The sequence below is a fragment of the Chelonoidis abingdonii genome, chromosome 9, assembly GCF_003597395.2.
Source record: "Chelonoidis abingdonii isolate Lonesome George chromosome 9, CheloAbing_2.0, whole genome shotgun sequence".
NCBI classification, from domain to species: domain Eukaryota; kingdom Metazoa; phylum Chordata; order Testudines; family Testudinidae; genus Chelonoidis; species Chelonoidis abingdonii.
The window spans coordinates 47,918,672-47,975,445 of NC_133777.1; the positions used below are offsets into that span (position 1 = coordinate 47,918,672).

A 56,774-nucleotide genomic window follows, 5' to 3' on the forward strand; every position below is an offset into this window, starting at 1 on the left:
ATCTGGGTTCTAATCTAGGCTCTGCCACTGCCCTGCTGGGTGACCACAAGCAAATCACTTCCCTTCGCTGTGCTTGTTTCCCCTCCCTTGCTGTGTCTTGTCTGTTTCAATTATAAACCCCCTCCAGGCAGGAACTATGTATGTGTTCAGCACCTCGCGCAACAGGGCTCTGATCATGGGTGGGACCCTCTAGGTGCTAATATAATGGACATAAATAATGGGTGTCAGGGTGTCTCTGATTTACTGAGCAGCTCAAAACGCTGCCCGTTTGTACTGAGCCTGTTGAGTGATCTGTAATTAACTGTATAATTGAAGCTTTTGTATTAAATTGTGCAGAAAATCCACAAATGAAACTCTTAATGGGGCACACACAATTTGTCAGCCTTCTCATCCAGAGCTTGGGGAGAGGGGTGGGGTCAGTGGACTTTGCACATATACCTCTACCTCGATAGAACGCTGTCCTTGGGAGCCAAAAAAAAAATCTTACCACGTTATAAGGGAAACCGTGTTATATTGAACTTGCCTTGATCCACCAGAGTGCGCAGCCCCCGCCTCAGAGCACTGCTTTACCGCGTTATATCCAAATTTGTGTTATATCGGGCGGCGTTATATCGAGGTAGCTGTGCACCTTTCCCTTTATAGCGAAGGGGCAGAAGTGTCTGGGCCGAACCCATAGATTACAGAAAAGAGAGCTAGCTTTCTTGAAAGGAAAACCCCACGAGCCACACCCAGATGAACACCTGTGTCTGACCTCTTTCAACAAGGCTATTTAGCTCAAAGCCAAACAACGGAAAAGTAAGAGAAGACTCATTTACCTGTGATTTTTCTGGCTGGCTGTGGCCTTAAGTAATGGACATCCTGAGGGATTATCTGGGCAAGTACTGTATACACGAGAAGCACGGTAAATTAATCCATAATTAAAGCATGCATAACCACAAACAGCAGCCTGGTTCTCTCTCTGCTACCACAAACAGTTTGTGGGACGTTCTACCATTGAGTCCAAGGTCTACCTAGGAGGTCCTTCTCCCATGGAGCCACAAACTCCCACTGAGGCCAACAGGAGCGGAAGAGAGGTCTGCATTGGTTAAACCCCTGCAGGCCGGATGCTGCCCCCACTGGACTTAAGGACAGACTCCCATCGACTTCAGTGGACACTGGACCAGGCCTGGGTCCCCCTGGACAAAGCTACATTTCAGGCTGTCAGACCCACAATCCTAACCCAGTCCCTCTTTCGCTCTGTGTCCACAGACTCCCTGACTTCAACTCCCCCTTCCTACCCCTCAAGCAGCTGCATCGATGAAGCTAAGCGTACGGATCGTCTGTAGGTATGTTTATACGTAAATACAAAACCATCTCGCTATGCGACAGCGCATAGGAACATTTACTATGATTTCCAGCTCTGGGTCGATCAAGTGAACGTTAAATACAAAACCAAAAAGGTTGTAAAAATAAGAATGTACACATTCAGAGAGCTTATTACAGTATAAAGTTACTGAGGTCTGCTCAACTGCCAACTTCACTTCCCTGGGCGGGGAAGGAGGGGCATGATGGTCAGATATCCCAGCAGCACTTGGGAGGGCTGGGGTTGTGCAGTCTGTGCATTGAATGGCAGGCCGGGCACCACCTGGGTAGTAAGGAAGGGGTAAGCTGCTGCTCCAGGTTTTTGGCTTCTGTACCTTAAGGTGGTCTTGGCTTGGCACTCGGCAGCCGCAGCTCATCCTGATGATGTCTGCCTGGCAGAGAGAGGCAGGAGGGGAACTCCCTGGAAAAGCACAGCTTCTAGCGCACAAGTAAGTTACCCCTATCAATTGAGTTCAGACTTCCTTGGTAAAGCCCAGTTCCTCTGACAGCACTTCACAGCCCTCTGCCCTGCAACACTTCGTACCTACTGCCGCCCATCGCTTTACCCCTAGTGAGCTATCTCCAGCCTGGGAAGGAAGGGTCCCCCCATCACAGTGAAGATCTGCAACTCCTCACTCAAGGGAAAAGATCGGCCCTAGGACCCCTCCTCCAAATAAAAAAGAGAAGACACGAAAGCTCATGCTCCAATATGTCTGTCAGTCTATAAGGTGCCACAGGACTCTCTGTTGCTAGGTAAGAGTGTAACCCCTGCACGCCACCCCAGCATCGGGATGTAGCATGTGCTCTGATCTAGCTAGGCCTAGCGCAGCTTCTCTGTACCACTCCAATCCAACAGGAATGTATCAGCGCAACACAGGTCGTGGTCCGTACACCAGCGAGCGTGTGTCTTCTACAGCTGCAGCAGAGGAGCGAAAAGAAAACACAAAACAGAGCCAGTAACATCACAGTGCCATTCACAACGCAAGGCAGTAACTCGCCCCGGAGAGATCACATGACAACACTGAGCCCCGGGAGCAGCCAGAACCAGGTGCGTGTATATATGTATCTACATAATACTTACGTAGGCTAGACCTGAACAAATGGAGTATATATTATATACACACATACAGACAGACAGGCACACACCCCTAGTGGCAGGTAAGACTGACGAATGTGTCTTTTCTAAGCCCAAGGCTAGGGTGGTACTGGAAATGGATATTTCTTTAAGTCAAGTCCTCCAGGTGGATTTCAGGTGGTCCCACAAAAACGAAATCATACTGAGGAGCAGATCCTCTTCCCACTTCTCTCTACCCTGGCGAGTGGCAGCCACAATTTGGTTTGAATAAGGCACAGTTCAACAGCGGGTGCTAATAGTTAAGACCACGAGCCGCTAGTCAGTGGCTACTAGCTGCGATTCATCAGAACCAGCTAGCCAAGGAAAGGTTGGAGCCCTACGACAAAGGAGTTTGGTTACTGAAGGCTCTGCTAAATCCAGACTGGTCGTGAGGAAGGCGGGCTGGTCATGACTGACACGAGAGCCAGTCCCTGCCATCAGGTTGGGTCGCGTTTCCATTAGCTCTTCTCCTGGCCTGCCCGTGTGGGAGTGGAGGGCAGCAGGCCCTCTCTCTGCACATGCTCAATGATGGCCGTGTAACAGAAATAGTACTGCTCAGGGGTCTGGATGCTGAAGGCTCTCTGCGTTCTCATCCGCATCACCGTCTGGTACACGTTCACTGTGCCCGTGTCCTGCAGCTGGGAGAGGCAGATGTCCAGTGCGCAGAAGGTACCTGAGGGATGGGACAAACAGGCAGTCCATCAAAACACTGCCTCTGCAGCAGCACCACCCCACAGAAACACCTGACAATCCTGCTCCCCACTGCCACTCGTAGACTCCCAGTTACTGTCCTAAGGAGTCCTAAAATCTCAGCTACCCTTGGGGAACTTTCTGCCCTAATGCCACAGATTAATACTGAATTCTTACGACGGGGAGGAATTCCATCCCTGAAGGACATGCGGGGATTTAAGGCTCCAGATGCCTGTGTCCTTGTCAACGTGCCCTGGTGGATCCCACAGAAAGGAGTTCCCGTGTGAGTCTCCCACGAAGGACCAACCCAGTTAAGAGCAATCTGCCATGTCAAAGAGCCGTTCTCAGGATCCCAGCTCTCAGGCTGAAGGTACATAGCTCCCCCCAGGAAGGGACTAAGGACTGCCTGACCTGGGAACAAATCACAGACAGCCCTCAGTGTGCAATAAGCCCCATGGGACACGGAGCTGGAATTGGAAAGTACCAGGGGAGGGTGACAATCTCCATGGCTTCACAGTGCATCTGGAGAACATCCCATGGGGGAAAAAATACAGTAAGAAGAAAAAGGAGCTATTTCCCTTCAAACTACAGTGCCTCCTAGGGGTTCACTAGGAATGACACCAGCAGGGTTTCACTCCGTGTTCTCTGTCTCCTATTTACAGAGGCTCTCCCGGCAGCCTGCTCTGTAATTACCTGTCCTGCCGATGCCAGCGCTGCAATGGACTATCATAGGCGGCCCTCCTGCGTGACCTTTGAAGCGAGGCCCCAGGGCACTGGCCGCCAGCCTCTGCTGCAGCTTGACCGCCCCCAGGAAGTCGATCAGAGTGGCAGCTGAAGAAGGGACACCGTAATCCGGCCAACTCAAGTACTGGAAATGGGACACCAGACGCCTCTCTCTGTGCTGTGTGCGAAAGCCCCACTTTCAGTGCTTTTCATTTCCATTCCACTCCCCTGCCCCCATCCCCCTGGGAGCGCCCCTTTCCTCCCCATGTACAGTGTGGACTCCAGGCATTCCCTCTCTTCTTCCTGGAGCAGCTGCACACCAGCCACTGCAAGCCCTGCAGCATAGGCCTTCCCTCACCCATCCCATCCCCTTCTGTGTCCCCGCCCCTTCCTTCTGTCACATCACCCACATACAGCATTCCCAAGGGTCCCGTCTCTCAACCGGGGATCAGCAGGCCGCCATCAATGCCAAACAACCCAGACGCAACCTCTTTCCAAGCCAGCGGAGTTCGTCAGCACAGCGGGGTCCTGGGGCAACTTCCGAGCCCAGCTGGCCCACATCACAGTGTTGTCGAGACACCATGCTCCACCCCGCATCTCTCTTCCACAGAGATGGCCATACCCCTCTCCCCACGCAGCTGGGATTCACTGGCATAGACCATCCCGTCTCCACAGGGAGCCAAGAGGACGGTAGTTGGGTCTCATCCATGCTGCCTGCTCCTCCACAGGCACCAGTGAGGACGGCAGCCTCCTTCCCCCATAGAGCCTACTTCCCTGGCCCATTTCTGGAAAGGTTCCTTGAGGCAAGGGGCAGGGCATTACCTCAGTGTTATAGATCTCCAGAAGGGTTTTCTTGTAATGGTTCAGGTTCTCCACCCCAAGGTTGGTGACAGTGAGGGATCCGTAGCACATTTGGAAGTCTTTCTCCAACGGCCAGTATTGGCCACACTTTCTCCTGCCTCCTTCCTCAAGCCTGTAACATAGGAGAGGTGGAGAGAAGGGTGGGTTCTTCATCGCCTCCTCCCTGAAGTGGATTGGAGAGTCGTTCCATCCCAACCAGGCCACCTACCAACCTGCAGGGCAGCTGGATCACAGATGTGCTGACGGGCTTGCACCTGCCCTGACCCTGCACTCAGACCCTGCTTGGTAACGGGAGATGAGGGAAATGGGGGACAGAGTCCTTCCGTGGAGGAGGGGTGAAGAACGAGGCGAGCCAAGCACCTTAGAAACAAATTGCCCTGACAGCATTCCCCAAATACTGGGCAAACATGTCAGACTGGTAAACACTGCACTGAGACAAACGGCTCGGCCACTTAATCCATCGTTACAGGGGCCATTTTGGGGGTGTCTGTCAATCTGATAGGTCATTTCAGCATACACCAGGACTCTAAGGTTGGGGGTCACAACCATTCTTCCTTTCTTGCCTTTTCATTTAAGCAAACAACAAAAACAACAAAATTAGCTTTTTAGCCATAATGGTTGTAGAGAGAACCTTGTAAACCTGATCAAAGCATAATTGGATGCAGTAAGCCCTGCCTGACTGGGTGGCTAACAACAGTTCAGGGGCTCTCACCAGCAAGCATCAGGGGTTACAGTCATCCTGCCCTTCCAGGTGTGGAAAAAATGGAGACCCACCGATGTATGCTATTCCTCAGAATGCTAAAATCAAACTCCAACTTAAAATAATGATAATGCTTCACACATCTTCAGTGTATTTCACAAATATTAAGAGACTCAAAACTCCATGGAGGCTGATGTTAATAGACTGATTTTACATATGGGGAAACTGAGGCAGGGAGATTAAGTCACCTAACCAAGGTCACGGAAGGAACGGGCTTCAGAAATGGGAAACAGGATCCCAAAGTACTATACAAACTCTCTCTACATATACATACAATATACACACATTATGTATATACAAAGTGTCATACAAATTTTATGTATGGCACTTTATATATACATATACAGACATATGTACATCTACACTCCTACACATACACACATGAACTTTTCATATACATGTATAAATTATGTCCACCAACAACCAAAATGCAGCCACTTCTTGGGCAGAATGTGGCAGATACTTTTACAGTGCAGAACACCACTACAAATATTTAGGGCAGCAGCAAGTGAAGAAGAAAGCAAGCTGTGCCATATCCTGTGCTGTATGCTGAAGTCACAGGACGTGAGATTTAAGGTAAAAATGGACTTCAGCCTGCACCATGGCACTAACTCTCATTCTGTGAAAAGGGACATACGATCTTGAACATCCCCAAGTGGCAGGACCTCTCATCCAAGAGGCTGAGTGGGTCTCTGTTCTCCGTGCACACACACTCACCTGGTTGTCATGACAATCACCAGAACGTTTTGCTCCCACACCATGCGCCAGAAGTCGCAATACGTGTTTTCCAAAGGTCCTGACGTGACAGACCACACATGAGAAAGGTCATAGGTGCTGGACACATCAATTCTCATCCAGCATTCCAGTGAACATGAGGATACACAAATTACACCTCCCGCTGGATTGCTCCAGCCAATCTCCTCTGGCCACTCCCTCAGGAACAACCCAAGAAGAGGGTAGCACCTGGACCATGGGTGTATGGCAAATCAGCACCTAGCAATAACAACAGACCATCTAGGGCTACCTCATAAAATCATGTGGATCCCTGAGATGCTCCATGGAGCTTCTAGGAGCATTAGTAAATGCACATATGGTAGCGCCTGTTTTTCACTGCCCAGCACTGCTGTGTGATTATTAATGATTGGTATTAGATCCCTTCTCCTCCCAGCCACATTACAGTTGCTGTCACTGGTACCAGAGCCAGCACACATGGCTGGAGAACGTGGCTAGAGGAGGAAGAAATTGAGGCGAGACGACCCACTGTAAACACTACACCCATTCCTCTCGCAGACCAAACACGATACAGGCCAGGTGCTTAAAATAGCCAACAAATTTCTAGCTGGCTATGTCTGCCACAGATTTGCACCCCATTTTTCTGGCCCTGCTTAGCTGCAGGCCATATCTCAACTGCATGCCACCAGCCCTGGGGAGGTTTGTGAAGAGCAAGGTGGTGATGTGAAAAGCTTTTGGGCAGGGCTGGAGGAAAGGTTGTGAATTTGCTGTCGGCCCCGTGGTGATTTTGTGTAAAAATTGAGAAAGGTGTTAACAACAAAACAACAGCTGAGCCTTCTGTGGCAGAATGCTGGGTCAGGGATGGGCTGGCCTGTGTAAATGAGGCAGGTCCAGGGCCCCTGTGACAAAGCAGTACTCTCAGTTGGCCAATTAAGAGGGTGGGGCAGCACCTGGAGGCTAGAAAAGATCACGGAGAGACCCAGTGAGTCAGTCAGAAAAGGCCAGGAGACTGGAGGGGATCTCTAGGGACAACTGCTGAACACTCTCTGCAGGCACTCCCTGGGAAGGAGGAGGAATTGACTAGGGGCCTGTCTACACTATGCAGCTTTTAGCAACAAGGCTGTGTCACGCTAAAAGTCAGTGTGTGTGTGAACGCTCTCTGTTGGTATTTTGTCAGCATTTTTGCTGACAAAATACTTCCAGCCGCACGAGCGAGCGGCATTAGCTTTATCGGCAGGAGAGCGTGCCTGCCGATAAAGCCGCATTCACACTGCCACTTTGCATCTGCAAAACTTTTGTCTTTTGTGGGGTGGCTTTTTTAAGTACCTGTGAAAGACAAAAGTTTTGTCGACAATGTCACAGTGCAGACAAGGCCTAGGAGACTAAGTTTGGGAGAAGGCTGAAGAGCAGCAAGATGGCTAAGGGGCAGAGAAGGCTGAAGGCAGGAAGAGCAGCAGAGGACCTTACCTGCGGACATCTCCAGCACTGGAGAGCTGGACCCAGAGGAACCATGAGAGGGCCTGTGGTAGTGAGGGATGCTCCCAGGAGAGAGGCTGTGGGGAAGCTGGCAACAGAGGGGTTGCACTCCAGCTGGAAGGGCTGGGGAGGCTGGCTTGCTACAAGGACAGGAGAGGGCTGCGCTGGAGATCCAGGGCATGGGGAGAGACACCAAGGCTGCGCTGGAGAGCCAGGGTGTGGCAAGAGATGCCGGGGCTGTATATTGCATGTACTGTCTGGACCATAGTGGGAAATTCTGGAGTATGGTTGTGGGACTTGTTATGATGCATGTACTTGGGACTTCTGTAATAAATTAATCCCACCAGAGTGTTTGGATTGTTTGAAGGACTCTGAAAGGGGAAACTGAGGCAGAGTCATCTGTCAAGCCATGGCCTGCTGCAAAGTAGGGGAGTCCGGGATGGGGGGCGGGGGGCTGCTCCACAACAGACAGCATCTCTGCTGCCACATGCACACTGTGAGCTCAAAGCAATTTGACAGGGGAGCTTTATGTTGCTATGCCACTATTCAGTTGGAAATATTGACAGGGATTTTGTCTGTCTTGTAGAAGACCATGTGGTCATCTTGAAATACTTTTTGGGGAGCAACAGGGATGTAGGTACGAGAGAGAGAGAGTGCTCTGTAACTAGGCAACGGCACTGGAGTGATTTGATACATACTTTGGCAGCAAGTAATTTGGGGTTTTTTTTTGTTGTCTGAAGTTTGACCACATGGCTGGACATAGACAAATCAAATACAACCAATCAGTCTGTCCCATCCCTGCTCTGCCCTGATCAATGGCTCAACTGCTCCCTAGAGGAGTAATGGGAGGTTCCTGCGAGATGATTTGCCAGGACTGCTCCATTCCTTGAGACCCCAGGGCACATGAGAGTTATACGAGCTTTGGCAAAAGGGGCCTTGGATTATTCCTTAAATGCAGGCAGATGCTCTGCAAGCCCCAGCACAGTGAGATGGATGCTTCTATCGCATGGCAGATACATTCAAAAGGAACCAACATATGTGGTGCCAAGTGCCGTAGAGATGGAGGCTGTGATTGTTCCTGGAAGAGGGCATCTACCGTAGCCAGGACACTCATTTCCAAACAGACATGCAGTACTGGGCGAGACCGTTGGCTGCCGTATGCTTATACAGTTGAGGGGAGAAGGAAGCTATGTTTCAAGTAAGACTCCATTCCCTGCCAGCAGGGCCTACAGATACTTGGCCTGATTTTCCCATGGACTTGAATGAGTGTCAGCACCTTTGAAATATCAGCCTCAAACGGTATGTCTGCGCTGCGAGTGGGAGGCACAGCTGCAGCACACGCAGCCGTGCCCGCGCTACCTTGGATGCGGCTAGCTCGCTAACAATAGCAGTGAAGCAGCAGTGGCACAGACTAGCTGCCTGAGTACAATCCCGCCTGGGACCCTCAGTATCTGCTCAAGTGGCCAGCCAATGCAGCTGCAGCTACCCTGCTGTATTTAGTATGCTAGCTAGCTCAGGTACATCCACACATGCTGCATTTGTGCCTTTGGATCGCCTGTGGTCACATCCCCTCTCTGCCAAACTTCTTGCTCCCCCACACCCCAAAATCCCTGCTCTCCCTTCTTGATGGGCATTGGCTTAGCTTCTTCAACGGCCCTCTGGGCTTTGTGCCAGCCTGCAGGGAGCGATGTCTGGTGTCCCCGGCCAGTGCTGCTCCTCCACTCTGCAGGAAGCAGTTCTGCAGCACTTTAGCTTTACACAGAGCTCTCTGTACATTAACTAACCCTCACAGCACCCAGCTAGTAGGGAAATAAGTAGGGCCCTACCAAATTCACAGCCATGAAAAATGCATCATGGACCGTGAAATCTGGTCTTCCCCTGTGAAATCTGTATAGTGTAGGGTAAAAGCACAGAAAAGACCAGATTTCACGGGGGGAGACCAGAGTTTCTCAAACTGGGGGTCCTGGCACAAAAGGGAGTTGGGGGGGTCACAAGGTTACTTTAGGGGGTCATGGTATTACCACCCTTATTTCTGCACTGCCTTCAGAACCGGGTAGCCAGAGAGCTGCAGCTGTTGGCCAGGCACTGAGCTCTGAAGGCAGCGCCCTGCCAGCAGCAGCACAGAAGTAAGGGCAGCAATACCATACCATGTCACCCTCACTTCTGCACTGCTGCCTTCAGAGCGAGGCTCCTGGCCAGCAGCCGCCACTCTCCAGCCACTCAGCTCTGAAGGCAGCGCTGCCGCCAGCAGCAGCACAGAAGTAAGGGAAGCAGTATCGCAACCCTCCCTACAATAACCTTGCAAACCCTCCTCCGTCCCCCGTTCCTCCCCCCCGCCGAAATTCTTTTTGGGTCAGGAACCCTACAATTACAGCACCATGAAATTCCAGATTTAAATAGCTGAAATCATGAAATTTATCATTTTTTAAATCCTGTGACTGTGAAATTATGGACCGTGAATTTTATAGGACTCGAGAAATAACCATTCCACCCTCCAGAAGGGGAACAAACCAGCCCAGAGAAGCGAAGTGACTTGTCTAAACTATTGCTTCACTTCCCAGACTTGTCCTGTACACAGCTGATGAATATCCCACTGAAATCAATGAGAGTCTTTCCATGAACTCCAATGGGCTTTGGATCAAGCCCTCGCTATACATCTCCCCTCCCCACCCCTTTGAGTGAGCCCCTCCCACAAGCCGCCATGCTCTAAGGATGCTTCGGACCCCGCAGCTCCACCTGCTCCTTTCAGTCACTTTCCAGCCCCTCCAGAGGCAAGAATCACTCTTTGCAGGACCCTTACCAGCACAGACTGGATCAGTGCCAAGACTCCCCCCACCAGCCACATCAGCAGCATATGAACAGTGCCATGCCAGCTCCCTGCCCCAACACCGCCTACCAGTGGGCCCAGCATCATGACAGACTGACCCCATTCTAAGCAGAGTATGAGCTTACCTTGAGTACCAATGTAAGCATTCCTTTGCTTATAGCCATCCATGAAGCTGGCATTGATGTAGTCTGTCAGCTGGAGAAAGAAAGATACACAAACCATTACCCTGCGGAGCGTAACACCACAACATGCTGGAGGGGAAATGCCCAAGGGCAGGGGAAAGCTGTTAGTCAGCTGAGCACAGGTTGAGATAGACAGAAGAGGACTGGATCCTATGCGTTACCAGATCCCTGAACCTCACCTGGGGCATCTCCTGCAAGCCAGCTTTCGTGCTGGGACAGAGCTCAGGCTTGCATCAGTTTTAAAACACTGGCCTATTTTAAAACAAAATCTGTCCATTGCACAGCCATGATGCTGCTTCCAGCAACTATGCTAACACCCCTCAGGCCAGTTACACTTGGGGCACCGGTGCCATGGGACCTGCAACCTGCTCCCACCAGGCTGGGTGGAGCTTAGGCTATTGTTATTTCCAAATACCCCTGACAAATAACCAGGGGAAGGACGGCAGGGAAGAGGGGAGCCCAAATGCCCGCAGAGATCAAATAGCAACTAAAAGCAGAGGACGGGAGTGAAATGTGATAGAGCGAAACTCCAGCCCTTCCGATCACCTGGAGGTGTCTTAAAAGTAACGAACTCTGCAGGGAAGAGAAACTGTCAAGCTTGACCGGATTCAAATCAGAGCTCCCAAATAACCTCCCATAATGCCTTGCTGTCCATGCTGCCCAGGGGCGCAGACACTGGCTCTCTTCACTCCCTTCCTCCCACAGAAAGCAGAGACATGCAGGAAGCTTAAAGGAACAAAGATCCCTTTCCCTGCAAGGACCCAAGTTGGGGCCCTCAGGGTTCCGTGTTCCTCCCTCCTGGGGCAACTGAAAACTTGACACACACCTCAAAGCGGTGGCCAGAGCTGCATCCCTCAGGGATTTAGGGGTTAATGTCATAATTGACCATTCGAAGAGAGGTGCCCCCAGACTCCAGCCTAGGCAGATGAACAAGGCAGGGGCTCACTCCTGCTATTTTCGCCTGCATGCTCACGCAGCTGCAGTTACGCCAAAGCCTCCCCGTGTGCTACATTTGGGTTCCAAGCTCTCCGGGCTAAGCTATTTTTGTTAAATGAGTGCCACACTGCTGCCCCTTGAGCAGCCAACCCAGCGCACTGTGCTTGGCTCCATGCTCCTCACGTTCATGCTGGCAGGAGGCATTTCTTGCCAGGGAGCACGTGCGCTGAGAGCGACAACAGAGGATTGAAACTGGTATTTGGGAGCTTCCAGCTAGCAGGGACCATAGCACGAGATGCTGGCTGGCTGTCAGGGCTCGATGTCACACCCGGTGAATGAGTTCCCATCTCACTTTCAGAGGAGAAGCTAATACTTAGAGCCAGATGCTCAGCAGGTGTAAATCACTGTAAGCACGCTGAAGGCAATGGAGCTAGGCAGATTTATTCCAGCTGAAGATCCAGCCCTTAATGTTAAAAAGCTGTGTTCTTCTGAGTGTTAAAGTGGGGTGGGACATGGGGTGCCCCTTTCCGGTCACCCCAGCACAGCCAGGGCCGCACTGGGTTCCCCTTGCCCAGCACTGCTAGGCACATGGCTCTGTCCAGGAGAATGCTCCACTACTGCTGTAACTGATGCTGGTGTTTCCAACACAGGGATGAGGAGGGCCTGTGCTGTTGTTTAAGCACAGGGCAAACACAGAATCATAGAAGATTAGGGTTGGAAGGGACCTCAGAAGGTCATCTAGTCCAACCCCCTGCTCAAAGCAGGACCAATCCCCAGACAGATTTTCACCCCAGTTCCCTAAATAGCCTCCTTGAGGATTGAACTCACAACCCTGGGTTTAGTGGGGCAGTGCTCAAACCACTGAGCTCTCTCTCCCCCCCAACCCCCATTTAATAATAATTGAAGATATACCTATCTCCTAGAACAGGAAGGGACCTTGAAAGGTCATTGAGTCCAGCCCCCTGCCTTCACTAGCAGGACCAAGTACTGATTTTTGCCCCAGATCCCTAAGTGGCCCCCCTCAAGGATTGAACTTACAACCCTGGGTTTAGCAGGCCAATGCTCAAACCACTGAGCTATCCCTCCCCTGTGAAGGCCAGGTGGAAGATGTGGGTTTGAGACTCTGATTCAAGGCACCACAGACTGGCAGAGTGCGTAGAGGTGTCCCCTGACTCCAAGGGAGGTCTTTTCCTGCCAGCTACACCGGCCTGCAGGTTTGCCTATGTCCTGAATGCACAGCATAGGAGACGGAGGGATCTGGCGAGGAGTGTAAGACAGGACCCGAGGACGTTCCTCAGAGGTGGAAGGGAGCAGCAAGAGGGGAGAGACTTGCCAGCCTCTCCCGGGGACCTGGTCTCAAAGCGCCTCAGGGTCCCACCCTCCAGAGCCTCTGCTTTCTCAGAGCTGGCTGCCCCAGGAGAGACCCTGCTGTGAAGGAGCAGGCATGTGTGAAAGCCTGGAGCAGGTGGTCGGCTGGGTCTCTGGGCTGGAGACAGAATAAACCCACGCTCAGTCTTACGTGGTGCTTTCAGAACATCAGGCCAGGCACTGATTTGCCAGCTGAGGCAGTGTGAGAGCACTCACCCTAGCACACAGGCATGTCCAGCATGCAACTGCCACTCCAAGAATGAGGCGGAGGGGGAGGGGCCATCCAGATGGCAGAGAGTTAGCGCCCCAGGGAAAACAGCCTCTGCCTTCTTACCTCAGAGCGGCTGTACTGCTTGGTCAGCTTCACTCGAGTTTGGTCCAGGCACGGCACGTCCCCATATCGGTTCTTCTCCTGGTTATACGGAGCCCTGTGGGGCACAGAACAGGCAGGACAAGTGAGGAAGAGAGTGCGGATGGGAAGCAGTGACGGACTCTGTTCTAATCACACCATGTGCCTGGTGCCCAGGTTTGGACTCTGCCGTCAATCAGACCCAGGGCTTTCCTTATCTAGGAAAGGCCCGGCTAGCAGATTGTTATGGTCAAACTGACACCCAGTTCGCGTCTCTGGTAAGTTGGGCCATGATGTTAGGAAGGTTGCTTTGTTGTCCCACCTGCTCTGGGACGGCATTGGTAAGTCAGCAATCCAATAAGAAACCAGGCTGAACCTTCCTTGGCAGCTAGAACAAAGGATCACCCATCCCAATGCACCTGACCTGCAATCTTCTCAGCTGGAGGCACTGCCTCCTTCCAGCCGCTGCTTTGCCCAGGCACAAAGGAAGGGGCTGGTTCGGTGGCCCTCTGCATGCAGAGGCGCCCAGCAGAATCAGGTTTGCTCTCCCCCTGCAAGGCCAGTAAGACATGGACACGTGCACAGTAAACACGTCCTGGTCTTAGGAGTCCCTTTTTTAAGCTTATTGATGATTTCTAAACCATCCCGTTGCTCTCCATCTCCTGCTGCGGAGCCTGCCATGCAAGGAAGGAGACTCAGGTCAGACTCACTGACGCTGCATGGACTGCATGGATGAAGAGAATGGAAGCAGCAGAGATGGATTTTTTCAAGCAAGCCCAGCTGTGGTTCTGATTTTGCAGACCCATTGGTGATGTATCCCTCCGACACCAACACCTCTATCACCATGCCTAATGGCTTTCCTAGCATACTTACAGGGAGCAGATGAAGGTCCCCGCAGGACTCCTGCGCCGGATGTCCTCGTACTCCTCATAGATTCCCCTCTTCTGCTTTCGGTTCACATGGTCCTTCAGTTGATGGACAGTCATGCACTTTGGTCCTGGAACATGCACTGAGCCGTTATCTCGTGGGGAAACCAGCGGTACCAGGATCAGCTCATCCAACGGGTCTGGGTGGCCATTCTGCTGGGGGAGGAACCGGCAGTTCCAGCTGAGAGGGTCCAGCTTGAGGGATCCCCCTAGGTATTCGGGGAGACATTCCCGGGGCAGGTGTTCCTTCAGCTCCGACATCTTCACCATCTGAACCTGGGGGAACAGAGCGAGATGGAATGGGGTGAAACGCATATTGAGCATGGACTTGACCCAGCCTGTATGTGATGGGAGGAGAAAGGGGGGGACTTGCTTGAGACAGTGGACATCTAGAATGGGATGTATTCTGCTTGGCTGGGGCTAAGAAGTGAACTGATCCACTTCTCTCTTGAAGCCATTACAAGGCCTGGAAAATTCCTCACAAAAAGGTCTCTGAGTAGCTCCCTTTCCCGTCCAGTCTCTTGTGTAGAAATCTGTTCTCTTCAGTGAATGGAGCTGTTTTGACATACTCCAGTAGGGGGCACCTGCCTTTCATCTGCTGGAGCAGAACAGAGATCAGGTCTGTGAATGTCTGGATAAAAACAGCTCCTTTTCCGCGACTACAAGGCTGGATCTGCGACTACTGGGGAAAAGTCCACATTTCAGGTGGATGCTTTTCATGTAAGTCTCCGGCTCTAATCAGGCACAGTGGGGAGGGCAGGTGCAATTCAAAGCCAGGCCATTATAGGACCTCGGAGCATTAAACTCCAAGGACATGGTTCCATCTGAGGTTATTTAAGCATACCGATGAGGTTGCCAGCTATACATCCTCTTTGGTTAAGAAATATTCACACGATGGTCATTGTTTTGCTAGTTATCTGAAAGAGGACCCCTTCAAGGCATGGACTTGGTCTACAGAGCTTGGCACACTCTGGGGCCATAGAAAGACCATACACTCTGATTAAAATCCTTTACTTAGAAACCCTGCCCAGTTTCAAGGCCTGAATATGATCTTTTGGTTGATGATTAAATGGAATTAAAAAAAAAAACCAAAAAAAAAAACCTGTCCTTATTTTCCAAGAAGGAAGAAATGGTTTCAGACCCTAGATGGTTAACAGAACTCAGGGGCAGCCCTAGAAATGGAATGTGAAGAAAGGATTGTTTTAAAAACTAATCTTATTTGCCAATACCCAAGGTCAAGCTTGAAGCAAAAGCAGGAAGCTGCATTCCTTACATTTTGATGACAATATAAACACCCTAACCACTGGAAGGAATGCAAACCCCTGCTCTGCTTTAGCACCACAGAAGCTACAGGTTGTAAGTGAAAAGGGAAACCCCAAGACAGACAGCAGGTGGATGTGATACAATTCACTTTTGCAGGAAAAGCCCAGAAGCCTGATCAAAGGACTTTGTAAATTAAAGCCCTTTTCATTTAGCCTGTTAGAGTATGATCTATAATATGCTGAGTGCCCTAAACGTCGCCCAAAAAGTCAGGACTGGGCCTTAAATTAAAGGCTAAATATGAGTTCTGGTAGACCCCAGACCAGCAAAACATGTACAGTTGAGTAGTTACGCTGATTTCAATGGCACTATTCATCTATTTAAAGTTATGCACATGTTTATGTGCTTTGCTGCATTGGGACCTAAATCAGATGGTGGTTTGTTTTTTTTAAATACACCCTCCCACACGTTAAAAACAAACAAAAAAAACATTTAATTTCCCCTTTAAGCATCGATCATTTACCATCTTTCCCCATTGTTGCGGGCACTGGCAGCTGCACAATAAAGGACGAGATCAGGGGTGGGATTTTCAAAAGGGCTCAGCTTTGGCTTAAAGTTCTTCCTCTGTGCTTCTGTAGTGCCTAGCACAACAGGGCCCTGGCTGGGACCAGAGCCAACGGCCATAGTTATCATACACATTAACAGTAACAAGAGAGTCCAACTGGAGATTCTTGGCCAAGTGCAGCCTCGGAAGCTTTGGCTGCAAGAGAGCACGTAGCTGTGCCAGCAGGGTAACGGTGTGACCGTTTGCACGGATACAAAAGCACTTTGGTGTGGACACACGCAGGCACAAGCGAGCTGACATTCTTGCAAGTTCAACAGTCGGGGCCATTTTTGAGTGCTCAGGACTAAGTGAGCCCTGGGTGTGATGGACACAACCTTGCTGGCTTCAATGCAGCTGCTCTTGTTTGCACTCTTCGTGCATTTAGCCCTTAGCCTCATGCTTCTTGAGCAACACTGGGAGAAAGGTCCAGCTGCCGTCACTGGAACGCCTGGCCAGCGTGCTATGAAAAGGGCTGCACAAGAGGCTATGAGATCACTTATCTATCATGCAACATCAGGCTTTGCCTCACAGTCTCCCTGTGAGACACTCTGTTTAAGGAGAATTTCCCCACGGCAAGGACTTTGATTCGGGGCTTTCTTCCATGTGCCACCACCCATGTTTTACTCACCCTTTCTCGGAGCTTCTCTTTCAGCAGGAGGCTGATGATGGAGTAGGGGACTCGGAACCACATCGGGGCACCCACAATAAACACCTTTTTGAGACGAGCCGGGAAGGCTCCCTGTAGATGGCACACGAATGCATTTTAAAACCTCAACCTCAACCCATGCCTTCTCTTTCCTGCCTTCCCCACTCACGGCCAGCAGGGGGAAGATACAGCACATGCCTGGAGAGAAATTTGCCAAAGGGCCCAACAGCATGAGACAATTTAACTGGAGGAAAGAACAACCTGCTTTGAGTCTGCTCTTTAGGAAGTTACAGGAGTGCAGCCTAGAGGCCATGCTGATGAGCACGTTATACGTGCCTAGCTGTGTTCGCACACAATTGGAACTTTTGAGCTTTAAGGAAAAAAGATCCCAGAGTTAATTTGTTCTGGACTATTTCAGTTTTCTGTATGTGCATAAAATGCATTATGGGCACAGTTTAATCATCTATGCACTTAAAGGGAAAGTCTTGTGGTAAAATTTCCCTGTGCAATGCTTCCTTATTTCTCTTATGTTTTCTTTGGGCAATCAGTAATTGTCAGGATACTAAAAACAAACGAGTCAAAAAACCTTGGTTCTGTTTTAATTGACCAGTCTCAGGCATTGCACCATGAAGCAGATACATTCTAATAGCAAATGCTTTACATTATATAGTGCTGTCCAGGCCTTATCTAAGCCCATTCCCATCAGTGGTAAGTTTCCCACCAATTTCAGTGGGTTTTAGATCAGGCCCTATGTGTCCAAAACATTTTACGGTCATTAACAAACTGATCCTCACAATATCCCCTTTGAGGTAAATGGGGAACTACCGTTCTCCCCATTGTACAGATGGATAAACTGAGGTTGACTAGCCCAAGGCCAAACAGTATGCCGATAGCAGAGCTGGGACTAGAAAGCAAATCTTGAGTCTTGCGCTCTACCCACTAGACCGCACTGCCTCTCGGTCTAGGCAGCTTTGGATAGCAAGCTAAGTAGAGCAGAGATATTAGTGTTTGAAAGAAGTCACTGCAGAGATGGTGACTTCCCACAAGTACTCTCATCCTTTCCCTTTATAGCACTGGCAACGGCTTTGACTCCTGCTACCATGAAGAGCAGAGACAGTCATGTGTTCTGAACTCTCAGGGTCTAAGGGAAAGCGGGGTTCAGAGGGAGCTGCTTCACTCTGCAGTCTCTGTCTAGGTACATATAAGGCCCTTTTCACAGTCTTTAAAATGGATTTTATCCCCATGACACCTCGGTGAGGTAGCACAGCGCTATTGTACCCATTTCACAGAGGGAGAACTGCGGCACAGGACGGATTAAAGGATTCGTCCAAGTTCACACAGGAAGTTTGTGTCCAAGTCAGGAATCAAATCTAGGTCTCCCAAGTCCCAGTCCAGTGCCCTATACACTGCATTATCTTTCCTACCCCGTACAATAGGTTGCATAGTCTCAGAAAGATGCAGCGGGGAAAGCCTCTGTTCTCCTCATCAGTTCCCCTCCACCCCACCCCCCATTTTCCTTTACCTTCAGCAGGTTGAGGATTTTCTTGCTCAGGTCCAGCTCGAAGTTGGTATAATGGGAGCCCCCCATGTCATAGATGAACACCAGGCCGTTTCTCTGTGTTTCGAAGCTGGGTAAATGAGGGAGAGAGAAAGAATCACATGTTGCAGGTGATGTGGAATCCTGGTGCACAGAGACGCACAAAGCACTGATTCTTTTCAGTACCACAATTTTTAAATTATTATTATTTTTTTTCCAAATAAGATTTAAGCAGGATATTCATTTTGAACAACAGAGGCCAGACCCTCTACTAAGTGACACCACTGAGGTTCAGGCACAGAAAAAATCACAGAAACTCAAATGGGGTATTTACACTATCGATTCTCGGCGAGGTGGCAATTTGGCAACCTCCTTGCTGAACTCACATTGACGTCCGTAGGACTCAACCGCATGCTTACGGTGTTTTGCTGTATCAGGTCCTTACTACAGGCAAGACATAGTAATCTAGCATTCAGAGTTAAGGAGAATAAAAACAAGATGGCTGCTGGGCTAGCAAGTGGTGTAATCCTCTCCTCTGTAAGCAGTTTGGAAATGGCTCTTTCAAAGTAGCATTTCTACTACAGAAGCACCAGGTCCAAATGAATGGGGCAGCTGGCCCTGTTGCTTTAAACAGGATCTGGCCAGTAAAATAGCACAGAAACATACTATCTGCAATGCAGCAGTTCCAGATGTAAGGGGGCCAAATTGTGCCCACAAACTGCCTGTTATTTTCTGAACTGATGCCCTAAGTGCCAGGTGCACATCAAAAAAATCGTTTGTCTAAACGTTGTGCAATGAAGTGATCCATTGGGCAGATTAGAAAAGCTTGGGGCTGGCTTGTGCACTAGGAAAGCAATCAAGGTGCCCACTGCTTGTTAATTACACTTTGCTTGTAATTAACATGCACCACCCTGTACAAACAGCTTCTTGCCTCTTGGTTCAAACAATCATTAGCTTCGGAGTGTAAAAGAAAATCTGTAGGAGGTAAAACCTGTTTTCTCCATTCATGCTGAAATCAAAATTCCTGATCAACTGAAAACAGGGAGTTTGTAAACCAGGGATCAATGTGACCCCTTCTCTCTCATTTTTGCAAGGCATGAGACAGAGATGGGGAATCAGGATGCACATAGGCAAATATAGCTTCAGTTACGCATCTACTTGTGGTGCGACACAACGCCTCTATCTGGGGCTCTCCGAGATCATGCTGGATGTTTCTGAAGTAGGGTGCACTGGCCAATTGGGCATAGCTAAGTACTTGGTACATTAAGCTGAGTTTACAGTGTCCTCTTGAGGTTTTTAAAGGTTTATTTCTGATTGCTTTGTTCGCTTATTGTTGGACGTGTTTAATTAGTTCAAAACTGAAATTAAACTGAATGTGCAACATTGGCCTGCTAAGCAGGAGACAAAAGCCATCTTTTCCATAGGGTTTCTGGGGAGGGTAGAGGCCGGGGCTCCTTGATGGAATGGAAAAGGAAAGGGATTTTCTGCTGCTTTGATTTACTGGCTCACTGAGTTAATCTGTCCCTTCTCCCCCACATGGATTATTTGTGTGTTGCTGGGTGGTTATAAGAACAACAACAAAAAAATGCCAGTCTAGATCAAGCCAGCACCAGCTACTGCCATGGTATAACCTGCCTGAAGGGAAAATGTCTACCTACCTCTCTGTGATAAGAGACTAGTTTATGCCCTGAAACATGAGGGGAGGGACCAGCTCTTTGTCATGTGTTTGTACAACACCTGGTAGGGTGGGGCCCTGGGCCATGACCAGGAATCCTAGATATTCTGGCAATACACGTAACAAATAATGGCGAGTTACACTGCCTTCAAAACTCTTAAGGGCAAAGTTTCCAAAAGGTCCTCACTGATTTAGAGGGCTAAGTCCCACTGATTTTCTTATGTCAGTCAGGGGCTTTTGGAAATGTTACCATTAACTCTCCTAATATTAACTCTGGATGCTCTTGTTATCTATAGCAGTGTCCAGTCCTTTTTGGAGCTCTGCTAGCATCTTCAAACTGTGAGTTCAATGGTCTGCTTGCCTTCAGCCTGTGTAAAGGCATCTTAATTAATTTATCTTTAATTACAACAGAGAAAAAAAAAATAGTCAAAAAGAAAATCAACAGTAATTCCAGTGCTTTGCTAGCTGAGATCTATTTAAACTTTGTAATGCTTTTAGCCAAAGGAAATTTAAACCTTCACTAAGTACTTTCTCAATCCAATCTGTTCCCCCAGTACTCAGAGTCACAGCAAATGGAAATCAAAGCATTTCAAGTGGAGCTCTTTTCAGTAACTCCCGATTTATTTATTTATTTATTTTTAACTTACAAGCACTTTCACTCAGCTTAGGATCCAATTTACACTCACTGAAAATTCTGATGCTGATTTCTTCTGCAGTGCCATAGGTATGCATGGCACTTCAAATTCACTCGCACCCCAGAGCCATCGCCCCCAGGTCAGCCCACATGTTTTACAATCTCAAATGGTAGCTGACTAGATGTACTCGCAGGCAGCGGCGCAACTACCTGCCCATTTATAGACAGCAGCCCTGATCCTGCAATTGAATCCACGCTGGGAGTCCTTTGCATCTATACAGATCCATTTGCTGGACTGGGGTTCACGTTTGTAGAAGTGTCAGGTTTTGAGGCCACGTCTACACTACAGATTTCTGCTGTCAGGGGTGTGATAAGTTTTGCCAGTGTAAGTTGCAGCTGCCCTGGCTCTTTGCCAATCTAATATATTACTATAGCTATACTAGCAAAGCCTCCCAAGCACAGACCTGGCCAAAGATTATAAACTCTTTGGGGTGGGGTCTGTGTTATCCTGTGTGTTTGGACAGTGTCTACCACATCATGGGTGCTACTGGAATGCAAGTCATGAACAATGATAATCAAAGGGACGATGCATCTTTTTTTGTGACGCTTGAGGAGAATCCATGAGAAACCCCAACAAAAAGCAATATTTGCACTGCTTAGAGATCGGACTTTCCAATCCCGAGTCCTCCAGGGTACAAGTCTGAACTGCGTGTCTGCCCAGGAGAGAAGATAAGCTCTTGGGATAATGAATGCATATTCCTCTATGCACTCTACAGCAAAGCATACATTTCCTTTTCAAAATTTAGCTTTATACAGTAGAGTATTAGGGCTGAGGGTGCATCAGGCATGGTAACACTCCAAACTAGCCTTGTATTTAAATGCCAAGAAAATGCATTCATGTCGTATGGAGCCGTGTTTCTCAACAGGCCAGTCCCTGATGTCTGCCTGACACAGTTTAGGAAGGCAGCAAGCCTAGTCCCTGGTATCCAAAAGGTTGAGAAACAATGATATGGAGCACCAGACAAGCAAGAAATTCAGAGGTAAAGTAGTTTCAGTTTCAGCCTTTCCCACTATGTTCTGACACTGCAGCTTATCAGAATCAGAATTCTCCTAATGCAGAGTGATCATCCATGCCCTAGGCACTGCAGCCCCCAGGGATGAGCAAAGTGGGGAAGGGGTGAGTAGCTGAGAATTTCCTTTCACTTTTGCATCAGGAAATGAAAGCCCTGAAAGTGGGTCAGCCTGTCATGTGTCTCACAGTACGCTCCCTGTTTCATTACATTAACCTTTGTGCATACTAGCTGCTCCAAAGAATGATATTGTTACATATAAAATGAGTCTACTCCCTGCTTCCAAATGTGGGTGCCCAGATAACATCCTGCCTCATCCCCCTACCAAAAATCTTCCCCAAAAATCTTCAGGGGAGACCATGGTTCTTAGCTCTTTAAAGCATACCAGAGCCAAATGACTCAGCCAGGGATTAAGAGGCCACAGCTTCCTCGAATCAAGTCAAAAGCATCAGGGGTGCGAGATCTTTACGAGTTTTAGCAAATTTCTCAGGGAAGCCAGCTGGCCCTAGGGATTTTCCATAAGCTTACTGCAGTGCAGTGAGCCGTTCTTTCGCAGGCCTTTGGCCTTTGTGACTGAGCCCCGCACACACAGCTCTGAAGAACAGAGAGTTCATTTTGAAAGCTGGATGAAAACAAATACATAAAAAGGAGTGTTAGGGACATTCAACCAACCAAGCGCTGGGATTCAGCTGGATATCCCAAAATCTTATAATTCAACAAATTAATGCACCTCGTGTAGGAGAGTTTATATTGCCAGGGGGCAGCCGTACCACAATTACAGCTTGGAGATTTCAAATCCCTGCTTTAACAGCACTGATTCAATTAATACTGCTCAGCATTTCGGCCAAACGCCCCTTGACTTCTCTTCTTTATGGACCCTTCAAAGGCAGACTGAAGGACATAAACCGCGTATGGGACATTTTCAAAACCTAATCAAGGGCTTGTGTAGCTGTTAGTGCAATCTCCTAAATAAACGTAGTTATAACATACATGCAAACTGCATTTTGAGAACATTGCTAAGGTTGCAAAGTCAAGCACTCAAAAGATAGGAAATGCCAGACTGATGGTTGCCTGTAAGTTGAATGAGGCAGAGGCCCTGTAAAAAAAAAAAATAGTATGTGACCACAACACCAAAGCCCATTTCATAATGCAGCCAGGACCAAAGGGACCAAATTAAAGTTTCACAGGGTATCCGTATTCTGGCATTTCCTCTTTTGAGTGCTGGACTTTGCAACCTTAATAATGTTCTTTTTGTGTGTGTAAGTTCTTAGGTTTTTAAGAAAGCAAACTGAAAAAAACAAAATTCCATCATGCGGCATCGTATCACCACCACAATGAGATACAAAAGAAAAATCTGCCAAAGTAACAGCACTTACCCATCATGTAATCACCGATCATGTGGCCAATACAACCTAAGACCCCCACTGCACTTTCCCACTAGACAGAAATCCTACCCTGGAGTGCTGTGCGCCTCCACCAGTGTCTGCTCAGACAGGCAGGCTCTGTGGTAGGCCTGGAAAATCAGCTAATATGCAAGTACCCTTTATATTATAAGAGATAGGCCAAGGTCATTCAGATGAATCAGCTCGGGTTTGGGCTCTTATCTCAAATAGCATGGGAGCTGAAAGAGACAGATCTGGTGGGTTAGAAGAGTCATGAACTCAGGGAGCAGGGCTTAAAAAATAAACCTGTGCCTTGGTCCCCAGGCCTAGTCCTGCATACACTCACATCTGTCTACAACAAGAGACACAGGCTGGAAATGCTGCAGGGACTGGAGGCAGAGGGGAAGGAAGCCAAGATTTCTCCAAAAAATCCATGCTACAAATTCCTGCCGGGTAGTGCGTACAGCTGGACACCCTGGATTATGGAGTTCAGCAAGACAGGGAAAACCATCCCGCCCAGATTGCAATGGATATTACAGGTATTAAAGCCCATCTAAGAACAGCAAGCTGAGCAGTCAGGAGTTGCATGACGCACACATCTGTACTCACCTCTCCACAGCTCTGTCCAGCAGATAGAACAGCGCCTGGAGCACCACATGTTGGACGCTTTTATTGGGATGATGTAACTTGGCGGTGAATAGGGCGATAGAGGCTCCGGAGGGGTCCCGCGCACTCTAGAAGGTAATCAGGGGAAAAGCATAAAGACCAGACAGGTGGCAGAACATGGATTGTACAAAGCTCTTTGGGACAGCGCCTCTGCACTACAAATAAATAGTAATGATGGAGGTTTCATGCTGCAGCAGACTGGAGATGCAGAACTGCGAGTATGAATGTAGCAGACATGTGCAGGACACCCCATACAGAACTGACCTGCACAGACCACTTACTGGTTTATTTTAGGGAGACTATTTTCCCCTTTCCCACTTTTATTTACTGTTTATTACTTGTGAGATTTCCTGCTCTGATCCACAGAGGACAAGAAAAGCATGACTTACGTCCACGGAGGAGAAGACAATTCTATCTCCTTACTCACTCTGTTCTACGAGCCTCCCAATAGTCTACTGCACCCTTAAAGTGAACCAGAGGAGCCCCCAAAAGCTGATCACCTTTAGCTGGCATTTTCCCCAAACCAACCAGATTACCCAAGGGATGGGGATAAGCCCAAGGAGTAGCTAATGCCAAAAACTGCTGTGGAGGAGAACTGGCCCAGGAGCTCCCTTAGGACCCTCACTGCTCAAGATAGTGATGAGCTAACCACGTCTCTGAGACACTGCCATCATGCTCAGCTTGGAGGTAGGAGCAATCCACTGATGCAGCCAATGGGAGAAGGAGAAAGAAGAGACTAAGAGGGGAAAAACAGCTGTTGTGGATGAATAAGCACAGCCCCCACTTCTTCAAGGATCCCAGCTGGACCACCCCAAAATCCTGAGTCCCTGACTTGGGGTTACAATCTCATGAGACATAATGGTGAAAATACCACCTTGTATTTTGCCTTCCAAGACCCATGCACACTTAGTTTTTCCCAGTGCTGCCCAGCTGTCTCTCAAGGTTGCAGGCCCTTTGGACGTGGAGAGGGCTCTGCTTGCACAAATCGGACACACTGGCAAGAAAAGCCAGGGCATGATCTCACACTTACTAGGATGGTGAACTTCCCACTGAGCAGCTCAGAGCGCAGAGGTTCTTCGTGAGGTTTCAGCTTCACAATTCCTTCCTTCAACCGAGTTTCCTACGGGTTCAGAGGCACACAACAATCACACAGAAAGCAGCCTCCAATCAGCTGCCATTACTATTTCCTGCTCAGCTGGGAATCATTACAGATATATGGCCACCATCATCACCCACCTGCTTAGTGACCAAGCCTCATGCAAATCTAACCCAAATAAATTTCCAGATCTGGCTACAAAACTTATGCCACCTTCTCACATCCCTGAGGCGGGCCAGAACCACCAATTCCCTGGCTGGGCCACCAAATCTAGCCAGCTAGCCCAGGACTGGGGCTGGCAGAGAGGATGGGAGGCAAGCCAGCTTGTCATGTGTGTCCAGATGCTGCACATAGCTCAAGGTAGTTTTCTATTTGAGGTTCCACTTTAAGAAGGGTCTGTATAAAATGTCACTTTCTTACTCAATAGTCCCTGCTCCGGGTGCTTGATCAGAGCTAGATCTGGGCACATTTGGTGCTTTTTTCTCGTTAGTCCTGCAAAGCTAATCCATCATTGGGAGAGCAAGCTGCAGTCTGTTCTTCCCTGTGCATGGACAGTCCCAGTTACTAAGTTCTAACCCCAAAGCCATTCCATCAGGCAGACCAACTGCAGGGAATGGAGCTGACAGGCGTAACTCAAGGGAGAATTTGCCCTGCAGAGCTTTTTTCTACTGGCGGTGATGCACAAGATGGAAAGAACCTGCTTGACTCCCAGAACACAAGTCAGATTTGCAGGGTTGGTGGATAGAGAAAACATCTTTTTACTTGTCAACCAAGTACATTTGATGTGAGACTACTGAGAAAAAGGAAACATAGAACCCCAGGGTGGCTTTTTTCAGTGACCTTCCAGAGTAGCAACATGCTTTAAGCCTTATCAGAAGGCCATTGTCAGCCATGGTTGGTGGGCAGGTAGCCTGACCCAAGACATCAAATACGCAACAAGTTCTTGGAGAAAGGCGCTAGGGCTGCCCTCTGTCTCTCATATGCCATGATTCAGCAAGCTACTTCATCACATGCCAAAGTTAGTCCCATTGACGTCAATGGGTCTAGTCACATACTTAACATCAGGCATGTTCTTAAGTACTTTGCTGAATCAGGACCATGCTGGTGGAGCGTCGCTGCATCAGAGTTCGTTAAAAGGAGGTTCCACTACGTATGTGTATTTCATAGGAAAAGTTGCCAGCCCAGGCACCAAATCTACTGACCCTCCTTGAACAAGGTGAGGATGTTACTAATGACAATAAAATCCCTGCCCAGGTGACAGAATGTGTGTGGTATTCTGTAAGGCTGGGGCCAGCGTGCCGTCAGTGCCCTCTCACCTTTGGCTCTGACCTGATGCGTCTCCTGGGGGATGTGGCATGCCTTCAATTCCCAGGGACTCAGATCCTGTAGGACCAAGCCCTTGTTTTGGTTTCTAGCCCAGGTTCACTCTAGCACATGAGCCAGAGGGCATGTGAGAGAAGGAGAAGTGGTTTAAATGCCACCTTTGTTCAGTATTGGGTGCTCAAGCACAGCAGCCATTGGTCAGAGAAAATTGTGTTTTGGGATCCCTTCCTGTTTGCCTGTTGCACAGTTGGGGGATTGTTTGTTGTCAGCACCATAAACGTTCTGCCTTTGGTCTGTCCTGCAAGAGGAAAAGCTCTGGCTTGAGTCACTGCTGAGACGCTCCAAACCTGATTGCAGGTGAGCGTGAGTAGCACTTGAGTGTTCAGTATCATACCGTTCCGGTTTCAGCAATTACCGGACAAACCATGAGCCAGCTAATCTTTCATTATACAGAGGAAGCGTTGTCTAGTGGCTAGAGTGGCCAGGACTAGGTGTCACTTCTCTCTCCGGCTTCACCTCGGACTTGCTCTATAACCTTGAGAGAGCCACTTAAAACTTGCTATGCGTCAGTGACCCCAGCCTATAACTTCACTGCCTGCAAACAAGCCAATACTCTTCTGGCATCTAGAGCAGCCAGGGCTGCCAACCGATTTTTTACATTCACCCTTAGCCAAGGGAACACATTACCGCGGAGAGACTCAATCACCCCTTGGTATGATCAAGGTCTTACGAGCCAGCACCGACATTTCCAAAAGGTCTCACATGTACTTATATCTAGACAACTAGGGCTTTGTCTATACTACAGGGGAAATTCGATCTCAGCTATGCAATTTAAGTTACATGAATAGCGTAACTCAAATATAAGTAGCTTAGATCTACTTACTACGGGGTCCACACTACATGATGTCAATGGGAGACGCTCTCCCATTGACTCCCCCTACTCTTCTCCATCTGGTGGAGTACAGGAGTCCATGGAAGAGCGATCTGAGATCAACTTAGTGGGACTTCACTAGACCCGCTAAATCGACCGCCGATGCATCGATCGCCACTTCTGGATGTAAACAATTGTAGACAAGCCCTGAGCCTATATGTCCAAAAATGACTAGGGATTTTGGAAGCCCCACTTGAGAGACCTAAAAGGGGCCTGCTTTGCAGACAGCGCTGAGCACCTGCCTCTTGAGGTACATGCCCCTTTAAGGGATCTCAAATTGGGGCCTCAAAAACAGGCCCTCCAAAATCCCTCGTCACTGAAAAAAGTTACACTCCACTGTCTTGATGCAGATACCACTGCAAGCCACAATGAGTGATGTGTGCTACCACACTGCCAGCCATTTGATGAAAGCACCAGAGGCTGCTACCTGCCCAAAAGGTATTACCACATCCTAGTAGGGACAGATGCTCAGCTTACAACCAAGGCACCTCCTGTGCCTCCCATCAGCTGCTGAAAGAAGCAGGGTGCTGTGGCACAGAAGCAGTGATGTAGTTCCTGGGTTTATATAGGGGGTGCAGACACACTAAGAGTTTGAGAGTGTGGTTAACCCACTAGCCGGATCCCACTGCAGAGGATTATGCGGTTGAGGAATCCATAGAGTAGCCATCTGGGATTCTCAGTCTGAGGTTTGTTCAGGTTTCATAGACTGCATAGAGGACACAGGGCCCCTTTTTAATCCAGAATAAAAATGCCACCAATAGAAACCTTTGCCCCAGTAAGGCTCTGGCACTGGTTCTATAGCTGCTTTGGAAAAGGGAGTTGTGAATATCTGCTAACAGCGTCACCTGAAATGGATTAGAACAGATGTGTAGCGAAGTTGTTCAGCGCAGGACTAGAAGGCACTCAAGTACTATGGTGATAAGCATCAGATAATAACCTCTACAGCAGTGGGTCTCACACTTTTGTACTGATGACCCCTTTCACACAGCAAGCTTCTGAGTGCAACCCCCCCGAGTGCAACCCCCCCTTATAAATTAAACACCATTATAAATGCCGGAGGCAAAGCGGGGTTTGAAGTGGAGACTGACAGCTCATGACCTCCTATGTAATCACCTCGCAACCCCCCGAGGGGTCCCAACCCCCAGTTTGAGAATCCCTGCTCTACAGACTCCAATATTGTTCCTCAAAAATGATGGGGAAGAAGGGTGGATTTGGCATGGTCTAGAGCTACCCAGTTCAATAATTCCTAGGACACATTCCTGTAAAAAACTGTGACCAAGCAGTGGAAGACAAGAAGTATCTGAAAGGGAACAAGTTTGGAGGATGGGCAAGTTTAAAACATTGTCTAGTTTTTTTGCTATCATCATCCTGGGCGGGTGGTTTGAATTGATTTTGTGCCTGGGCGACTCACAATGATTTTGCATGGTTGATTTATACACTTGTAGGTTTTTTACCAAAGCAAAAAAAAAAAAAAAAAATCTGAGGAAAAAAAACAGTTTGAGGCCATAACTGTTCCCCTGGAAACGAGAACAGCTGTTGCAATGCATCACATCACTTAACAGCACAGAAGAGCCTGGCCTGACTCCAGCTCCCCCCTTCACCAAGACAGCTCCGGCTCACGTACTCTGTAGGAATGGAACAGCTCGATCGCTCGGAGGACATCAAACTTCCTAGCCATGAGGAACTTGACGGCCACGTTCCAGGAAAGCGGAGACACATTGTACTGCACAGTCCACTTGTTAATCTCCTCCAGGAACTGCTTCGTGGCCTATTTGAAAGGGGGAGAGAGAGAGAGAGACACGCATGGTAAGGCAAGAGGGAAGAGACACATCAGTGTCTGCACACTGAATACCAAGGGATGGAAAATAATCTGGTACAGAAGCTATTCTGAAATTCACTCTAACCCAACTGTGTATCTAAAAGCATTAGATGGATCAGATAAGTAGGTGACACATAGTAAAGCAGAAACAATGAAATGAGAAGCAAAGGAGATGCAAACCACCAGCTCAAAGCAGCCTGCACAAATCAGCAGAGAGAAAGAGATGGGATGATTGGATAGCTGGCAGTGCAGCTGTACAGTATGATGCACCAATCATTGCAGTCTCACTCTTTTCATCAGTCCCAGCAGCCAATGAGAGCAGTGGGAACAAACGAACTCTGGCTGATTAAGCAATAAAAGAACAGGGATCTTTCATTGGCGCATTGTTAGCTACAGCAGCAAGTCACTTTTCTACTTAACATAGGCCTCCAGAGTTTGCATATTGCTTTTCATGGCGGCTTTGAAAGGCATCAGGAAGCCATAAGAGTGCTGGGTCATAGCTATGTGTGGTTAGTTAGACAAGCCTCAGGCTGAATCTGGAAAGCCACTCAGTGCTTTTGGAAACCCCGAAAGCTGGCAAATGCAGAGGACGAGAGATAGAGCTACTAGCCTCCGCACTGCTGGATACCTGCTGAGAACGAACTGTACCACCTCCGGATGATGCAGGTATATTGGAATCCCACCAGCCTTCACCTGACCAGAGTCCTGGCCTTTTACTGTCTCAGCTATGCCTCACTAGAGACACATCCCTCACTTTAGTCCCAGATTCGTCTCCTTCCAACACCAACATCCTGCTCTCTCGCTATTTCCCTGAGTTATTTACATCAACAGTACTGACTCAGATAACGAGGTTGTAGATCAGTTACAGTGAATATTGGTGAAATTCCATGGCCTGTGATACGCAGGAGGTCAGCCTAGGTGATCATAATGGTCTTTTCCGGCCTTGAAATCTATCAATCTATTAAATTTATTCCACATCAAGCAAAAGCATCCTTAGTTACCAGTCCTCTTTGTGTGACTCAGGCAAGGTCTTTGTCCCACATTAGTTATTTATGCAGCACAGTAAGTACATGTATTTCCATACAGTAAATGCCAAACTTGTAAACCTCTACGAAAGCAGGTACAATCCATGACGGAATACACACAGCATGGGATGTGCTAGTGGTTATTGTGGAATAGGCAAAGGTTTGCATGGTTTATGAGACAGAACTTGGTGTGATCTGGCAGGGAGAAGACAAACAGAACAGCTGGAGAGGGGCTGGGGCACAGCACAGATAGCAGGTGATTCCAAAACTCCTCCCCTCCCTGTGGCTTGGCGAGCCCTGGAAGCCACGAGAAGACACTTAGCATGGAAGAAGAGGTGAAGCCAATGCAGAGAGACAAGGAGAAGGGGGGTTCAGTCACAGTAGTAGAGTTTGGGATGGAAGAAGGGTACCAGGGAGGGATGGAGCAGAGGCCAAGGGAGAAGGAGTTGGAGCCATCAGAGTGGAAGGCTGGCGAAAGATGAAATAGCTTGGTGACCACGATGGAAGGGGGCGGGGGGAATGAATTCTGTTGTAGATAAAGAAGCAAAGTGGCTTAGCAAAAGCCTAGCCGTGGGGGCAGAGGAAGGAGGAGTCTCATGGCTTGAATGAGGGGTAGGATGGTGCTTCTGTGAATAAAACAAAGAAATGGAGCAGAGAGGGGATTCTGCGGGAAATACAGGCTCTGGTTTGCATATACCAAGTTGTCTGAGGCAGTAGCAAAACATCCAAGGAGAGAAATTAGACGGACAGGCAGGGTTGCAGGTTCAGGTTTCTGATAGGCTGAGGAGCATGTTCAAAGCAAATGAGCTTTGTTGTGTACCAGCAAGAGGGCTTTCTACGGTGTTTGAAAAGAAACGTCAGAGGTCTTTGCCTTTAAATATGACAGTGAGACAGCTGCTGAGGGGAATTCTCCCAGAGAGAAGAAACTCAGGGTTAAAATCAACCACACCTATGAACCTGATAGTGCCCCTACCCCAGGCATTCCCTCCTGCAAAACCCACCTGGAAAGCTGACAGACAGAGACCACCAAACACTGGCTAGATGCCAGAGCGCTCCGTACAGGAGGGTGGGTGACAAAAGACATGACGGCCACCACCAGCCATGGCTTTAGTAGCTATATCCCCACCTGCTTGAAATACTACGTTAGCTAGGAACCAGTTAGCACCAAACCAGAGGAAAAAAACCTTTAGCAAAGCAAGGATTGAAACAGCAAACATCCAAGTGACCAAGAAGGAAACACGCTGCTGCCTTGGACAACCCAGGCCAGGCGAACAAAGAAGCCCAGGGCAAAGGAAGGAAGAAATTAAACCACAACCAAACATACAGGGCAGTATTCTGCTCTCCACTATACCTAGCATAGCCATAGGACCACACAGGTGTAACCCCAGGAAGGAGCTGGATGAGTGTCAGCTCCGCTGAGCACTCCCTAAGACAGTGGTTTGCTTTTCTAGCCATGATACTTTTTTTGCCAACCTCCTAACGGGATCCTCCAAAGATCCTAGCAGAACAAAATCCCAAATATTCTACTGTGAGAACACGCAAAGGACCTTTTCATCCCCTCTGGGCTGATAATTATTTCAAAAATAAATAACTGATAATTAATCTCTAGACAGAAGAAGCCAAGAACCCTCCGTAGAATGGGATGCATCACCCAGCAAGATATAAAGATGGCTCTGCATAAAATAAACCACGTTTGATTCATTCACACTATTTGCCTTCCTCAAGCTACAGCAGCATTGCCATCGCTCATCATTTAAGTGCGAGGCTCATGGTATTTGGTGCTTTCCTCATAGCCTCAGCACCGGGAGTTGTGTAAATATAGGAGACTCTCAGCTTTCATTAAAAACACGAGATGATTTTTGAGGCTTGGCTAGTCAGCTCTAGTTGTCACCATGGGGGCGATAGGATCTATGGTAACGTTCTCAAGCATCTAAGTGCCATTTTTGCTTATGAAAATTTTACCCTTAGTGAATAGGGCACCAGGGTTGGTGGGATTCAAGACAGTTGAGTTCCCTCCCTGGCTCAGTCAGTGCCCTGCTGTATGACCGTGGGCAAGTATCTTTACCTCTCTCTGCCTCCGTTTATCTCCCCCTCCCTTTGTCTGTTTAGACGGAGGGCTCTTTGGGGACAGGGGCTGTTTCTCAGTAGGTGTTTATACAGCACCTGGCAGGATGGAGCCCCAATCTTGGTTTGGCCTCTATGCCCGATGGTAACAATAATCTCTTTAAACTTAGCTCCTCCTCCGAAACAGCCTTAACTCCAGGGGGCAATTGCCTGACTTTGCCACCTGCTGGCCAGGATGTGATTCTTGGCTCACAGTGTAGGAACATTTCTTTCAGGTTTGGCCTGGACATTGGTCCTTGTGAGAATAACCTGGTCTATAGATGGTGGGATCTTTCTAGATATGATGGATACAAATATGCCACTTGCTCTGCTCCATCCATAGCAATGGCAGCATCAGTCTTGCAATTTCTGCTCTAATTTTTGTACCGTCCCTTTGAATAGAAGGGAGGGTGGCTGCAACTAGCCCAGCTCTATGGGGCATGGATGGTCTATGACAATATGCTTATACTGAGCTAGCACAATGGAGTCCCCATAGTGTTTGCTGCTTCTTGGCAGTCCTGTAACACAAGTAATGATAGCAGCCTTCAAAGAGTGGGAAATAAACTATTTTTCCCAGGGGGAAAAAAACCCAACCCAGTAGGTTCCCCCCTCCCATGTTTTTTTTTTTAATGTGCTTCTACCTCATTCCGAAGCACATCTAGGGACAGAGACAGATTGGAAAGCTTTTAGATAGTAGAAATTTTAGTCAACTTGCAATCTGAGAACTAAAACTTTGATCCTCCGGAGTGACACGGGAAGTGATGAGAACAAAGTTATTGTTTCCAACTAGGCATAACAAGAAAGTCACAGAACTGCCTAGAAGGGAAATGGGTGGAGTCGCTACTGACCGGAGACAGGGCCATGGAGAGTGGATAGAAACAAAAGGAAGACGAGACAACTCAATTTAATGCTGTGTCAATTTTAGATGCCTGGTTCAACCAGCTCAGCATTGACTGAGATGTTCGCAGGGTGCAGAAAGCACACACACACACACTTAACTTGAAGCACATGCATAAGTATTTGTAGGATCTCCGCCTTAGATTTGTTTGAATGATACTTCATAGTAGGCTAGGTTCTGAAAAAGCAAATCAATTGGTAAAAGTGAACAGATATCAACGGGCTGATCCAAAAAGAGAGCAAGGCTGAACTAGTTAGCAGATTGAGAACTTGCTCGTTGTGTTTTGGTTATGGAGCTGCAAGTTTGTGCAGCAGGGGCCCTTTTATGTTTAAGGCTCCCTATGCGTATAGCGTGAGTTCCCCACTTGGGGTTCCTTGGTGTGGTCTTTTTGGGTTGGTGGAAATCTTGCACCAACCTGCAGCTCTTTCATCCACCTCACCAAAGCCCCCATCACACACATCAACTGGGATAAAGCAGTCGCTTTGCAAGGTAGCTGCCAAAGAGATAACCAAAAACTCACATCGTGATGGACTCCAAAGTTTTGATAACACATGTAAACTTACAAATAAACGTTAGGTTAGGATCCCAAAGATAGTTCAAGAAGAGAGGCTCTGAACCAGAAAATCCAAAGTGACACCATTTGTTTCAATGGAATTACTCTGGATTGTCACTGGCATAAATCAGCTAGAATCTAGCCCTCTCTGGGCATCCCCGGCACTGTTTTAAGCCTGGGTCAGCAGATGCAGAGGATTAGCGCTACACTCCTGAGCATAAGCACTTTTCCAGCAGCATGAAAACTGACTAAGAACATGCATTCCTAGTCAGTTTATCTATCCATCCAGCCAATGCAGCTCCAACAGCCAGGAAGTGTAAAACCCATTATAACCACTGGGGGAAACGGTCTTGTTACTTGCAGTATGGAACTCAACACACCCATGAAATACTTTTCTCTATGGGAAAAACTTCTCTTCCCCGTAAAGGGGAAATTAATTGCTTTTTCAATACATGCAAAAAAATAAAAAAAAAAATTAAGCGCCTAAACCATTCTCAGATCATAGAGGTGAACTCACAGCTTATAAATACATTATTAAAGCAAATATTTGTAATTCATTTCCTCCTTCATTTAACTGCCAAGACCCACGTTCAAGATTCTGTTGTTTCCCATGCATGAGATGGTGACAATGCAACCCCCCCTAGTGCTGAGAGATTAAGGGGCTGCTCCTTTTGTGAACTAAGGGGCTAGTGAGGTCATCCACTTTCAAAAGAAAAACACAAGGACTGTTGAACCAGGGTCTTGGCAGGTTGAAATAAATATTTCAGTTTCCTTTTTCCAGTGCCTTTATTTGTACTTTCAACACTACACACGTACTGCGTGAATGATTTCAGGCCAAATTCTGTAATGAGCCATGCACGTACAATTCCCATTAAAGTCAATGGGAGTGGACCACATGTAGCAGAGGACAGAATTCTATTTCTGTTTTTAAGGAAAGTGCCCATCTGATCCCCTGAGTGATCTCAGAATAACTAACTTCAGCTATCAATATTACATGCTATAATGACTCAAAGGATCAGTTAGTAGGAAGGGATTACAGTAGCACCAAGAAACTCCAACTAAGATCAGAGCCTCGTTGTGCAAGGCCCTGTACAGACACATAATAAGAGACAATGCCTGCCCTGAAGAGTTTACAGTCAAAGTATACAAGACAGACAATGGGTGAAACGGAAGCATACAGAAGTGAAGTGATTTGCACCAGGTCACAACCTGCAGAGCCAGAAAAAATGCAGGTCTCCTGACTCTCAATCCAATGCATTATCTGCTGCAGTTGTTCTCAACCAGGGGCACATCAACTCATCTAGATAGTTGCCTAGTTTTACAACAGGCTACATAAAAAGCACTAGCAAAGTCAGTACAAACTAAAAGTTCATACATTGACTTGTTTGTGCTGCTTTATATACTGTACATTGAAATATAAGTACAATATTTATATTCCAAATCAGGGGTGGGCAAACTACGGGTCGGGGGCTGCAGCCGGCCCTTCAGACATTTTAATTTGGCCCTCGAGCTCCCACTAGGGAGCGGACTCTGGGACTTGCCCTGCTCTGCGCAGCTGCTGGAAGCAGCAGCATGTTTCCTCTCCGCCTCCTAACCATAGGGGCAGCCAGGGGGCTCCGCATGCTGCCCTCACCCCAAACGCCACCCCCGCAGCTCCCATTGGCTGGGAACTGTGGCCAATAGTATCTGCAGGGGCAGTGCCTGCGGATGGAACAGCGCGCAGAACCACCTGGCTGCGCCTCCGCATAGGAGCTGGAAGGGGGATATGCCACTGCTTCTAAGAACTGCTTGAAGTAAGCGCTGTCCGGAGCCTGCCCCTGACCCCCTCACACGCCCCAACCCCCTACCACAGCCCTGATCCCCTCCCACCCTCCATACCCTCGGTCCCAGTCCAGAGCACCTTCCTGCACCCCAACCCCTCATCCCTAGACCCACCTTAGAGCCTGCATCCCCAGACAGATCCCTCACCCCCTCCATGCCCGTGCCCCTGTCCCGGCCCGGAGCCCCCTCCCGCACCCTGAACTCCTCATTTCTGGCCCGACCCCAGAGCCCATACCCCAGCCAGAGCCCTCACTCCCTCCCACTCCCGCACCCCAACCCTCCATTTAATGAGCATTCATGGCCCGCCATACAATTTCCATACCCAGATGTGGCCCTCAGGCCAAAAAGTTTGCCCAACCCTGTTCCAATTGATTGATTTTATAATTATATGGTAAAATGAGAAAGGAAGCAATTTTTCACTGATAATGTGCTGTGACACTTCTGTATTTTTATGTCTGATTTTGTAAGCAAGTAGTTTTTAAGTGAGGTGAAACTTGGGGGTACACAGGATAAATCTGACTCCTGAAAGGGGTACAGTAGTCTGGAGATGTTGAGAACCAACCAGTGATCTCCTGGACCTAACTAAAATGAAGTGTTAACCTGAAGTTTTTCTAAAACACCTGTGTCTCACATGGTCTCCAAACTCCTCCTTCTATAGCTTATTGGATTTGCTGTTAAAAGCCTTTGAATTTCTTGCTATGGGCACATAAAAATTCCTGTTAAATGTGTCAGCATGGATCCACCTGTAAATACAAACCTCCCCCAGCCAGCCAAACAGTCCCATATAAACCAAACTACTTTTCGGTTTAGACAAGCTGTGAAGGAGCCATAAGCAACAGCTGGAGGGGCTGGATAGAGGACACTGTGTTTTAAAAACTGGAATTCTTTCTAGCTCCATCTTCACCCTAGGAATCTTTGTACTCCTACGTCTGTTTTAATAACTCATGAGAAGGGAATTGGGTCTCTTGTAGTTTAAGAAATAATTAAAGGTTAATGTTTTCAATTCCCCCTCCATTTTTTTCAAAACAAATGTTATGTATTCCTTTATCATTTTTGTAATGCCGTGTATTTATCAGACTCCACTGTGCAGTCATGTGAAGGTTTTATTCACATAGCAGCATGTGATTTTCTTGTTTTGAAAACTTGATGAGCAAGAGAGAGGAATCACTACTGGTTTTAACACCACTTCATTGCTTAAAAGGTGCACACACAAAGGACACTCAATCCCTCCAACTTCTTTGCTCTAACCCAGAGACCATTTGGCGGGGTGTGTATTAGTCAACTGTTCAGAATTAAATTATGCTCCCTACCCCCTCTCCTCCAACAAACCCCAGTAGAAAGGATACAGCCAAACGAACACAGACAAAGAACTGAAGTCACCCAGCCCGTGACATAAAACAGGAAGAGCAGTTCTGAAATTAAGGAATTTTCCATTATCCCTGGCATTGTGCAAGAGCAACAAACAACAATCAAAAGCAGCTAAGCTTGGCTTTCGAGAAATGCCGCCATCGCAGTAGGAACAGGAAGAATTTGGAAGCTCAAAGCGGCGGTGTAGGATGTCAGGCCGCTCTGGGGAGCCTGCAAGCCCCCAGCAAGGCAGAATGAGTGCAATGATTCAGAGCTAGTCAGCATGAAAAGGTCCTGGTGTTAATGACTTCCTACAGGAGGAAGTGAAGGGCCTGAGTTTATCAGCACTTCACCAGCCATGTGTGACTGGCCTGGGCCTGGGAACCTACTTATGGCTTCACCTCATGATTCCAGCTAAGGGGGCAGGATATTTGCCATGTTCCTTCCATTTGCACCAGCTGCTTTAATATGATGAAGTTTGTTATCTCACCAGCCATCACGGAGCAGCTTTTAAGCTATCCATTAACACCACCATTTCCACAGCTGCATGCTCCCAGCAGGGTCTTGCCTGAGCAAGGATGGTAAGGGAAAGCTCCTCACCAGAGGCAGCAACAGCAGGTGGCAGTGTTTGCATAGACAAAGTGATGATGAATTGCACTCCAGTGGTGCCAATCAAAAGTTGGCTCCCTCCCCACATTGTGCTGGGGGCTGTACAAACAAAGTCGGCAGTGCTTTTAAACACAGTCATGCTCAGAGCCTGGAGCTAGAGCTCCCACTATTGCTATTTCTGGTGGAACTGTGCTGGTGTTAGAGAGGGGGGAATTTCCCACTAGGTATGTAGAGTAGACATGACCATACGGGCTGTAATTAACTAGTTTCTTTGTGCTACATAAATCCCCAGTGTGCAGCCCTACAGCCGAGCCCTCTCTCAGCACTGAACGAAGACTCCAGCAGCGTGAGCTTCCATACAGCAGTTTCCTATCAAAGTCTGCTAGGATTCCAGCAGCGTGAACTTCTCAGAACAGTGCCTGACCAACAGCAGCTACTCCTCCAGCAGTCTGAGCTTTCTTATAAAATGCTATAAGCAATGCCCACCCCAGCCACAGCTTCTGGCAGCATCCTGGCAGGGACCCCTGCGATTCCAGGTTTTAGGAGAGCAGCCTGCATCCTGCCACACTCAATAATCTTTCAGAGAACATGAAGTTATCTCTCCAGGGGATGCCATTTGCAATGGCCATCAAGTGCTAAGACACCCTCTTGCCATCAGTTCTTTTAATGATCCCTGTTCCGATTTCTTTTTTTCCCAAGGGAATTGCAGTGCTTTGTCCTTCCTTCCTGTAAACCCTCTGCTGCCTACAAAATGATCTCAGCTGGTCTCTCTTGTTAAATACACCAGGGACTCAAACAGGTGCTGAAGTGTCACATTCTAATGCAATTATTAACACAGGCACATCCTGTTTCCAGCAGATGGTACTTGTGTTTGGGATACTGAAGGCACCAAAACGCATGAGCAGGAGGAGCAGCAGGGAAGGGGAAAGGGTTGTCTTGGTTCTTATCTCTAGTCACACAGCACATAATACAACTCAGCAGCACAGCCCCTGCCAGCCATGACACCACAACCACAAGAAGAGAGACTGCAGTGTCAGAGCTCCATCAGAGGGCACCTTCATTCCAACACCCACCCCACCCCCCGGCTCTGATGCTTGCTCACGTCAGTTACCTGAAACTGATCACACTCTGGGCTCCAACCAGCAGTGACTTTGATGGAAAATTTGAAGGGGAAAAAACCCTTTTCAGTTATTTCTGAGATCTGGGTGGCGAGGGAAATGACATTTTTTCAGCCATTAGGAGAACAGATGTTTTATGTCCAGCTTACTCAGACTTAAACGAAGTCAATAAATGTACCATTCTTTTGACCTTCCTTTCCATCACTGGGTGAAGAGGGGCACTGGCTTTAAGTGTCATTTCAACCTCCTGAATTCCAGGGGAGCCGGGGGAAGGGGGTGCCCAACCCCTTGCCTAAGGCCTCAGGGCTGCTCTAGTTTATGCTGATTGCAAGCTGCGGCTAGATAGAGTGCAGTGTGCTCATGCTACTCCCCTGCCCTTCCACTCCTTGCTCCCATATAGTGAGCCACTAGGGGAAGGCAGATTAGAGCTATAAGTAGGGCCCTACCAAATTCACGGCCATGAAAAACACGTCACAGACCATGAAATCTGGTCTCCCCCTGTGAAATCTGGTCTTTTATCCTATACAGTACAGATTTCACAGGGGAGACCAGCGTTTCTTATACTGGGGGTCCTGGCACAAAAGGCAGCTGCGGGGAACGGGGGGCAGCAAGGTTATTTTAGGGGGGTCATGGTATTGCCACCCTTATTTCTGCACTGCCTTCAGAGCTGGACAACCAGAGAGTGGCGGCTGTTGGCCAGGCACTCAGCGCCCCACCAGCAGCAGCACAGAAGTAAGAGTGGCGATACCATACCATGACATCCTTATTTCTGTGCTGCTGCTGGCGGCAGCTCTGCCTTCAGAGCTGGGCTCCCAGCCAGCAGCTGCGACTCTCCAGCTGCCCAGCTCTGAAGGCAGTGCCGTCACCACCGGCAGTGCAGAAGTAAGGGCAGCAGTACCGCGAACCGCCCCCCCACCCCACACACACACACAACTCCTTTTTGGATGAGGAGCCCTACAATTACACCACCATGAAATTTCAGATTTAAATAGCTGAAATCATAAGAAATAAAGTCACAGATCCCTGCCCTGAGCATTTTACATTCTATGGGCCCCATTCTTCAGTCCTTCTCCTAGGGAATCCCCACTTGATGTAGAACCATCCTTATAGCTAGGGCCCTACCAAATTCATGGTCCATCTTGGTCAATTTCACAGTCACAGGATTTTAAAAATCTTAAATTTCATGAAGTACCTTAGGCACTTTATGAATAATAAATATTTGTTAAACACACTCAGAAAGAAGTTTCCCAGATCTCCCAGTGAATTGCATCCCTGGAGCGCGTTGTCCGTCAACTCAGATTATAAATTCTGAGCTTGTGTCCTGCTCCAAGTCTCTCACAGAGCAGACCACGTTGTCCAACCCTAAACCACTTGGAAGCAGTTTATCCCTGAATGAAGTATAGGGCTTTGCCTTGGTCTAAGAAAGTTGCTTTGGAAATTAAGATACAAGCAAACTGAAAATGATTTGCTGCGCATGCTCAGCCCAGTGCTTTCCTCACCGAGTCAAACACGTTTACGTGCATCACTCTATGTGACAGCAAAGATATTTGTATGCAAGATCATTTTCCTAGCCCTCTCAACTTGTAACTGACGACTGGTGGCTTGAAACAGTGGCTCTCAACCTTTCCAGATTACTGTACCCCTTTCAAGAGTCTGATGTGTCTTGCATACCCCCAAGTTACACTTCATTTAAAAACTACTTGCTTATAAAAAAAATCAGTGTCAGCACACACTAGTACTGAAAAATTGCTGACTCTCATTTTTACCATATAATTATAAAATAAATTGATTGGGATATAAATATTATACTTATATCTTAGTGTATATGCTAGAGGTGGCCAAACTTACTGACCCTCTGAGACGCATACGATAATCACCAGAAGTTTGAGAGCCAGGTACGCCCGCTGGGGCTCAGGGCCTTAGCCCTGTGGCAGGGTGGGGAGCTCAGGGCTTCTGCCCAGCTGGGAAGGGTGGTCTAGGGGCATCAGCCCCACGGGAGGCACCTGCCAGGGTCCGGGGTTTCAGCTGTGCTCCTGATGAAGCCCCCAGCCCCGGAAGGTGCCTCGTGTGGGGCTGAAGCCCCTAGACCACCCTCTCCAGCTGGGCAGAAGCCTTGAGCTTCCCACACAATTTGGTAGATGGAGAATGGGGGGGTGGGGAGGGAGAGAGTCATGAGGGGCTCCACGTTTTGGCCACCCCGGTATATACAGAAGGATAAACAAGTCACCGTCTGTGTGAAAATTTTAGTTTGTACTGTCTTCGCTAGGGCTTTTTCTGCAGCCTGTGGTAAAACTAGGCAAATATCTAGACGGTTTGATGTACCCTGTGGAAGACCTCTGCATTTGAACTAAGCTACTTTATGCAAGTGTTTATAGGATTGGGACTTTAAACTGTAACATTAGTTGTGTAAGAAAAATCAGATGATACAGCAGTTGTATAAGTCTATCTTGTGATGAATAAGTTACGGGAGTCACAGAACGGCAACACTGGATTTCTGAGAAAACAGTCAGTGGTCTCCATTCCCAGTAGATGGGGCCATCACAACACCACCACCACCATAAATGACAGCCTTCTTGGCTAGCAAACTGGGGAGAACATGGAGTGAATGGACATGGAAAACAAACGATTTTCTCATGGCTAGAGCCAATCCCTCCACATCATGATTGAGGCTAATTGGCAGAGCAATGTGGGGAAAGCTTACATTGGCCTTGTCTCTGCTCTTCAATATCAGAGCTGTGGGTTAAACAGAGGACTTCAGACTTTAGCAAGGCTGGGCTTGGGCAGCACTTGGATGGAAACTTCCACAGGGGGAAAAAGGGAGCCTGGACAGGTGTGTCTATTGCGCACTGAACTGTTTAAGGGCCTCACATAGGGTTGCTACTGACAGCAACACAGGTTTGCCTTTAGCTCAGATAGATACACCTTTCGCTTTTGGACACAGAGGTCCCAGGGAATTTCTTGCTGAAATAGATCCTTAATTAGAAGGAATCTAATTCATTACTCAATGTTTGTGCAGCCTGCTACTTTTCTGTTTTCCCACTGTTCCCATCATCCTTTGCAGTTTGTAGTACATTCCGGCAATAATGAATTTCTCTCCATTTTGATTATAGTTTTCAGATCGCACACACTGCACTTACGGTGCCAATGCACCTTCCAGGATAAAGCCCCTGCTTTCACTCACAGTTCTCCTCAAAGTTCTACCTTTGGGATGAACCTTGCCCTTGCAGTTGATGTTAGGCATAGCTGTGTGCATTTTTCTCTGAGCAAAATTTGTTCTGCCATAGTTTAGTTACAGGAACAAGGCAAGTTTTTAACTCCCATTTTAAAAAATAAATATCTTGAGAACAAGTAAGTTGAAACCAGCTGAACTTTAATGGTGCACAGGCTGGATTTCCCAAGGCACTCAGCATTGGCCTGACATCACCAGGAATTTTTAAATGGACTCTGGCAGCAGAGTTAGGCCAACTCTTGAGCACTTTTGAAAACCCTGCTCTATGTATAGTTAGGCCTTGCTAATAAAAGGCTTCCCACAGTAAACTGGAAGTGATTCAGTATTAAGACCTGGTCTACACTAAAAAGTTACATCAACTCAGCTACATCATTCAGGCATGTGAAAAATCCACACCCTGAGTGACAAAGTTAAGCTAATCTAACCCCTGAAGGAAGCACTAGGTTAGCAGAAGAATTATTCCATCACCTACCTACTGCCTCTCAGGGAGGTGGAACCCCTCCCGTCAGTGTAGGTAGTGTCCACACTGAAACTCTGCAGTTGTGCTGCCATAGCATTTCACATGTAGACAAGCCCTAATTTTCATGCATGCATGTTGCTTCGCAGAACTCAATTTGCATTTTTATCAGTTCAATGGATAAGATCAATGTTTATTTTAAACCATTTTTTCTCCTAATTTATATCTATTTAAATTTTCACAGTTATGGGAAATTATGATGGGGATGGGGTCAGACAATTATTTAATGACAGTCACTAATAAGTTCTCAAACAGCATTTTTCTTATTTTTACCTTTCTGTAAATTTCTATTATCAATGGAAGTATGAACTTGATGTTTACTGACAGACATTCACCAATGCAAATCTAATCTTTCCAAGCCTACACATACACAATGCTGCATCTAGTCTTTTTCTGTATCCACATACCAATGTGGTATAAAACCTGTGGAGCTGCAAGAAAAATGAAATTGTGTGAGAGCAGAGAGTCTTGGAGGTAGATTGGATGCGTGTATTTAAGGGCTTGTCCACAAAGGAAATTTTTCCAGTTAGGCCAGTATAGTTAAACTACAGCGTAACTCCACATCCGAACACTCCGATTCTGAAGTACGAGTTGGTTTCTTCTTTTGTTTTTTGGGCTTAGTTTAAACTGCTTCTAAAGATAAACTGGCAATAGCCACATATGTGCCAGAACAAGAGTGCATATCTGGGGAATTATAGAAATATTACTACAGAGCTTTAAATTCATCTTCACTTTCTATCAGTATAACTTTCCCATGCAGACAATGACGAACAGGCTGCTGGAATTTATGGAGCTGTGCAGTTCTGTTTTGCCCAATTCCATAGTGCTATAGCTATTTTTTATTTTTAAACAAGGGAATTAAATGCAAAATCCCTGTCATTGCTTTAAGTTAGGTAGGTGCTTTTATCAGTCAGGAAATGCAGTTGTTAAGGATAAAGTTAATTCACGAATGCTGTATTGAGAAATCTGGATTACAAGAGAGGCTGTTAATTTAATACCTTAATACAGAGAAGGCCTGATATGCAACCATGCCTTAACTGGGCCTTCCCTTTTTGTGAACGTAATTTTCTGGCACAGTTAAGTCCTATAGGCCGGGAACTTGCCAGTCTCCCATGCACAATCATTTGCAGGGTTGGGGCTGTAGCTACCTCAGCACTGCAGATCAGGTACTTAGATGTCCAAGTGACAGAAATTGTGGCGACAGATAATTATGGTAAAGGTTTAGGCCTGCAGTTATGTGTGGATGCAAATGGTGAAGGCCAGCTTTTGAAAATTTGGTCCATTTCCAAAGACAGATGAGGAAACATTGCTACAAGGACTTTAGCTTTGTGTTTCCTTACTTTTTCGCTGCAAGTTTGCAACCGTAGCATTGCATTAACACGTGTATTTGCATTTCTTTATAGTTAGGGTTTATGAAGCCTATTTGCCCTTAAGGCATCGCTTTCAAGGTCTCATAACTTTCCAAAACACCCACTTTTTAGTGCTTATCCTAAAGGCGAGTACATATTGTGAGGGGGGCGGGGGAGGGAAGGAGGGAGAGAGAGAGGAGAAAACATGTTCTGTTTTTATTTAAAGACAAAAATGTTTCATGTTTTACAATTCAGACATTTACTCCCAAGTGTTACAAACCTCAAATATCCTCACCGTTGATCTAAACTAGCACCTGGGTTACAGTAATATTAAAATCAAAAATAAGAACTAAAACCATAATTTTAAATAAATTATGGACTTCGTCTTCCCTGGAGAGATGAGATATTTGATTAACATTCTCTATTACTCACCTGGAGCAAGTGATCTGTATCATGCGTATGGAGTCTTCTATTATAATTCTGCTACACAACCATATAAAACGCAATAATCCACTTGGCTGCTTGAGACTCAAAACATTCTAATAGAAACAGACGGGATTTTTTAAGAAGTGTAATAATTACTGACATGCTATTCACATGGTGGTAGCTCCCAACGTGGTAGGTGCTGTACAGACCAGAGTGACAGATTTAAATCAAAAGGGTTAAATGAGGATTAAAATGGGTGATTTAAAATCCGCAAGCACAGGAATCCTTGATTTAAAACTGATTTTAATCTTGTTTTGCATTTGTACTTTTTAATTATTTTCCTAAAGAACAGTTCATTCACATTGGTTGGTAACCATTAAAACATGCCAATCTGCAACTAAATACAGCCTTTACACTACATTTGGTGCTTCTTTTTGATAACCAGGAAGATACAAAATAGCCATACGTGTTTATTTAAGCTGTTTAATAGCTTAACTTACATTTATTCAGATTCTTAATTTTTATTATGTTACACAACAGTGACTGATGCATTTCTTATTTACTAGATTATTAATTTTTGTACTTGTGATTTATGTCAAACTGCATTTGGATGGAAATTTGAATTAAACTCAAAATGCACAAAACCAGCATTTTTAAATCAATTTTTTATTAATGACAATTATCTCAATTATATTGCAATATGACAAAATATGAATTTATCAAAAGATGTTTTGCATTTAAAACTAACTGATTTATTAAACAAAGGAAGTGTTCACTAACCTGTAGTTAGTGAATTGAACTTACTGTTTCGGGTTACCACGTCCGTCAAGATTTTAGAACTATTAGATCTTATCCTCTTACACCTCATTTTTATTCACAGCTTAGAAGAAAACATGCTTTCTTACTTTATTGGCTCCCAATTGCTATCTCAACTTTGAATGAACTAGTCATTGAACGGAAATAGCTGAATAAACCTAAATGAAGAAAATATTCTTTCTGCATCTACAGAAGAGGCTACCGATGTCAAAAGCTGGTTTAGCCTTTTAGCAAACTCTGGTTCCAGGTGCTTGGCCAATGATTTCCACGTTCAGAAGGTTTGACTTTCTTTAAAATTCTGGCAGCAAACATAGACTGCTTGAATTTTGTTAGTATAATCTATTAAAATAACTTAAATTAAAGTAAGTTTAGGCCTTAACATAGGTTGTCATAAATTTTAAATGTTTATTTTTTTAAGAAAAAGATGTATTTAATTTAGATCCTAAAAAAAAAAAAGTTTTCGTTTTTTTTTTTAAATTGATTTTGATCTAGATAGAGTCCCTGCCCCAGCAAATAGACAATCAGAGGAAAGATGTTCCAGTGGTCAGGGTTCTAGCCTGGGCCACGGAAGATCTGGATTCAATTCCCTGCACTGATACAGACTGCTTGTGTTACCCTGGGAAGTCACTTAGTCTCTTTGTGCCTCAATTTCCCATCTCACAAGTGTTACATTAAAGATTGTGAGGCACTCCCATATTATGGTGATGAGGGTCCATGTATCTAAGACAGACAGAATTAATTGCTGGAGCAACAGGATAGGCAGAGAGGTCTCAGTAGTGACCAGCACTCACATATACTGCAAGCTCGTCTTCCTTCCCTTCTTCCCCCGACCCTGCCATGACTAATCTACTGCCAGCTTCGCTTCAAATTAGCTAATTTCTTGTATCCATCAGAGCAGATGCAAAGTTTGGGGACTGGGGATGGCGGCAGAAATTTGAATAATAAGAGGGTAGGGGCTTTGCAGACATGCTTGGAAAGAACATTCCAGTGCATTCTCTTTTCAGCAGCAGATTAAATCCAAAACATGTTTATGTTGACATTTTAATGGCACATGAATCAGGGAATCCAAAATTGAAGTGTAAGTAGTACTTGTAACTGTACCTCTTTTTTTACACATTGCAGTAGAGTCTGACGTTACAAGGCCATAAATCAGACTCACATGATAGTCAAACAGTATGACAGAAGATAAATCATTTTTCCCTACACTGTTCCTCCAAAAAAAAAAAAAAACCATGTAAATAGAGTGAACACACTTCTGGGGTACAACATAGCAACTCTTCAATGGTATGCTTATGACTGCGTGTTCGTTTAGAACAGGAAGTGAACAACAAATCCTACTGAAATTCCAGGAGTTATTTAGGTCAACAGAATGTAATTAGTCAGTTTCGCCAGACCACTACAGTTAACTTCCCTACTCTTGTGAAAGGTACCCCAAGATCTCCAGTGACCACAAGCTGTCAGGTTTTAACTCTCACCTGGGAAGTGACGCATCCAGAAGCACAATGCCAAGCTAGATCACTGGTTCGGAAATGACTCAGAGGGAAGAATACCACCTTAATCAACAACACTTTAGACAGCACTTGGATATTTCTTAAGATGTCTCACCCAAGTGCTAACTAAACACAGCTGACCCTGTTTAGCTGGTGAGATATGGCAGGCTTATAGCACAAGATGATATGCCTGCAGGTGTGTTCTTTTATGTAGAAATTGCCTCTCACCTAGATTTTTTAAAAGGACACCATTATCTTCAAATCTAATCAATTTCTAAATAGGAGGTAAAGTCATTTCAGGTCTCCCCAATTCACCTGACCTGCCCTCAGTTCTCCTGTCAACTGTCGTGGTTGCAGTTTGTTTTAATATTAGCCAAGGGTAGGATTTTCAAAGGGCTCACAGCAGTGGTCTAACTGCTCCACTCTGCAGTGATAAAACTCCCAGGCAGGTCACCGGGAGCAGAGTGAGGACAACACTGAATGCTCCAGAAAATTCCTTTCTAAGAGTTTGTCTTTTCCTATTGCTGTGTGAAATACCCACACAAACAAACAGGAAAACTGACCCTACAGGGAAACAATAAAAAACGTACTATGGACCAAAGTGCTCAAATTCATGAGGTAAACAAAAGACAGAGGGGGAAAAAAAAAAAAAAAAAAAAAAAAGATTCTTGTTGCTAAACTCTTTCAATCAGCATCATTTTGGACCCCCATCTTGCAAAGATTTATTCACATGCTTCACTTTAAGCACTGTGAGTAGTCCCATTGAACTCAATTGGGATTACTTACATACTTAAAATTAAGCACGTGCTTAAGTCTTTGCAGGATCGGGGCCTTAAGCATTACTCCTAGTAGTAGGTAACATTTGCAGAAAGAATCTGATTTGTTAAGTTGACAATTTTTCTTTAAGTGAAAGTGTCCACAGAATTTTTTAACCACATAAAAGGCATGCAGTGATTATGTCGGAAGTCCCACGTTTGTTGCAAGAGGGTGGAATTAAAAAAGTATCGATAACTCTCCAAATGTTGCACTTCCTGACATACATGCTATTGAATGTTGCAGCCCTGGCCCATTAGCCCACCATTTTCAGAGATGGAGTATCCAGTGACATCAAGAAATCCTCACTACCTTCTCAACAAAAAGTTGTGAGATCATTTTTATTCCATACAAATTACATCAGGATATAATGGATTTAGCACTTCTGATCCATCCACAGTACATTAGTGGACAAGACCTCAGAGATCTCCAGTCCTTACTGACTGAACAATTCTTTGCAAGTACCTCGTTTTCCAGTGTGCCATGTCACCCCATTTGACCACAGGGGCCATTTCTTTTTCAGAGAAAAGAGCAAAGAATATTTTATCTCCACATACTGATTCACGCACCCAGAATAGAAGCAACACTGGGCAAGAACTAAAAGCTGGCATTGGTCAGATAAACAGTTCCTATTGCTTGCTTTAGGTGACATGGAAGACCAACGAGAGGTTGAAGGAGGAAATCCGGAGATCAAAATGGTAATGTGTATTTATGTGAAGGCAGGCAGGGAGAATGGGGTGCAATGACAGCACTACCCAGCATTTCTACTGTAGCCTAAACAGCATCCACAGATGACTGCACAGACATTAGAGAATCATAGAACCGTAGGGCTGGAAGGAACTTTGAATGGTCACGTAGTCCAGTCCCCTACACGCATGGCAAGACTAAGTATTATCTAGACCACCCCTGACTGTTGTGTAAACTGCTCTTAAAAATAAACAAGCACACTGGATTTTTAGCATAAAATCTTTTAGACACACTATCAAGGTCAAAACTGGAAGAATTTATTTTTCCATCAGAAGAACTGTTAGTTCTTTTCCCCTACAGGCCTCTGCTTGGATTTTTGAGCTATGACTATTGAATTTGCTCCTGCTTCCTCAGTGCAACATTAGTAAACAAAAGTTTTGGATGTCTCCCTGGTGTTACCTATCAGCTCTGTGTTCTTGGGGAACCAAAGCACAGTGTCCAGCCTGCCTGACTCATGAAAGACCTTCCCCTCCACCCCCACACCCTGCAGCCTGTGCTTGAACCAAAGCTGATCAGAAGAAAGACTTACAAAAAGCAACGAAAACGTAGTGGGAGACGCACCTAAACCCCTCCAAACAAGGACGACAGGATTAAGGAAACACCCCTCGCCTCATTTGCATCGAAGATGGGGCAAGGAGGCATCTCTATTAGCATACAGAATGGAGAACAGAGATTCCAAGGCAAGAACCACACTGAACTCTGGGCTCAGAAAAGCAGGGAAGCACTGCATGATGGGGGATCTCTGCTCCAGATGTTAATGAAACCACATCTGCACACACCAGCTCAGTAGTTATCAGACCAATTCTAGTAATAAATCCTTTATTAGTATCCAAAATACTGAAGCTCCCTAATTGTATTGTGAGCTCCCTGGAAGGAACACCGCCCACAGCCAGGAATGATCAGCTCCCATTGTCTAGCCTGAACAAAACAACTTTGGTATATTCCTTTGAGCCATCAGTTTACACATAAACAAATCTAGTGTTCTCCCTTGAACCATTGTTTTTTCCTTACAAAAACCCCTACCCACACTCAAGTAAGTGTTCTGATGGCTGGATCCAACATCTGCATCAGTTCCATTGGGACTTCATCTTCTCCTGACTGATCATGCTGGGGGCTCTGCCTGTCTCCAGCACTCCAGACCCTCTGTTACCACTATTACCTGGGAACCCTGATCGATTCAAGCTACAGAGTGGTGAGAACCCAACCCTCTCTCTAGGTACAGCCTTCTGATCCTGACTTGTGTGATCAGTTATAGTTTTCTAAACCTGACTTTTATAATAAAATTTAAGTTAGATTTACTATTATAACTGTTTTGTTTGTTTGGCTCCCCTTGTATGGTTATTACCTGGCAATAAATAAGTTTCATGGTTAAGGTGGTAGCTTCTCTCTCTCTCCCCTCCTCTTGGATGTCTTTTGGTTCCCCATTCACTCTGCAGCAACGCTCCTCACACCTAAGCTAAAGATCCCTGCAGCACCCAAAAATCCTGTGGGGGTTTGCTTATCAAGTGGGTTATGACCAGAACAAGTGTAACGTGAAAGTGGGGATGGGGACATGCTGAACCTGGGACATATGAGGGTGGCAGATTGAAAGTGCTGCTCCATCGAGCCTCCTCAGGTGTACTCTATTCCAGTGCGGCGCCCATGGCATAGGAGGGTGACAGCTTGGAGGTGCTGTTCGAACCAGCTTGGGTCAGCTTGGAAGTGCTAATTAGTTTGGTCCTCTCAGGGAGAAGGGTGTGTGTGTGCGCACGCCCATCTGATTCTGGGGCTAGAAGAACCCAGCCCTGGGGAACCTAGGTCCTGCAGGATAGCTCCACTGGGAGAGACTTGCAGCAGGGAGATGTAAAGCTCTGTATGAGAACACAAGTGACACAAGCGGTACATTGATAGAAGTACAGAACCTCTCACCTCCACAGAAGAGTAATCCTAATAAATGAGCGTATCCCAAAGCAACAGGCAAATCTGGTATCTTTGGACAGATTGGGATAAAGGAGTTTACCTGTGATTCTCAGTGCAAACCAGGTTTTCTCCACAACACTAGAGTTTGATGTTAACAAAAAGAAATCTACATCAGGTTTCATGTGAAGCCTTGATTTACACAGGATCGATGTCTACTTCAGTTTCTTTACCAATAATAACCCAAGAATCATCTTGATTTGTAGAGCACTTCATGATATTTTAAGAAAATATGAAGTTTAGACAGATGATGAACCAGCCAGGAACTCAGAGACAGTGGAGGAGTAAGACATGATGGTAATTAACCATTGGCACAATTTACCAAGGGTCAGGGTGGATTCTCCATCACTGACCATTTTTAAAATTAAGACTGGATGTTTTTTCTGAAAGATATACTCTTCTCGGATTTATTTTGGGGGAGTTATCTGGCCTGTATTATACACAAGCTCAGATTAGATGATCTCTTCTGGCCTTAAAATCATGAATCTATGGACAAAAGATTTGCCATATCAGATTGGAACACCAGTCTTTCAAGTCTGGCACCCTGTCTCAGGAGGCACTAATTAAGGATTCAGAAGATGACCAAAAAAGCAATGCCCTGGATGAGTTGTGCAATGATGTGACAAGGGGAATTAATTCTTACCTGACCGCAGCAGGAACAACCTGCATGGGATCTGATTAACCTCACTTTAGATTTCATTACTATAAAATCTCTCACGTGACTTATAAGGAGCGAGAAAGTTGTGGTGAGTGCACATGGCTAGGAGCTAGGAAATGTGGAGTTCCAGTTCCAGCTCTTATACGGATTCCTGCGGCCTTGAGCCAAGTCACTCAAACCAACTGTGGCTCAGTTTTCTTAGCTGTAAACGGTGATTACAATTCCTACTTCACAGTGGTGGTCTGAGGATTGCTTTATATTTTCAAAGTGTCTTTAATAAAACAAAGTATATCTTTAAAAAAAAGAAATCCAGGCCCCCTTTCCCCACTGTTTAAAACCTAGCTATCGTGTTTTACTCTGATCTCATACAGAAGCCAGTTGCTGAGGCTGACTTCATGTTGTAATGACCAGCGGTACCATAATGAATGTCCACAAAGACCCATGCCCTTGACTTCAATGGGGCTCTCAGCATAGTGGGTTTACCTGCCTGCCTGCAGCTCACTACAAGTACAGGGCACCAGGCTTTCTTTCCACTAAAACCAGAACCTGGCAGAACCCTGGATTTTATACAGCTCCAAACGTAGCATATCTGATCTATACATCTACGATGGAAGCTGCATTTCCCTTCCACCACTCCCAGGAATAGAGATATTTCCTTGACTGGATTGAGGACCACTCTGGACTGCGCAGAGGACACTGATCTAAGCTTGGGCAGAAAAAGAAGCTGTTGTGAGTCCACAACGGTAGCAGCTAAGAGTGGGAACAATGAGGTGAGGAAGGGGGGTGAAGACAGCTGGGTATGGGAAGCAGAGAGAGCCAGGTGCAGCAGGCAGAAGCTGTGGACATAGAAGTGTTAAAGATACAGACTATAAGAGTTCTCATCTTTAAAGAGCACAGGAGCATGGGAAAATCAGCTGGCGTGAATCAGCAGCACAACCCATACCCACCAGTTTTCCCCACCTTCCCCCCATAACCTGGATGAGGTTAACACTCCCCCATAAAATTCACAGCACAGTCCCTATATTTGTAAGTATGCAACATCCTCCTGCAGTGACGCAACCCAGTGACAGGAAGATACAAACGTCACGGGGAGGAATGGGGCGTGGTAAGCATAAAATCTTAAATCCAGCTTTGGAGAGAGTGAAGTGAAGAGGGCAAAACAGGAAAAGGGGGTGGTCCCAGTTTAAAATGGGTGAGGTAATAATCCCAGTCATCCCCTCATACCACTGCCACAGCGCATTTGCTTAGGGGTGGAAGGATGGGGAGGAGGACAGCACATCACAAATATGCAGTAAGGCTCCCAGCACACCTGGCGAGGTAGACAGCCCCATTTTACACTGGGGGAAGCTGAGGCACAAAGACACAGCCACTCCCTCCCAAGGTCACACTGAGGCAGGTCCAGGAAGAAACGCCAGCTTCCCTGAGCACAAACTGCCTTGCAGGATCTCTCGGGAGCTGACGAGACAGGAGGCAGATCCTACTGAGCAGCAGCCCCTGGAGCAGCTGGGGACACGGCCTGGGGGAGGGTTGAGACTTTTCTCGCCCGCCCGCCCCACTCCCTAAAACATTACGGGAAGGAAGAGGAGGAGGGAGGTGGGAACTTCTCCGCACAATTTTCAGTTTTATGTCCCCGCCCCCACTCAAAAGAATAAAAGGGGCTGGGATGATTTTGGGGGTGGGGGTATAAAAGGGGCACAGATTGGAGACCCCAGGAACACCCCGGGCCTGCCCTCCTCCGCCGTGTGCGACACTGAGGCCCCCACATCTAGCTGGGGATTGAGCCCTGCTACAGCAGCCCCTGGTGGGGGGCTGGACCCCCCTCGCCCTCCTACACACCCCATGCACCACGGCGGACCTGGGGGGCTACCGGGGAATTGCGGGTGGTCCCGATTGTTTTTGCTTTTCGGACCCCTGGGCGGCGGCTGCCACCGGAACAAGGGGTCTCCCCCCCAACTCCTCCCCCCGCGCTGCTCGTCCAGGGGCGGGGCGGCGCCCCCTGCGGGGAGCCCTATGGGGGGGGGGCGCTGGGGGTCCCCATGGGACCCAGCCGCCAGGCCGAGGACTAGGCCGCGGCTCCCTCAGCCCATCCCCGCCCCCGCCCCCCCTGGAGCCCCCGGCCCCAAATAGGGTGATCTCCCCATTGCTTCCCATGGAGGGGACAATAGCCCTAGGGGAGAGAGCCCCGGGGCCGTCAGAGGGTAACCAGCCGCCCAGGAGGGAGGGAGAGACCAGGCTATGGGGTCCCCCCCACCACGACCCTTTCCCAATCGGAGGGGCTGGGGAGCCCCCCCCCCAGTTCAAGACGGGGGGGGAATAAAGGGGACGTAGCGAACGTGGGGGGCATCGGGGCACTGATCCAGCCCCCTCGAGACACCAGTCCCCAGTCCCCTGCCCCCGCAACCACCCCCATCGCCAGAGAGCTCAGAGGGAGGGATGGGGAGCAGTATGTGCCCCCCACTTTCCTGCTTCCACAAGCCCCCGTCCCCCCGGAGCCCTCAGTTCGGACCTGCGCGCGCCCCCCGCTCGCCCTGCTTTAGGGCGCCCGGTGTACGGTACGGCTTTACCTGCTCCTCCTCCGGGCTCAGCTCTGCGGCCATCCTGCTGCCGCAGCTCCGCCTGCTTGCAAACTGCTGAGGAGGCGGCGGCGGCGGCGGCTGCTGCTTCTTCGGAGTTTTTAAGCCAGGGCTTTCAAACATCGACCAGACTGACTCAAAACCAGCAAACCGGCCCCTTTTCCCCCAGCCAACAACCCGGAGGGAGGCAGCTGGCTGGCCTCTCTCCCTCCCAGCCAGGGGCCCCTCAAGCACTCCGCTCAACTGGGGACGCTGCTCCTGAGCTCCCAGGCAGCACCCATTAGTCTCTCTTGCAGATTAGCTGCACACTTGGAGGGGGAAAGGTTAATGCAGTGATCCCTTCCCCCGAAAAGCTGATGCAACTTGAAAGAAAAAAATAAATTAAAGTTCAGTTTTGTCTCCCCTTAAATTGCAACGATTCTTTTGGTTTCTTTGCAAACGTTGGGCTCTTTTAGTTCTTCCTCGGTTTCATTACAGCTTTTGGAGGTTACAGAAAATTGCACACACAAAAGGGGGTAAAAAACCCAGCTGCTCTGGAAGTTTCATTCCCCCCGTAAGATCTGCTTGCAATCGCTCCACACTGTGGCTCAATCCGCCTGGGCTTTTCTTCTCTGCCTTTGCAAGATCCCCCTGCTGTTGCTTCCTGAATATAGTTAGCATGAGACGATTAATTCCCTCTCTTCATTTATATTTTTCTTTTAGAGAGTGAATCTCCTTCCTGCAGCCTCCATCTCTCGCTTGTCTGTCTCGCAGTCCTTATTCCTCAAAAGCAGCAGAGAGGGAGGAAGGAAGCAAAGAGAACCCGTCCCCCTCCCCTTCTCATGGCCAATACTGCTTCCCCTGATGAGCCAGCCAGAGCCCCCAGCAACTCCATTCAGAAACTGAGTCTCATTCACAAACAGTAGCAGAGGACAGCCAGGGAGAGGAATCTAAGGGAAGGAGGGAGGGAGAGAGATCTGCATAGCAGAGAGGGGAGGGGGAAGGGAGGCATTCATCCAAAGGAAGGCGAGAGAAACAGGAAACTATCCATTGGGGCAAGGGAGATAAAGGGAGGGGTCAAAAAAGGAACAGAAAGAGGAATCTAGGGAAGGGAGAGAGAAAGAGATTCATACAAAAGAGAATATTAGAAGTCACTCTGTTGCGAGAGAACTTTTGCAAACTCATGAACAGTCCGTTAGATCAAGAATCTCCCCTTCATTGTCTATAAGTGACGCAGCTGAGGTGTAAATTCTTTCCACAGCACCTCTAGTCTACCAAGCACATTACAGCTAGATCAGAAAACAGCTTGCTTGCCCCCAAAAGACCTTTGTTCTCTTATGTGTTTGTAAAGTGCCTGGCATGTTATGGGCACAGCTGTTTGCAAGAACTAGCCCACATAATCTAAGGCCTAGATCTAGCAATCAGGTTAATGCAGTTGGGGCTCCTGTGTGCATGCAGATCACTAGTGGTAAGGTCTGCCTGCTGGGATCCAGTGACAGGATCAGGACACAGATAAACAACATGCAGTCAAAGGAGGGTGGAAGGGAATTACAAAAGGTGCTCAGATCTATAGGGAAGAGAACAAAAGACAGTGTGACCGAGTGGGTAAATTTAGCATGTCTTACAATTATGGACGCTTTCTTCAATTAAGTCCCATGGGCAGAGCTGACGAGGCTGGGGAAGCTGGTACAAATTACTGGGGCCTGGCGGTCCGGAAGGAGGCCCCAGGCCTGGCTTCCATGGCCCTGTTTAGCCAGTCCACCCTTGCTGGGGGGGGCTCAAAAAAAAAATTTTCACCAGGGCCTGAACCTGCTCTCAGCAGCCCTGCCCATGGGTGTGTAGGTGAATGCGTAGGATTAAAAGGCCTTCTTGTACTTCTCTGTTCAAACAAACAAAAAAAAATCCCCACTCTTATTCCTGCCAGTGCAGCTTTATCTGTGGCAGCAGCCCTAGGAGCACTAGGATGGGGTAAACAACACTGGTGTTTTAACTACCATTTTGGCTAAGCCAGAACAAGTCTACGTGACATGGTGGTTAAAATGGCAGTGGTTGCTGCTACCTTATCTACACTAGAGCTCCCATCTTTCCTACCTCCCCTGGAGCTGAACATATGTGAAAAAGTGCCTTTTGAGGAGGAAAGAGTGCAAGGTCACGAGAAACTAAAGAACTGCTGATCAGGGAAAATTCATGCTGGGCCCGAAGAGCTGGCTCATTTGATCTCAACTTCAGATGCCTGTTTTGTGGCCGTTTCCTGTAATCCGATCTGCATTTAACTATCTTTTTTGAAGTAAATCTCCCCTTCTGTTTTCCTCATGTCCAAATTCTCTTCCAGAATGTACTTGCTTCTTTTTTCGAATGCCCTCCTTGAGCACTCCAATACATTCACAAAGAGAGATGATTAGGGTGGACTATTGCAGCCTCTGCAGTCCAAGATCTGACATGGCCCAGACTCCAAGATCTGTGCCACCCCACATCTCTACAGGATCACCCCTCACCAGAGATCAGAGAGCTTCCCCTAATCCACTCTTATCAACTCCCACTCTTGCATCTGGCCATTATAGAGACAATGCAGATAGACAGACTATGTTGTCCTTGAAAAGTATTGTGCTTACAAGAGCTTAGCTTTAGTTCTTCCCCACTGTTTATATTTATCTCTTCCCCTTTCCTGTTTACCACAGTCCATTGCAATGTATTGTCTTTACTTACATTGTAAGCTCTTCGGGGGCAGGGACATCTTTTTGTTCTGTGTTTGTACAGCACCTAGCACAATGGAGTTCTAGTCCATAACTAGGGCTCCTGGGAGCTATGGCAGTACAAGTAAATAATATCTATTTTCGATGTTCATCTTCTCAGAGCAGGGGCCTAGTCTTCTAAGTGTAGAGTGCCTTGCCCACCAATGGTCCTTAATGGTGATTTTGTGCTGTATATTGTACTGATCTCTCTGGCACTTGCACTTTGGGGTCAGTGTGACATACTTTGTCAATTGCCTGACATATCAGGATCCATAACAAGCAGTAGTCAAAGAGATTGGCCACTCCTCCTCATTGTAGCATATTCTGATGGGAAGTGGTCACTGTTGTTATATATGAAATAAAAAAAATATTTACCTACTAAATTTCTCACTGCTTAGGAATTGATGGAAAGAAGCAAAAATCCTCCTCTCCAGTTCACTTGCACTGTGTAAATTACCACACTAATATGCACAATATTCACATCTAGAATGACAGACAGATGATGGATTCTCTTGTAGGCGAACAAGACCAGTAATGAACTAGATCAGCGGTTGCAATTTTTTTCCGTACCATTTCACCACGTCACAACAAACAAGTTTCAGGTCCCATTTCCCAGGAAAGGGAGTGTGGTCACCACTTCCCCAAATCCATTAGCTAGATCTACCTCCACTTCATCGACAGGCATTTAAAAGTCTGGGTAAGTAGTTCTACTTAACTAGCTGAACAGCAATTGCTGCTAGTGGGGAGTGGGACAGCCGGGTGCTAAAGTGATTTTTAAAAATGCCTTCAGTTTTGATTCAGAGCACTTTTCATGCTACAGTCGCTGCATGCTGCCTCTGGGGGCACATCTGGGTACTGCAACAGGGCTTGCTCAGAAAGCTATACCCCAACTGGCCTCAGTGGCTGTGGCAGGGGTGGACATTTTGTTCTGCTGACAAGGGCTGCCCTGGCAACTTGCCGACAGCTGGAGGGCTTGTATCTAACTTGCAGGAAAATGGAGCACAGGGCAGCTATCTCCATCTTTTCCATGGAAGCGAGGCCGGTGGAGGCTGAAGATCCTGCCAGCTTACAGTGCTCTGAACTGGAG

General features: G+C 47.3%; 1 protein-coding gene across 1 annotated transcript; it reads right to left on the minus strand.

Annotated features, from left to right (window-relative positions):
- Positions 1 to 1,315: 1,315 nt before the first annotated feature.
- PTPN9 (protein tyrosine phosphatase non-receptor type 9) lies at positions 1,316 to 53,283 on the minus strand. Its single transcript, XM_032799813.2, has 13 exons — positions 52,968 to 53,283; positions 28,734 to 28,877; positions 24,790 to 24,879; positions 23,703 to 23,827; positions 18,318 to 18,423; positions 16,778 to 16,888; positions 14,233 to 14,561; positions 13,345 to 13,438; positions 10,650 to 10,719; positions 6,207 to 6,285; positions 4,691 to 4,841; positions 3,839 to 4,046; positions 1,316 to 3,128 (listed from the first exon to the last, which is right to left on the minus strand). Exons 1-13 carry the CDS (start codon positions 53,097 to 53,099, stop codon positions 2,914 to 2,916), a joined length of 1,854 nt encoding a protein of 617 aa, XP_032655704.1. The 5' UTR covers positions 53,100 to 53,283; the 3' UTR covers positions 1,316 to 2,913.
- Positions 53,284 to 56,774: the final 3,491 nt, after the last annotated feature.

Excerpts from the sequence above, each read along its gene's own strand:
- PTPN9 (XM_032799813.2), bottom strand. The coding sequence starts at position 53,099 with ATGTTTGAAAGCCCTGGCTTAAAAACTCCGAAGAAGCAGCAGCCGCCG. Across the intron at positions 18,424-23,702 it reads CTGGACAGAGCTGTGGAGAG|CTTCGAAACACAGAGAAACG; the intron begins GTGAGTACAGAT and ends TCATTTACCCAG. Across the intron at positions 4,047-4,690 it reads TGGAGATCTATAACACTGAG|CACAGAGAGAGGCGTCTGGT; the intron begins GTAATGCCCTGC and ends TTTCGCACACAG.